General features: G+C 39.6%; 3 protein-coding genes across 6 annotated transcripts; all 3 read left to right on the plus strand.

The window, feature by feature from the left end:
* The first annotated feature begins 2351 nt into the window (after window positions 1–2351).
* Window positions 2352–21434, plus strand: IMPACT (impact RWD domain protein). 2 transcript variants are annotated; one of them, XM_013183563.3, is made up of 11 exons: window positions 2352–2508; window positions 2964–3092; window positions 3868–3920; window positions 4993–5055; window positions 7888–7973; window positions 9626–9754; window positions 10043–10140; window positions 14620–14693; window positions 16272–16362; window positions 19550–19684; window positions 21231–21434. In XM_013183563.3, the coding sequence occupies exons 1-11, from the start codon at window positions 2473–2475 to the stop codon at window positions 21297–21299; spliced, it is 963 nt and encodes a 320-aa protein (XP_013039017.3). In that variant the 5' UTR covers window positions 2352–2472; the 3' UTR covers window positions 21300–21434. The 2 variants fall into 2 exon arrangements, with proteins under 2 accessions (XP_013039017.3, XP_013039018.3); XM_013183564.3 differs by having other exon boundaries at window positions 2364–2508; window positions 10046–10140.
* A 151-nt stretch (window positions 21435–21585) lies between these two features.
* On the plus strand, window positions 21586–38572 carry LOC106037597 (histamine H3 receptor-like). Its single transcript, XM_048080044.2, has 3 exons — window positions 21586–29664; window positions 32368–32534; window positions 35085–38572. Exons 1-3 carry the CDS (start codon window positions 29415–29417, stop codon window positions 35865–35867), a joined length of 1200 nt encoding a protein of 399 aa, XP_047936001.1. The 5' UTR covers window positions 21586–29414; the 3' UTR covers window positions 35868–38572.
* A 1332-nt stretch (window positions 38573–39904) lies between these two features.
* On the plus strand, window positions 39905–66842 carry LOC106037596 (histamine H3 receptor-like). 3 transcript variants are annotated; one of them, XR_010829649.1, is made up of 4 exons: window positions 39905–40992; window positions 44198–44364; window positions 45899–48944; window positions 65918–66842. XR_010829649.1 is itself a non-coding variant. In XM_013183559.3 (3 exons), exons 1-3 carry the CDS (start codon window positions 40704–40706, stop codon window positions 46679–46681), a joined length of 1239 nt encoding a protein of 412 aa, XP_013039013.3. In that variant the 5' UTR covers window positions 39905–40703; the 3' UTR covers window positions 46682–50899. The 3 variants fall into 3 exon arrangements, 1 of the variants encoding a protein (XP_013039013.3); XR_010829648.1 differs by lacking the exon at window positions 65918–66842 and adding an exon at window positions 50924–54362; XM_013183559.3 differs by lacking the exon at window positions 65918–66842 and having other exon boundaries at window positions 45899–50899.
* Window positions 66843–71302: the final 4460 nt, after the last annotated feature.

Consider the following 71302-nt stretch of genomic DNA (forward strand, 5'->3'; position numbering starts at 1 on the left):
AGTGTGGCCAGCAGGACCAGGGAGGTGATCATCCCCCTGTACTCAGCTCTGGTGAGGCCGCACCTCAAGTGTTGTGTTCAGTTTTGGGCCCCTCACTACAAGAAGGACATCGAGGCCCTGGAGTGTGTCCAGAGAAGGGCTACGAAGCTGGTGAAGGGCCTGGGACACAAGTCCTATAGGGAGCGGCTGAGGGCACTGGGGTTGTTTAGTCTGGAGAAGAGGATGCTCAGGGGAGACCTTATTGCTCTCTGCAGCTACCTGAAAGGAAGGTGTGGGGAGCTGGGGATCGGCCTCTTCTCACAGGTAACCAGTGATAGGACTAGAGGGAATGGCCTCAAGCTGCACCAGGGGAGGTTTATGTTAGAAATTAGGAGAAATTTCTTCTCAGAAGAGCAGTCAGGTATTGGAACAGGTTGTCCAGGGAGGTGGTGGAGTCACTGTCCCTGGGGGTATCTAAGGAAAGGTTGGACGTGGTGCTTAGGGACACGGTTTAGTGGGTGACATTGGTATTAGGGTGATGGTTGGACGAGATGGTCTTGAAGGCCTCTTCTAACTTTAATGATTCTGATTCTATGATTTTTTTCCAGATTTGTGATTGATTTTATTGCTTTAATCCAGACTTTAGTTAGTGCACATTCTTCTTAAAGTGCAGTCCTAAAGTTGACACAGAATTCCAGATGGGGCTTTAGCAGCTCCACACAAAGCAGGATTACCTCACGTTTCACATTATCTCATGTGTGTTTGGACATGATTGCATGGTGGTTCGTGTGTAAGCAAAAGCATAGCACTATTGGTGAACGCTTAGTTTGGGATTCACTATAGCTCCCAAATAATTTCTGTGGAACTGCTGTCTAACCAGTAATTCTCCGCCCTGAATTTCTGCAGTTGATAACAGTGCTGAATTTGTCTCTGCTCACTGGCATCCTGTTGTGTTGTGTTGTTTTGGTTTTGCCTCTTTGTTTGTTTTAGAATGTGTCCTGTTTGTTACAAGTATTCTGGATTTGGATTCTGTTCTCCAGAGCAGGTACAGATTTTCTCAGCTTCCAAGAAAGGGGAAAACAAACCTTAGTTTCAAAATTTCAACACCAAATCAGTATAAAAATACATCAGAAGAAAGCATATAAACTTACAAACAGCAAAAAAAGGTGATGCCCATACTTTGCACTGAAGCAAAGGAAAGATCTTTATTGATCAGTCAATGCTATCTATAAAAGAGATATGTAAAACTTGTCAACATTGAACAAATGAACTGCATTTCTCTAAATGTAATGTAAACTGCTCGCCACACCTATTATTTTTTTGCAATCCTCTTTTAGAGGAAATTATGTAGTTATAGAATGCCATTTGCTCATTTCAAATGACAAAAATGCAAAGTAAAATGACTGTATATGTAAAGTTGTCACTGAAATTTAACTGCTTATACAGTTTATTTTTAAAATAGTATGTCAGGAGTAGGATGGAAATACCACCTGACGTGGAATCTTAATTCTGTGTCAATATGTGATGGAAGCAGATTTTATAACAGTTTATTAGTGCTGTATCTTGACCTAGGCATTTGGCACACTCACTGTATGAATACACCAAGTTTCCTTTCCACAGGACAGTACTTAAATATATCCTGGGAATAAATACAATGGCTCGTTGTATTTGAAGATCACTCATTCTTTCAGAAGGATGTAAAAATGGTGCAGGGAAATAGCACTGCAGCACTCTGGGGATGGAAAGGTTAGAAGGAGAAGCTACTTGAGCAGTTATGTGGGAGTCAGATATATTGATACTTGTGCCTGAAGGTGTTTTGGTCAGGGGATAGCTCTGCTTAGATAATAGAGTTTGTACATAAGAAGCAGAGGTCACAGGAAGGGAAGGTGCTGAGAAGAGCTGGGTAAGCACAACCAGACCTGACAGGACCAGTGCCAAGGGGAAGGACAGGTAGGGCTGCAGGAAACACCTCACAGAGGAATAAGCAACGAGAGGTGCCTCTGGCCCTGAGATTGAGACACTGGGGCCTTGGCTGCTGTGGCTTTTGGGTACAGCTGGCTGAGGCAGAAAAGGCAGCACGCAGGGAACCCACTGCACCCTGCGGGCAGTGACAGGACACACCAGTGCAGGGCTGGGCAGGAGGCACAGCCTCGTCCTGTCATCTCAACCAAAACCAGCTGAGGTCTGCAGCTGCTCGGTTTGTCTGTGCCTGCTCAGCACCCCAAGCTGACGGCTTTCCCTGGCAGCACGCAGGGAATGGCGGCCGTGAGGCAGCCCTCAGACCGGGTGCGGCTGGGCTGGGCGAGCAACGCCCGACTCTCCAGGAGCCCGTGAGTCTGTCACACCGCCGTTTCCCTCGGTCCCTCTTGCCAGCAGCCATCGGGCCTCCCCACACAAGCGATAGGGACGGGACGTAAGGGCACCTGCCACCGGGGAGCTTGCGCAGTGAAGCCGCCCGCCCTTTCCGCCCTGCCCGCCTCCCCTCCGGCCCCCATGGCGGCGGGCGGCCCCGAGGCGGCCCAGCAGCAAGTGAGCGGCGGCGGGGGCGAGGAGGGCGGCGGGGCTGCGAGTGAGGGGCCCGCCGGGGCACGGCCTTCCCCTACAGGGCGGGCAGCGGATGGCTCCGTCCTGCGAGGAGCTGCTGGCCGGCTCCCTTCAGGCACCGGCGGGTGGCTGTGGGTTTGTAGTGAAGAGCCACTGCCGGTGTCATCCTGCTAACGCTGCAGCTGCTCCCTGCTTCATCTCTGCTAATTGCAGCCTCATCCAGGGAAACAAGAGACCTGGGTGCCTGTGGAAGAACAGAGTGAAGTTTACTTGTTCTGTAAATCAGGACTGGACCCCCCAGTTTTTATGACCGCCTGTTACACTGAACCGTGTTTGTAAATAAGCAGAAGGGGAGCCAGGCTTAAAACCGTGGCTGGCACGCAAGGTTGTGTGATTTCTTCTTTACTTCTTTATTCATCTTTACGCAATGCTCTTTCCAGATTGATGAAATTGAAGCCCTGTCATCCATATATGGTGAAGACTGGTGTGTGGTTGATGAAGATGAAAAAATCTATTGCATTAAGATTAGTGACTGTCTGGACCAGCCAAAATGGACGCTCTGTCTGCAGGTACAGTGCTGTTGAGGAGTTTGACACAGAAATTGCAAGTGGACTCCTGCAGGGAAAAGCTTGTGCCTGCATGAAGGCCTTTGAAGTAGGATTTGATATCTCCTCAAACACATTAAGAAGTTTTTGGATTGAAATCTTTGATACACTTTTCATTGGTGGTTCCCATAACACATCAATGTGCTTGTGACGTTGGCAGTAGTTACGTATCCTAATTCCACACCTGATAAAACCACATCTCAGTATTTTTCTCTGTCTCATTTTAGACAAACTGGTTATGTACATTATCTTTGTATAGGACACCTGAGTGAGTCTGGTGCAGCTGCTTCTAGATTTACTTTCTGCAAAGTGTGGAAACACAAAATTCAGATCAACTTGACCAAGTAACTTGCCACTTTTATTATTTCCAGTTCTGTAAACATGCTTCATTTAGTGGAAGTAACACTGAAATGACAACTTGTGGAATTGCAGAGCCCCTTAAATTTAAGTACAGTCACCACGCAGGCAGCTCTTTTCACATTTCTTCTGCACTTCATTTTGCATAACACTTCATCTGCAAAAAGTATGCCACGAAATATGGTATTTGTATGCATTACCGTTATTGGAATCCTAAATACAGATATACCTGTTTTTCCGTCATTCTATAACAGCGTAGCCAACTGTTTTTTTCATTTGTAACACTGATTGTAGCCCAGGTGCTCAACATTGGAATCCATTAGTAAAACTCAGGTAGCTGAGCGCAGTAGTATAGTGAATATTTACCCTGAATTTCTTTCAGGTGATTTTGCCTCCAGGATACCCAACTGCAGAGCCACCTATTTATCAGCTAAAGTAAGTGAAGTTTCTTGCTGAGTTTTTTTCCTTCAGACACTTGTATTTCTTTCCTGAGTTACCAGTGCTAATTGTTTAAAGTGTAAGTTGAGGTTTAGTGGAATGTTTCAAGCAATCATATTTTATTCTTTCCCCCAAGTCAGCCTCATGAAGTTCACTATGATAGTCTGATCTCTTGTTTCAGAACTCTAATTCTTACACTATTATTTTGTGGCAAGGCAGCAATTAGACCATGGAGGTATGGTAGCTGCTACTTGACATATTGGACAATATCTCACCACTTTCTAGAGCGTACCACCCTTGTTTCTGCCCTTCTTTCAGCTTGTAAGGCACGCTTTTCACCTGAGCACTTGCTCTTGTTAGGATGGAACCAAAGAAAGTGCCACTTTTTTCCTTCTCTGCTCTCCCCATTTCCCTTGGTATGTAAACCAGATGGCAATGGAGACATGTCAGCCAGACCCCTGATTTGGGTGATAGAGGGATCAGGCCTGCAGGGCATGACATGCTGCATATATGCTAAATTTTGGTCAACAGCATTGGCAAGGGAATGCAACACAGTGCTGGTAAAATTGAGGTAAAATTTATAGTTTAACATGAGACTAAAAGGGTACAGGTACAGAACTGAAGGATCATGCTAAATATAGTAAGCAAGTTTCTTCACTATATTTATGTCCTTCACTATATTTAGATCCTTCATTATAATTCGTTTATTACATAATAAAATATAATCGTTACATTTTAATATAGTAAAAAGTAGTATGGTGCTGAAGGAGTCAGAAAGGTATGCTAATAATATGTAATGTGACTCTGGAGAGACAACGGCCTACCATGAAAAAGATGAGTCCAGCTTACTTACCTGAGATATGGAAAGGCTGCCAAAGTTGGGAATCTTAAGGGAGAACTAGGTAATCATGCTTTTAGCAAGATGTTTACATCTGAAATTTTGTAAGTGGGGATGATTGACAGTGTTTATTTTCTAGGTGTTTATCATGTTTATTTTGAAATGAGTGTTTGTTGAGATGATGGAGTCAACATACAGACACCATTTTCATCATATTTCTCTTCATTCTAGTGCCCCTTGGCTTCGAGGAGAGGAGTACACAGAACTAGCAAATAGCTTGGAAGAAATATATATGTAAGTTACAGATTGGGGAATATAGAAAAAGATGATATATTTCCAGTTTCATGTTGTACTCAATGTGTGCTTTCAAGTACCTGCTTGAACTAGTGAGTGTAATAAGTGCTGCAGTAGCCATAAAACAGTAAGTTTCTTTTACAAATCAGACAGTTAATGCTATGTATATACTATGTTTAACATTTTATGAGAATGAATTGTCTTAAATGCCAACAATTTTCCTTTATGTTATTTTGACCTGGATCTCTAAGGACGGAGGTCTTCATTTTGGCTCCTAATCTTGAGATACTTTCAGAATTCGGTGATATTTCAGTATGAGAGTATATTTCTGTATTTGGATGTTAAACTGCAGGATGTGAAAACATTTCTTCATGTCTTAGAGCATAAGCGACAAAACAGTTTTTCTTAAAAGACAGCTAAGGGATAAGTAGGTTTTGAAGCAAACACAGTTAGTAGAGTCTATTAACTAGAATCCGTAACATAACAGACCATTTATTATCACAGCGTGTAGCTAACAACTCACGATGCATGAGAATAAATATAACATTTAGAAATACTCAAATTATATGTTTTTGAATTGCTGTGAAATTGGGGTATTAAGTGTAGTAATTATATGTGGCTTATTTAATCCTTTCAGATTTCAAAGATAACAAACTAAATGAAATGAAAATATGTCATAAGCAAGCATGGTTGTGCCCAGAATTATGACATCTGAACTTCTTGCTTAAGAGATGTGTTTTAATGCCGTAAAATAAGGAAGACAGCACTTAGCTTGCATGAAGTTTGTTTTTGTCTAATTACGTAGTTATTTTGGGTAACTGGATTTCCTCTAATTTAAGCAAGCAAAATTAAATTAGAAGTGTCAAAAAAGCACAGTGATTTAAAGTTAAAAGTTTGATGGGATCAAATTAACCACAGTGGAGGAAAAAGAGCAGATTATCATCGACTCCGTCCAGATTCATTGGAGTCCCTACCAGAGTCAGAGCTGCTCAGTGTCCTTCACGAGCTCTGTTCTGAGCATCTGGAGCAAGTTGCCACATGAAGACTGCAAGGTGGAATAGCATGGTTGTGAAGCACTCTCCCTATTTTTAATAGAGTCTTGTAGGTTATTACAATTTGCTAGTTAGATAAATCCCTGGCAACTCTGTTTTGTCACTTGCTGTTGAGAGCCCTTGTTGCTCTCCTGTCATTTTTGTTTGTTCAGCAGGAAATGAATGCGTTTGTACTTTAGACCATATATGTCAATTCAGATTGCGTTTAAAACCCTTCTGGAGTTGCCACTGATGTGCACAGTGTTTGTGAAAGCCTTTTATCAATCCAATGTTGAAACGGTTGTCAGGTAAACATAGTTACTCTGCATTGTTTACGATGTGTGTTTTAGTGATCTAAATTGCTTAGTTTTGCAATCTAAAACAATATGAACCATACTGTTAGTCACTCACGATGTCCTCTTAAGGAGGTGGGAAAAGCAGATAACGATTGATCACAAATCTGTTTTGGGATGCACAAAGTGCTTAAAACTGAAAAATATAGGAAATGTTTGGATTTTTTATTATTTTTCCAGATATTCTTCTGGTATACTTACTTGTATACAACAGAGAAATCTTATTCATTGTCTAATCTCTCTCATTCCATCATTAACATAAATGTAGTTCTTCATGTTTTAAAGTAATGCTTCTGTATGATGAGCAGCAGCATGAAATCAGGCCTTTGACTCATTCTGGAGTCTGTTTGGATTTTGGGGACTAAGCTGCAAGTTTACACATTCTTTATTTTTGCTTGAATATTTTTCTTAAAATATGTAAATTTGTTTGAATTACTGATTGAATTTGACAATAGTACTGTGTACACTAAGCAATACAATTTTGTTACTGATGTGTACTTACATGCTGCCCCAGATGGTGGCAGTAAAAATAAAACTATTAATGAGAGACCGTGAGTTGACTAAGGCCCTATACCTTCAGTTCTGGTTTCGAGACAAAATATGTCTCGAAATATGTCACAGTTCATAAGCATGTTAAAATATAATTTGGAAGATTATTTTCAGGATACCATTTTCAATATATTTAGGGATGTTTGGGTCCTGCTGCACATAAAGGCAGTGTTTCATAACTCTGGATGTGCACATAAAACCACTTATCCCATTCTTCCCCAGTACCATAAACATGCCTGTGCCTGCTAATTAAGGACTCATAAGCTTAATGATTACCTCTCCTATAGGACCCAAACTCTGGTGTATTAGGACCCAGTGTGTCTGCTACCACTGACCTACTGTCACAGTCCACCAGGTTTATTTAGCCCCTACTGAGTGCATGAGGGGAAAGAGAAGGGAGGCTGTTCCATGGAAGAAACATCCAAAACATAAAGGAGAAACGTCCCCTGCAGCCACAGAGTGGCCAAAGGAGCTCACCACTGGCAGCAAAGAACTTTTTGAGGAGAAAACTGATCAAGAACAAGCTCAAAGGCTGGAAGTGCTGGCTTAGTGTTCTTTCGAAAATACCGGGAGCTGTCCATTTTTCTCTTCTTGTGGTTGCTTTCACCTTCTTTATATGCCAGAAAGTTTTCATCAGTTACCTGTTTTCCTTTATTATTGGTGTTTTTAATATATATATAAAAAAAAAAGCCATAAGGAGGCAGATTTTCACTTGTTTCACATGGTGAGCTGCTTAGATAGAGTATTCCACAGGCCTCTCTAAGCTCTTTATCTAGACTGTAAAATTGTTTTTCTGCATGTCTGAAGTCTGCATGTTATTTAACGTAGATACTTTCCAAGTAAAATCTGAAAAAAAAATATATATATATTCTTCATTCACTGTGACTTTTATCTTCCAGACAGAACCTTGGTGAAAGTATTCTTTATTTATGGGTGGAGAAGATACGGGAAGTTCTGGTAGAAAAGGCACAGTCAGCAGATCCAGGTATTTCAGAAAATACATGGGTTTTTCAGTTTACTTCTTCATCTGCAAAGTAAGATTTCATTGAAAGTTAAAGATCTATGCCCAGTTTCGTTTTGACCTAGATAAGACAAAACAGTCTCTAGTTTGATGGCTTATTGTTCTACAGCAATGGCTTCCGTCTTCAAAAAGCAATAGGGGAAAAAAAAAAAGGAAGGAGGTGGTTGCAATGAACTAGAACAAGGTTCTCAATTCTCTCAGATATTAAATTACTTGCGTGGAAGCAGAGTGCTGCATGCAGATGCATTACGCATCTTCCTCTGTTCTGCTGAGAAATCATTCATAGCAGTAATTAATTTCTGGAGCTGAGTGCACTCTTGGAGGATTGGGATTAGCCTGAAAAGGAGATAAACTTTAGTGGAATATGCAGACAAATAACCAAGTATGCCATCTCAATTGCATTGTGCTATACTGGGATGAGAAGTTACGTCATCACTAGAATTGCAGTGATTTTTCTGCTTTTATAGTGACAGTTTGTGTAAATTCACAGCTGCTCTTTCCAGAAGTGGTGGGACCTTTTTTTTTTTTTCCTTTCATTAAAGTGCTAAACTACCATGAAATGCATGAGTGATGTGCCTGCTTATGCTTGTGGCAGGAGGAAATAGGGATATTATTAATGGGGAAGATGTTAGCTCATTCCTGTCAAGAATGAAAGACTGAAGAAGAAAAAAAACCTCACATTTTCAGTGCTTCTTCATGACAAAGTCTAGTTTTAATCTCTCAGTAAACTGTACATTTGGCTGCTACATTGCACAAATTAAAAAGACATTTTTCACTGACAGGACTAAAGGAGTGGATACTGAGAAGTGAAAGTTTTGGTTTAAGTATTGGAAGTTTATTGGGTATTTTGACTGCAACCTTGGGGCTTTTATTTCTAATAATTTTTCTAGGCCTTTTGAACATGCATCACCTTCCTCTCTCTTATTAAAAATACTCGTGTTACAAAAATTGCATCATCACGACATCATAGGTCCTCCAAGGAGGAAATTAGATAGTGATACATTAACTTATCTCTGTTGTAGGTTCTCTCTAAATCCAGTTGCCAGAGTGCTAGAACTATGATATTTACTCTTTTGCAGTTGACTGTTATTTTTCATATGTCCTGTGCAGAAAAGAAAATAGGATTTTGGGAATCCCAGAATGCTTGAAACATTTCCAGAGAGACGTTTCAAATCTGATGTTTTCCTAACCTTGTTGAGTACCATTGAACAGCAGTTTTACATTTTTCCAAAACTGACCAATAACTTACTGGAGAATTTGTGAAATACCAGATTATTTTATTAATCTAAATTCAGATTAAATTACCCTCAGTACCATGAAATTAACAATTAGTGCTACTGTAAATGTTTAATGGAAATGGTAAGCATGAGTGTGAGTTAGTATTAAAACAGAAGATACTGTGGATGGATTTCATGATGTGAATATTGTATTCCTAATTCTAAGTATGATTTTATTAAATACTGGATGAAGTATTATTCTGCATTTCATTTATTCTTACTGGCAAGCTGATTTGAACTGAAAAGACAGACACGTTAGAGAGAAAGAATTAGAAAATTTGTATTACTTGTCTTGCAAAAAAAAAATTTGTAATAAATCTACTGCTTGTATGTTACTAGAACCAGATATTAAGAAAACCAGTGAAGAAGTTGACGAAGATAGTGGAGATGATTTTCTCATAGACTATCAGCCTGTTCAGGAAGATCCAGTTAAATTGTTAAATTATATCACCTCTGAAAATCAAGAAGGTAAAAAAGGTTTCCTCATTAATTGTGATGAAATCATTTATGAGAGAGAGGCCCTACGTTTCTGTTTTTCTACTAAACTTTTGAGTAAAATTAGTAACATTTAAAATTATAATAAAGATTAATAACAATCGCAAATAACCCTGCATGGTTTTGGTGGTTCTCTGTTATCTTGCATACTTAACTTTAACTAATCTCTTTTGAAAGTTAAGACATTCTTTCCTTTGGTAGCCATATATGTTGTTTCAGTATCCTTAAAAAACACCCAAACACTTCCTTGTTTGTGATCAGTAGATGAAGAGCTGCCATCCATACATCATGGAAACCCACTCACAGATAGGAGGAGTACTTTCCAGGCACATCTGGCTCCTGTGGTGACAACCAGACAAGTTAGTAGAGATCAAGCCTACTCTTTTTGTCTGTACTTTGAGATTGACAAGATATTACTGAAATAGTTGCAATTAGATGAATTTGTCTTTCTTTGCATTTTTGTGTTGATATTGTATTAAGTAGTCTTCAGTTTTTGGTTTTCAATGTCAGCAAAGTAACTTGTTTCGGCTCTGCAGTTCTTCCTGGTAGCTTTCCAGTTCTATTGTGGAAGTGGGTGGATGTTGCTATCCCTTACTTTTAAGTGTGTTAGATGTAGGGCAGAGAATAAGAGCATTACATTTTGACTTCTGGATGTTTGCGAAGTTTTCATATGATACATGGAAGTGACTGAGTCTGTTGTGTTACTTGTGAAAGTGAATTATAATTAGCTTATAAATATTTTTCCCTTCTTCAGAAGGCAATTCTATTGAGAAATACATTTGGATAATGCATAAGTAAATACTTAGACGTAAATGAGAGGGGTAAGCATGCTTGCAGAGTTGTGTATATCCACAACTAGAAAAAAATGTCTGCACTGGTTCCTGTCTCTTATGGGAATCGCTGTTAAATATGGATCTAGATAGTGTGCTAGAAAAGGACAGCTGTATTTTGTTTCCCATCGTGCTTCTCTTCTTTCAGCAGTTTAACACAAGGTAAAGATTGTGTCATTGTGGTTAATATTAATGTGTTTTTTTTGGGGGGGGGTGGGGTTATCCAGTTGCTTTTTGGACCAGAATGAACTTTCAGAATCTGTGGTATTGTATGAAAATACACCTTGTGTTTGCTGTCAATCAGTTGCTTGTAACTTCCTTTCTTGCACCTCTCTGCTTTTGTATGTAGTTGGATTTTGTAGACATCTATCATGTTTCACAGACCTTACTTTTCAGTTTCCCAGGCTGAAGACCGACTTCCCCAACTATTTTGGTACTTCTTGGATGAACTTCCATGTGTGCAATCATTTCTGTTTTCCAGCTGCTTCTGCTTTCTAACCTTTCTGAGATGCAAACCAGAACTGTACACAATGCTGAATGCAATCACACCAAGGATTTATGGAGTGATATAAAGAGGTTTTTTGTTTGTTTTCAGTGTTCTTTTCCTGGTAATACCTTTCAGTTTGCTTTTTTAATCTCTACTCGGCACTGAGCTGGTGCTTTCATAGAAATGTGTGTTACAACCCCAAGATCTCTTTTTGTGAATGCTTGTAACAAGTTTGAGTCACTTTGTACATCAGTTTGCATCTGTTAACATCTCTCTCCTTTGATGATCCCTGTTCAGCATGGAAACTACTGATCTTGTCTTGTCATTAGCTAGCAGTTACACCCTGGGAATATTTTCATCTTTCCTTGTATCCAATTCTAGTTTTTATTTAAAAAAAAAAAATTACAAATGGATTTTGTCAAATATTTTTTGAAATTCCAGGTGGGCTAGATCAACTGGAAGCACGTGCTCAGTGACTCTGAAAGAATCTTGACAGATTGACAGATTTTAGAGGCATAGTTCCCTGTACAAAAGCTGTAGTATCTTAAGTTTTTTTTTTTTTTTAAATACCATCAATTAATTTGCCTAGTACAGTTATAAGACTTGTTCTGCAGTTCTCTGAGTAGTTCCTGGAGTACTTCTGAAATGTTGGTATCACAGCAGTCACCTTCTGCTGCACCAGGCGGTTTTAACTGGCAGGTTAGATACCTCAGTTACAGTTCAACACCTTCATGCTCCAATTCCTTTTAAACTTTTAAATACACGTGATCTCATTTTGCTGATTTGTTTCTATTCATCTTATCAGCTTGCTTAACATTATTCTGTGGTAAGGCTCCACTGTAGTGTCCCTGCCTGACCTTTTTTCATAAATACTGTACATTCATTTATTATTATTTCTTGGTGCTACTGCTGTATATTTTTTGAGCGATTCTTCTGTATTATATTTATCTGCTGGCAGTACAGATTTCTGGTAGGCTTCAGCTTATTGTGTTTGAGAAAATATTATTATAAAATATAAATATTATAAAATATTACTATAGCTTCTGTTTTCACACCTGCAAAAATACGCCGTGCCTTTCACATCTATCTTGACATCTATCATGTTTTTCTCTGTCCGAATACATCATAATGTTTTGAACATGCCTTCAGCTTTCTTGAGATGTTCTCTTAGCGCTTCCAAAGCAAAAGCAATTTTATTTGTTACTCTTAATGTGGAATAACTCAATGTTTTAAAATACTTAATGTGTTACCATTTTCACTAAAGTAGCATTGCGCTTTAGGGTCTTTCTTAGCAGTGCTCAGTCCCTATGAACTGTGAGTTTTTATGAGCTGTTTTGCTTTAGAAAGAGAGGGAATTGGAATCATTGACTTTTTGATTTTTAAAATATTCTCACTCTGATTTGTGAGTAAGATCACTCCTATCTAAAGGAAGTTCATACATGCAGACACAGGTTTCAGAAAGGGCAGGTCTGTGTCAAGAAATAGTACTTAAAGCAGGTTAATAACTTCCCTTTTGCATGCGGAGATGTTCTTAATTTCTTCTTTTATGACTTCTTTTTAAAAGCAATGTATACTTAATAAACCTAGGAATTTCTGGTCAAGGCTTCTTGTTACTTGCATGGTATAAAGGTAGTGTCAAATCCATCTGCTTTGATAGAGTCATACTGTACAGTGTGAGGGGATCAGTCTGCGCTGCAGGGAAGCTTTACCATGACATGGGCTCATTTTTATGAAAGAAAGCAAAAAGAGGTAAGGAGTGAGGTAAAACATTGTACATTTAGAGAGCACTAACTTGTTTATTAACTGAAGTGATTAGTAAGTGCATTGTCGGTACGTTACAGTGATGGCTGTTGATGTTTAAGACAGTACACAGATTGCTGTGTAAATTCCTTTATTGAATATTTTAATGCAGCTTTCAGTAATGACAACCAGCATAATACTGTAGTTATTTACATAAAATAATAGGTTACTATAAATTTTATGAGGGAAAAAAAAGCGATAGGTATATTTCAGGTAGCAAGCTAGATTTGATACTAGATTTGGTACCATTGCTTTTCCTTGTCTCTGTCTGGTGTGTTTTGGCATTTAAAATGTATGTGGTTCTTGGACTTGACATTGATTTAGAAAGGTAGGACTAAGAAGTGATCTGTTGTTTAAAGATCGTTATGAACAGGTGCTTCACTGATGTGTAGGGAGTTTTCCCTTAATTCCCTAAATCAAGAAGAGTAGAAAGGGGAGCAGGGAAAAAAGGTTCATGATCTGCTATAGAAGAAAAGATAGGTTACTGCTTAGCTGCGAGATGTCTGTCTTAGAGGTTTATTGCTAATACAGACATACAGTGAATATTTGAGAGATATTTTCTGGAGCGTGGTAGCCAACATATAACTAATATCAAAGGTGACAGTAATTTCATATGCTTTGTACCCTAAATCCATGTATTAAAATGTTTATGAAAGCATACTAAGTAATGTGAGTTGTCTTTCTTCAACATTCCACTTCAGGGAAGGGGACAACAGGAGAAAACGGGTGTCTGAAGCAATGTTCTCAGTTCATAATAGCATTTTTTTCATTGAGGTATCTTATATTTGAGATAATCTTATATTTCTTCCAGAAGCATTGGAAATAGCACAGTGTAGCTATGACAGATATTAAATATGAACACTGATTACTTCTCAGAGACCTTTTTCTTTGGAATGAAAAGCAATTTACTTACCAAGCATGTTTTTCCAAGCTTTCTCAACTTCAGTCATACTTTGCTCAAAGTAATATTAGTTATGCATTGTCTACTAAAACAATGTCTTGATCAAAGCTCTTTTTACTAGACCAAGTTGAAGTGTTGAACAATTGCTAGCTTGTTTAATTAGAAACAGAAGCTGCACTAATATTGATAAGTGTTTTGGTACTTCTTAAGAAGAGAGATCAATATAGTGGGAACATCATTTTTTTGTGAAATACTGACTCAGATCCACAGAGGAAAGCTGGTTTTTTTTTTTCCAGTTCTTTCTGTGAAATGGAAACTCTGAAAAGCAAGTAAGTTTGAGTAAAAAGAAAATCTCAAAGTGAAATGTGGTAGAACTTTCCAAACATCATGTTACTGTGGTATCAGTAAAAGCAATGCATAATATGTGTAATGTAATAGGAAAACATGTTGTGCCATTATTCCAGCTTAATGTTACACTTGAAAAAAGCAAGTAGCTGTAATTGATCCTTAATACTGATTTAAAGTGTTTTCTAGATCTCACTCTCTCTCTTGTTTAGTAAATCAGTTTGATGCTTATACGTGTTCAGCAATAATATGAATGCACTGATTCAAGAAACAGATGTTTGCAGTATCCCGGAAAATAGCATGGGGGTACTGAGAAGCTGCTTGAGTTAGCAAATTGAATATTTAATTCATTTTATGTCAAAATGTAGAAGTGTTTCCCTATAGTACTGAAAAGGAGGTGTTTGTTTAGCAGTAATATTGAGATGATGTGTATGAAATCCCCTTACTGAGCTTATTTCTGTGTGTTTTTTTAAAGGTAAAGAGAGTTCTTGAAAAATTATATGAGAATAAGAAAATTGCAAGTGCCACCCACAACATATATGCATACAGGTGAGAGATTAATAGTGATTTTTTTCAGTGTTCTCTGTCAAGTGAGTGCAGGGCATGAGAAAAATAAAATGCATCAAAGAAATTCCTTGCTAATAAGAAACTACTCCCGTGAAGATTTATTTGCATGTTAAAGGTTTCAGGCTTTATTTTGGACTTGAGATCAAGAAAGTGCAACATACAGTAAGGAAAAATATTAAGATAGTGAAGCAGCACTAGGAATAAAAACCAAAAAGAAATAAAAGCGGATTTGAACATGTGTTGTTAGACTTTGTATAGGAGGTGTGAGCAAGGAAATGCTACTTCATCCTGAACTAAATGTGGTTTTATTTAGGCAAAGTGACATTTTTCAACCTGACCTTGCATTTATAAATGGCTCAAAGATTTCAGTTGAAATAAGGGCTGAAGCAGAAACCTGATGCAGACACCTGGCATATGAAATTTCCTGAAATACATAAAACTTCAGGGAAAATGGGGAACAGGTAGTAATGAGTTTGGCAGTGGTCTATCCCTGGCAACTTTTGTGAACATAGATTATTTGAAATGAAACAGTCTCAGTCCAGATAGCAATGTAGGTTTTCTGAGGAATGTGACAGTAAGAGGAGCCCCTTTCATTGCTGGAGGAACTGGTCATCTGAAAAAGTGCGTATAGAAGGTGATCCCTTCATGCACATCCTGGAGTGATCCTAATGAAGCATGAAGTGAGAGTAAGTGAAAGCTTACCAATATATCTACCCAAGTTAAAGGTTTGTATAAAGAGAGGATTTCTATTGTTGCTGCTGCTGATGTGACACCTTCCACTCATGCTATGTAAATACACTTCAAAAAAGCAACAGAAACATAGTTACTGCTTCATATTTTTCATCTAAAACTAGCTGCCTCTTTGTCATTGCGTCATGTGTATGTTAACTAAGGGTGGAAGTTATGAAATCAATTAGGTAACAAAACAGTAGAGTTCTGAGCATTACTTCTGTACATTTAGACCTGGGCAGCTGTCCTTCATTTGAAACAACATGCCCCAAAGTCTCCCGGAGTGCCCCCAGTGTAGTTCCTCAGGCTTGCTATATTCTGTCACAGGTCTGCTTTGAAGGAAGGCTCAGTAAATGGCACGGAGAATCTGGGGCAGAATTTCAGTAATAGTTTTACACTGCTGCTGCTGAAATACAGACCTAACTGATTACTAATAATCACTTCTCTCAGAGTTCTTCTATCTTGTAGGTATGTATCATATATAATTTGAACCTGCATCTGATGGAGTTGGTTGAAACTACATGTAATTACTAGGCTAAAAACCTAAGGATTTTTCTTACTGGGGACTTTACACTGGTAATGAATATGGAGTTAACCTGAAGTAGTTACGGTATATGTAACAGCTTCTCAACGCTTGTTCCACTGTAGAGATAAATATTTGTGGTTTACCCTAAGCCACATCCTGTTTTCATGTCAATGTCCTTAGTGGAGAAGCAGATTGATGCACTTGCTTATGAAAGATCTCTGAGACTTCGTTAATCACTTAAAAATGTTACTTGATTGAGTTTTTGTTAATTCTTTATTATTATTATTATTATTGTTTTGTTTTAGAATATACTGCGAAGATAAGCAGACGTTCTTACAAGACTGTGAAGATGATGGGGAAACAGCAGCAGGTGGACGTCTTCTTCATCTTATGCAGGTTATAGCAATTAGTCTTTGATTTCTGGAAGTCTTGAACAGATTTGAAAAAATCACTACAATGTGACTAATAAACTTATACAAGATTACTTGAATTCTTGCTTTGCTGTTGGCCCAATAGGTGATTGCTTACTCAGAAGTCAGAGAACAAAGTACAGACTGTTGTATACATGTAATGAATTGGATTTTCCAAGTCTTGGATCATAAAGATTCCTGTGCTTCCTATATGGTGTAAGATGGATAGAAAATGAAGACTGGAATAATCTGATTGACACAACCTTTACTTCAGTTTCCTTATGAATATTCGTAACATAAAAAGACACTTCTATTAGAACTTGCAGAGTAGAGCTTCAAATGCAAAAGCGAATGGGAGTGAAGCAGTTAAGTTGTTCTCACCATTGTATGTATATCTTTGTGCTATTTCCAGGTCTGATTCTTTAGCCCTTGTATTTGCATATATTTTAGTTTTCAGATGTGGAGCTAATATTCCCTCTACAAAGTTACTACTAAATGTACATTGATAAATTTTGATTAGCTGGCATGATACAGCCCCTTGTAAAGCCATAAGTAAAATACCATAACTACAGGGAACAGCTGGATACAGTTTATGCCTCAAGTCTCTTAACTATATCAGAACACTAATTAATGTTTTTCATTTTGATTTTCGATTCACATCACCTTCAGAACAAAGGTTTTCTTTTCCCATCCTTTGCTTGCTTGTATATTCTGTCATTTAATGTGCTGTACTCTTATTACTGGAGACTGTTTTAAAGTTGTTGTGTAGTGGGTTTTTTGCTTTTTTTTTTGTTTTGTTTTAAATTTCAGAGGTTTCTTTATTCAGGAAGAAACATTATAATTGTAAATATTTTAGCACTTTTCATTTAGAACTTTTTGAAACTTCCTAAGTAACTCAAACTTGACTTGGGAAGGAAAACTTAATTTATATAATATATGCAAGTATATGTGGTAAGTGTGAAAATACTAGTGTAGTAATAATAATGTAAAGAATATCTTTGCAGTTACTGTACCTCAACTTACTCTGAGCTTATCAACTCTTTTTCAGTATATTAATGTAAACTCTTGAAAGGTGCCAGATTTACTGTGTCTGCTTAATGGTCCATAAAAATCCAGTTTAGAAAATGACATGAAATTTCACCTTTCAAATGTGAACTGATAGTAGTTATTACTGGGAGTACTTTCGTTTTGGAATTGTGATTCTGCAGAGCTCAGAAAAGTGCAATTTTCACTCCTGGGAAAAATTGAAGTAGTTTAAGGACTAATTTCTAGGTGTTCATGTAGTTCTCTTAATTCTTCTCTTGCAAACTCTTAAGACACGTGATATGGGCATGAAAATCAGGTGGTTTAATACAGTTATTGTTGCTGTAGTTATAGTTCTTCTTTTGCAATAGAAATCTTATCTTGTTTCAGATAAACCTAGCACTTCAGTCAAGATATCACTTTCCGGTTACAAGAAACAGTATTTTAGATTAATACTTTTGAACTCAAAGTTAAAAATTTCCTAACTGTTTGACATCCTGTTTACTCTGAACAGTTGCTATAAATTGACTTTATGGATGATGTGTAAATGTAGAGTAGAAAATGCTGGTCAGAAAAACTGCCCTTCCTTTGTGTTGTTTGTTTGTTTGTTTTTTACATTATCCCTTAAACTTTCAAATTCTAGTAATGTTTCTGTTTTCACAAAGGTAGAGTCTTCTAAGAGGATTTTTCAAATTAGTCATATATATATATATATATATAAATTTTTTAAAAATTTTTTTTTTCCTTAATGGAGATGATGAATGGTTGTTAACCTGCTTTATAGATAGCTGGCTCTTAAGGTGTTTTCCTCACCTTCCACTTCACCAGATCGCCCTCTGTCTTGCAGACCACAGTGGTTTTGCTCAGCCTTATGCAAATAAAGCTGTTCTTGCTCTGTCTGGCCATCTGCACGCACTAGTGGAGTACTTCACAGGACTTGAGAGTAAGCTGTTTGTGAGTGAAAATCTTTCACAGATATTTTAGATGCTTTAGTTTGACGAACAAATTCAGGATCATGGTCACAAACCATGTCAAAAAAGCCAACTTGTGATTGTCACTACGTGTTTTCGTGCAGTAATGTATTTCTTATATTTTGGCAAAATGTGTGTGTGTGTGTGACATTTAGTCAGCTGGAATCACTCTGTTACTAGCATTTGCTGCTGCTGGAGATCTTCTTGAGGGTAGAATTGCTGTAAGGCAGAATAAATGCTGGTTTTCAAGTCTAGTCAAATCACATTTAGCTGTCAAAAATAAAGCTGTTGAAGGTCTGTGTTTCTTGCCTTTAATTGTAATAAAGGAAGTCATTGCTTCTGTTTAAATCTCTTCTTGACTTTGTTACTGATAGTCTTAAAAACACTATGTAAGAGTTATTTAGTTCCTTTCTGTTTCCTCCTTTGCTAATACAATTATTTCATGTTCTGTGAACTTTATATATGCCTTTTGGAATTCAAAAAGGAACTGCTCGGTTGTAAGGGATGCTAACTCAGACCAAGAAAATACAGATGTTTTTCTGTGTTATCCAAGAGTTGTTGCTAAGTCCTGCACTTGGTAACAGTAGTAGATTATTCCACAAAATCATAGAATATCCTGAGTTGGAAGGGACACAAAGATCATCAAGTCCAGCTCCTGGTGTTATGGCATTTTAGATATCCATATGAACCATGCCTTACGTACCTGTTCCCTGGCTGTTATTAGCTTTATCCATCATCATTTCCAAAAATGTGGATAGACAATCTACGTGGTGACAGAGGTGCTTTGGAAATAAAAAGTGTCTTATTAAAAATAATGAAAGTAACTCAATAAACGTCCCTTTAAATAATGCCTGAGGCCTTTGATACATGGATGAGCAACTGTAGAGCACATGAAATAACTTTTCACCATTTCTAATGGGATATATTGACTCATTTTACTTTCAATTTACCTCTGAGTAGAAGCTTGGACAGGGAAACTTACCACAACTACTGAATTGTTATTATTTGTTACCTTCTGACTTCTGTGCTATGTGGTACAGACATGAATGCAATTTCATCTTAAAAAGTAGGCTTTTTCTATTAAGAAAGATATCAACAGTAAAACTAGTTCAATAAAAAAACTTTTTTATAGTTGTTTGTTTTTGTTAATTTTATTGTTGTTGCTGTTGTTTTAAACAGATTTTGGATGTCCACAATGTGTTAGTCGTGGTATCCCGCTGGTATGGAGGTATTCTGTTAGGACCAGATCGTTTTAAACATATCAACAATTGTGCAAGAAACATCCTTGTGGAATACAACTATGTACATTCAGTGGTAAGTTTCTGTCACTTAAAATAAAGGTGTTTATATGTGAACTTGTGCAAACTGTCACTGTTAGATGAAGCCAGAAAAATACTACTCATGCCATCCTCCGATTGCTTTGATGCATTGGTAGGGAGTCTTTGCACTGATCTTATGACTTACTAATAACTTCCAAAGAAGTTAGTGACCTGTAAATGCGAGGTGTGCAACGGAGTGCGGCAGGAGTGGAGGGCTGTGGTCCAGAATACCAATTTGAGGCTTGAGGGAGGGCAGGAAGGGGATACACTGCTTTCTGTGCGTTCAGAAACCAGGCAGCTGCTGCCTCTCATGCTTACACGTGTGCCTGGTGCTAGCGTGTAAGCAGACAGAGCTTGGGAATCACTGTAACTAGTAGGAATTTTAAAATGCAAATGCTTTAATAGACACAAATCATTTTCAGAAACATAGCATATAACATACAGCATCATAACAACAGCAAATACTATTAAAAAATAGATGATAGGCATCATTAAAAAATCAAGCTAGACTAGAAGAACTCAAACCATCTAACAATAAGTGTTACAGAAAAGATGAAGGGAAAATGTTTCAAGGGGGGCTTAAATTACTCAAGTGACAAAGTTCCAAATGTCTTTATATGGCATTTTATGTCAGGGATGTAGGTAATTTAATTATCTATTCCTGTTTTTCAACATTCTTTTCTTCATCCTCAGAACAGTATATTAGATTTGTGTATGTTATATGCAAATACTAACATATACTACAATAGCAGAGTTCAAACATTTTGTTAAGGTCTGTTTCCCTTCCACATGGAAGGGAAGAGATTAAAATGTCCCATGTTCAGTCAGATTTACATCTGGCAAATTCCTTCACCATTTTGAGAAATGCTTGAGATGAATGCTTAATGAATTTAATTACATGGATCATAATCTACCAGTGTGTTGAAATCCAAAATAAATTGTAAACCTCTAACTAATACAGGAAAGTGTAGTGAGACAGTATAGCTAGAAAGTAAAAGTACAAAAACTCATACATTGATTGACTTTTCACATGTGAAGAAATATCTTGTTTTTCAGAGTTGGCAGTCAGAGTAGTACAACAGGGTGTTGGTCCATTAAGACTGGTAAAATTTTGTTTTTCCCCCCATTGTAGGTTTGTTTTGTCTAGGGAAGTGGTTTTATTGTGCTGGTGTATGGTATATCTCTTGATAGGGCCACATTCCACACTAGGAGCAGTTTTGCAGTATAGTGTAGAAGTATTCCTATACTGGTAACGTCCTTCTTGAACAGAAATGGCTTAGATTATTTTTACACTTGTTTTGTTGTTGTTGTTGGCATAGCTATGTGTATAATTTTAGCATTGCTGAAGGCAGAAGTTTCTAGATAGCAAGCAGACAAAATAACAAAACTGGTTAAATACTTTACAGTTCAAAACTGTATCAAGTCCCAGTGAACTATGAACACTTCATATTAAAAATAATTATTGTGAGTGACTTTGAGAGAATGTTAACAATATATAAGAATGTTGTTTTAAATTTTGATTTGCTTGTTTTTCATTTCAGGATGAATCATCTAAACAAGCAGGAAAGAGCAAAAAGACAAAGAAGGACAAGAAGAGAACAGAACACTAATTTATTTTTAAAAACTATAAAAAGATTACTTTGCACATATTTATACAAAGGAAACTTGTACATTATTGTCTTATCAAATACAACAGACATTTTGTATTCAACAGAGAATTCAGTAAAGCTATAGATATGTTTTCATCTTGTTTTGTGATTTCTTCTGCTGTTGAGAAATAGAGCTTAGGCACAAGTTTTCTCTGTTCTTATACATCTCAGCATCTTTCTGTGAGGGTGTTGTAACATCTAGAACCATTTCCCCCCCTCAGTGATGGCTGACTAATTAAAAATGTGGATTTTACTCATTGCTGTGTTAGAACTCAAACATCTGTCCTGTGTTAGAACTTGAACTCAGTAGTTTGTTGTGTTGAGGATGAGACTGAAGCCATTCAAAGGCCGAGGTCACTTATGAAGTTTTAAATTTTTAGTACTTACAGGTAAAGCTGGTGGTCCAATGCTATATGACGTCGGAGACCCTGGTCCTGCTTATGCAGTTCTTACTCATGGTATGTAGGGCCTGCCTGATGACATAAGAAGAATGGAACATGGCTGAAGAATTATGAAATTTCTTCCAAAATTCTTTGAGGATCTTTCTGTGTCTTTCAGACTCTGGGAGCCTGTCAGAAACTTGAGAGTTAAGTATTGTGTAACTGAATAACCGGTGATTTCATCAAAGAATATGGGGCTTTTGAAATCAGACTGTTACAGCTAGTCACGAACATTAGTAAATGTTCTGAAATTAGTTCTGTTGATGCAAAGTAGGAAAAAAAGGTGTTAAAAATATTATTATAAACACTTGGGTTTTCTACTCATTTACTAATAGCTTCCAGACTTTTCTCTAAAGCATTACAAAAAACTAACTGGTAAATCGCTGCTATTTTTCACTTACAAAGGATGGACTTTAATTATCTCTTGTTTCTTGTCTATTTTGTTATGTGTTTTTTTTTTCTTCCTCAAGTTAATTTCTAAACTTTGTGATCTTTGAATTATTAGCACGAGTCACAAATGTGTTCTTAGGTACAACGGATATATTTTACTCACATAGTAATGTCAGGGCTGTAAGTATTTTTAATGTCATTTCTCTGGTGGCAACTGCATAATTTAAAGGTGTGTCTGTAAGACTAGCTTATTTGACCACCAGTTTTGTGTATGCCTTTTGGCTGATATGTTTTTACACTTAACTGTTCATCGCAGTAGTTCAGTATGGGTTCCTCAGAAAACCTTCTGCAAGGCAAACTTCATCTAATTAAAGTAACTGCTCAAATCTTGGTTCAGCAACAGAAATATTCCCTAAAAATTTAGGTAACTTGAACAGTACCACTGAAATACGTATTTAAAAAAGAAATTAAGGATATTATAGACTCTCTGGCAGATAGATCCTGCACTAATCTGTTGAAACAGTTGTATGCAGTTCTACTACCTTCTCTGCATTTTAACGGTCTTTTGGGTTCAGACTTAGCAGCTACACTTGCTATTATTAAAATAGCAGTCCTTCTGGGGAAGGAGTTCCATATATTACAGTACAAAGAAGTCTGGGCACTTTTTGTGTCATGCTTGTTGTTCATAGTTTGTCTATCTTATCTATAGACTCTTTTGTAGTCAAAATTTTGTCGTACACTTACAGTTCTTTATTGACCTAAGTATTCCAAAGTTTCTAGTGATTCTATGACGGTCAGAAATCGTCGAGATGACTTACTAAGGAAAGCAGGTGAATTGTGAGATGTTCTGCTGTAGCTGCCATAGATTCAATTCCGCTCGTGGTACTGCATGGGCTTTTCAACAGCTCATTTGGAAGGTCTGAGCTTTTGTGTCTTCAGTCTGAGGTTTGTGGAAACTTAGGTGTAAGACTTTTTTTTTCTTCCAGAAATTACAGATCTTTGTCAAGATTTCACATTTCAGTGTTGATCGCAAGAACTAAAAACCCCAAAATGGAAGAAACATGTTGTTGATGACTGCTGTGTGAATGTAGTAGACCACATAGGTCGCCCAATCAGTGAGCAAAGTGAATGCCCTATAACAAAATGACTGGCAACAGAGCATTAAAAGTAGGTTGTCATAATGGAAATGTGTTCTTATTTTCATATTATTTCATTCAGTGGGAACATGAAGTGCTGGCTAGCTGTGGACACTTTTTGATTAGAGAAGTTGTAGTCTCTTCCTTTTTTTTTGGTTTGTTTTGGGTGTGTGTGTATAAGCATAAGTTTGAACTTCCTTTATTCTAAGAATAAGTTTTCATCTGGCTTTCCAGAAGAGTTTTGCAACACAGGAGTCTGTCCTTTCCTTTGAAAGCAATGCCTCAGTTTGCCTGATGGCCTCAAGAACTTGCGATACTCCTACTTGGATTATTAGCAGTGCTGCAGGGAGGCTGCAACCCGGTGCTCAGTTGAATTGAAAATTGTTTCTCCTTTGTAATACAGAGGATGTTAGATTAGCAGTGGTGTTACACGGCAGGAGCAAAAATTTGGCACTGATACTGCAGTTGAAGTCTTTGAGATGTGTCAAGGGTGTATTCACACCAGGACTGGTGCCAAGGGACGCACACAACCTATTGTGTGTAGGGTGAAGCAGCAGCAGACATGTGGAGAACATCTTGATCCTTACACCTTGATTGTTGTGTATAACGTGGTTAACTTGTTAACACAGAAACCAAGAACCTTGCTTCTTTAGAAACTGGGCTATAAAATGTTTGGTTTCTCTTACTTACTGGAGAACGCGTTTGCTTCTGATGCTAATTGTGTTCTGAGGCTATAAACTAAAAGAAAAGGGGATGGGGGGGGGAAAGCAAACCAGATCTCTTAAAAGTAGGTGAAATTATTCTTTGTAACAGTTGTGGAAGCTGCAGATTCCTATAGTCTAACCTTAAATAGACAGTCACAGAATAACAGAATGGTTTGGGTTGGAAGGGACCTTAAAGATACCTAATTCCAGCCCCACTGTTGTGTGCAGGCACACCTCCCACTAGATCAGGTCTCAAATGGACTGAAATTACTGGCATCTCTTGTCTCTGGACTATAGTAATTTTAGATTGGTATTAATTTGTTAATTAAAAAATGCTGTGAGAACAAAACAGGTAATTAAGAAAGGTTTGCTTTTTCTGAAAGGTACGTGTCACTATTTTTGCAGGGTTCTGTGGTGGAACTAAGTTAAGCAGAATCAGCAAAACTACCACACTTAGTGGGAAATAGAATTACTTTTTTTTTTTTTTACTTCACTGAAGTTTGCTGACACAAGATTAGCATTAGATATGGCAGTTTCCTCCTTTACCAGGTGTAGCAACTTAACTTGCTTTTGAGTAAGTTGAAGATCTAACTATGAGAGTTTTATAGGGGCACAATCTCCATGTTCCTGTTAAGTGCTTTACCATAAATTCTGGCACTGTAAACTCTTTCTTCCACACAATGTGATAGTCTTATTTATCAATGTAAGCTATGATGATTTAATACTTTCCTGCTAGTTAAAGGTTTTAAATAAGGATCTAGAGGAAAGTTTTGAAAAATTAGGTAAATCAGAATGCGGCACAATGTTCATTCCAGAACTTGATGGTGTGACCTGATGAGAAGTCAGGTTCTGTTGAATAAATTCTGTGTGTTTGAACTAGCAAGTGAGATCCAGCAAGGGAAAGATATTTCCAATTATTTCCTAGTAAAATGTATGATGTTAAACTGAAACAGCAGTTTTAGCAGTGAGTTTTTGTTGTCAAATATTGTAAATTTGTTGAGAAAAATATAGGCTTTATATATATCCCCTACTTGTGGAATGGTTATAAATTTCATTAGAAAAAAAGAAAAGTATTATAGTGATCTGTTTTCACTTCACTGGAAATTAATCAGGACTACAGCTGAAACCTAAAAAACCATTACAGGATCCCAGTCTCCTACGAGGTAGTATCAGAATGATTTGTTTCTTTCTTGCTCAAACGTGAGTGACGGGACCAAGAGCTGGAGTTCATATGTGGTTTCTCTGATCAGGTTAGTTGGTTAGCAATGTACCTTTTAAAGAAATGCCAGGTGATTTCTCTGTAAAACAGAGACTTCGAATAGAAAAGCATTAGTAAATTCCAGCCATTTTAGAAATGAACTGTCATCCTTGCTGGAAGTTGTGATGACAGAATATTTCATCCAAATTTCTCACCACGTATCTAGATTTATTCCACGCCAAAGTATAGAAATGTCACTTGTTTTCAAAACCTACCACCTGTAACATTTTTAAATGGAGACAAATTTCTCTAACTGCAGCATAGCGATTTTGAACTGTTCATAATTTCTTTGTCTTCAGAACACTTCAGTAAATGGGTAATTCAGGGTGATTCTTTTACTGTTTACTGTGTGTTTTCGTTAAATGCCTGGGGAAGCAGAAGCCATAACATTTGCTTGTGGATTGGTCTGTGCTTATGCATTTATTGTCTAGCACGCCTATTTCAATTAAATTCTGTATCTCTTTATAGGATTATCACCAAATAGTTCATATCATCCCTGACCCCAGTAGAAAAACAGAAGTTTATTCAGTACCTATTAGACAAGTTTTCCAGACTGGTTTAATCACGGTTACAGCCACGCACACAGATCTGCTAAAAGCAGATTTTAGTAGCGGGTCTTCTATTAAACTTTACTTATGCTGCTGATATTTTTAAAAACAAACACACACAACCTTGCTGACTGATGTAGATTATCCTTTGGATGCGAACAGGTTAGTTACCTGTCATTGTGACTTGTGCAGAATGGGTTTGTGATCTTGGGTGCATCCCCAAAGCACGTGAAAACAGCATCCATGGTCACAGCAGCCCTTTCCACACAGACTTTCCAAGCATGGTGTGAAAGAGTTGGGTGCCCAAGACTGTGGGAAACCAATTTAGATCTAAGTTAGCTCCAAGGAGAAATGCTGAGGGAGAGGAATGGAAAGGAATTACGTAGCCATATGTTCCCACAAAGCACATTCAGATTTAAGCCATTTAGCCATTTGTTAGCTCAGTTGTTTCTCATGAAAGACAGTGAGGCTGCTGATTCTCCTTTGCTATTGAATAGTCTGTGGGTAAAGTGCTCAGCTAGGGTGAGTCTCATCTTCAACTTCATTTGGGAGGCTGTGAAATCTGACTTTTCTTGCTTCCCAAATGAGTTAACTAATAGACTAAAGGGATTTTGGAGAGTGTACCATACTTTTCATTCTCTTCCACTGACATACTTTATTAATTAATGCACAATTCCACTCAGATTTTGAGAAGCTCAGTAAGCATTGCTTTTGTCTTAGGGTTGAGGAAAGTGAATCAAAGAAACCACGTAACACGCTGAAAAGTTATGAGGGGAGTCTGCTTGGACCAGAAGCGGAGCCCAGAATTTCCAGGTTCGCAGGGGGGCTTTAGGGACTGCCAAATGTTATTGTGCTGGAGCTGATGTTCTAATTCTTGCAGCAAGACTAGGGAATACAAACATCAAAGGAAATCAAGGAATTCAAAGCGATGCCGTATTTATTAGCTTGATTGTTTAGCTTTTTCCTCTACATCTTACCTTTAACAAGGTCTAGCACAGCTGTTAGATACGTGTGCACTAAAACTGTGGCAATCTGTTGCATGCTACAAAATTGAGGATGTGGTCATTATATGTTGGAAGCAATTATATGAGTAACCTCATTAAATGCTCATAATACTCTCCCAATTCAGTTCACTCAGCACTGACAATTTTGGGTTAAGATACAGTGACAACTTCTCTGTTTATACTTCGTAAAGCAGCTTGAGAGAGAAAAAAAGAGTCCAAAACGTTACATTAATTTTTTGCAAAGAGCTGTAATTGCAGCTTCCCAGCTCTGAGGCTGAGTAGTTGCAAATAGTATCAATAACATAACTGTCAATGTAGCTTTAATTATTTTATCAAAGATTCTCTCTGAATCAAAAATGCATAAACTTGTATGGGGTTTGCTAATAGGAGAATCCAGTTTTAGCTGTATTTGTTACAGTAATTTTCTGCTTTATGGCTTGCCTATTTGAATGTTTTTTGCATGACAGTATACTTTTGGAACACAGTTTAGATCTATGATTTTTTTTCTGCTCTTGTAAGATTTTTGGAGTATTTTGATCATCGTGGGGCTTTGGAGAAATTGTAACTAATGCTAATAGGTCTCTAATAAAAGAAAACTTTCATGTATTTTCCTTTAGATGTGGATCCTCTAGGCTGTGCAGTTTCTGTGCAGCCAGTTATGAAGGTTTGAAGCAGGTGTATTGCATGCAAGTGGATTGCTGCTCTAGGTTTGGTGCTTCTTTCCACAGGACTACCACTTTGAATGCACAGGGGCGAGCTGTTTCTCCTGTGATAAAAAGGTAGTGAAAAAGAACTGGCTCAAAAAAGAACTGGCTGCCTAAGGTATGAGGAAGGAGACACTAAGTATAATTAGGACATGGTAACTTCTTATAAAGAATCAGTGATTTGGCAGCAACCATGGCAATTTTCCTGCTGTTCTCTGGCTTTGAATGTACAGAAGGACTGTTGCCCTCCTTAGAGGCTCGTAGAAGCCCTGTGATATTATTTATCGTCAATAACATGCAGACGCAAAAACTCCTGGAGTAAGAAATTGACTGTTTATCAGAAAAAGTGAACATAAAATAGTCAAATGTCACTTCTGGTTACCATATCAGTATCTTGAGCCACAAACCATTGGAGGAAAGGGGAGCACACCAGTGGTATATTTTCTATTTTCTTACACTCTTCATTAGGCTACAGGCTGCTGAGACAGACAGGATATAGACTTAGCTGAACCCTTAATCTGCCCTCAGTTTTATTCACCACTTTATTTTCTTCTCAACCATGTAATATCTGAGACCTCTAAAACTTCACGTAGATCAGCCTCCATATTGCTAGCAGAAGAAAGGCTAGTGGCATTACTTAGTAGCTGTTGCCAATCTGTGTTTTCTATGTTTCCAGCCTTACCTGGAAAGGAAATATAACTTAAAGCAGAAATGGACATGCATGCTGTGCAGTTATTTGTATGGATAATAAACTTTTGTGCTTTTGTACTGCTGCCATTTAAACATTCAGTAAAAACACTTTGAGAATGCTAATGAATTTGTTCCCACAACGGAAGCACAGACATGACGGCCAACATTTTTCAAATTTAAGTGTCTAAAATTAGACACCAAAGTGTTTTTAGAACCTATAATAAAAATGATTGAATTTTTACAACGGTGGAATACTCAGCTTGAAGCATGTGAATGAATGAAAGAATGAAGCAAGTGGCTTCATTACTCATACAAAAATACATACACTTGTGGAAGACTCACAATTCCTCCCACCAGCGTGGAAAGAAAAGCCTAGTCCTATTAAAGTTAATTGCAAAGCTCTCATTCACACTCAGGGAGTCAGTATTTCGTTCCTTGGTTCTGGGATGGTAGCAGCCTGTGTCACTCAGGCTGCTATGAGTTTTAAAAACCTGATTTCTGAGGATTAGGCCATTACTGGTTGATTGCTCTGCTAAGCAAGTAGGCATATGCTTACTCAGAGTACCAATTTTTAGCCCTATGCTCCACAGAAAGAGGAACAGCAACAGCAACAAAGTCCTCTACTCCTTTGGTCAGCAAAAACATACAATGCAGTGCAGAAGGACTGTAAGCTTACCGAAATATGATTACAAGAGATAAGCAAGTATGAAATTGGTAGTGTAACATAGATTAAATTCCCATGAAGATATGTAACCAAAACCAAGAAACATTTTCCAGAAAAAGTTGAGATCCATAATCCTAACAAGCAAAACATTTCTGAGAAGAAGGGTGGGAGGAAGAGGGAGAGGAAAGAGAGAAAATCGTGAATCAGCCCTCATGACCACCCCAGATAATTATCAGGTTGCATAAAGAAGAACTTACATTTTAAAATACGAGCTTGAAAATACTGCAGGTTTTTTCCTGGTAACTCTTCTACAGATACACGTGGTTGCAGATGTGTTGGTGTTTATTAAAATTTAAATATCTTACAAAAATAGATTTATCTGGTATCAGAACCTTTTAATTTTTTCCTTTTGACTCTTTTTTTTGTTGTTTGTTTGGATGTTTGTCTTTTTGGTCTCAGCTGTTAATACTCCTTATGAATCTCAGCTTTTTGGATTACAAAAGTTTTTTTCTGGACTGAACTGACCTGGATATACAACATGCACAACAGCACTGCTGAAGCTGATGGGAACATAACGGGACCATGTAACGGGACTTCATCCCCACAGCCGGAGACCTCAGAGTTTTCCATGGGTGTCTTGGTGCTCCTGGCTCTGCTTATGGTGCTGCTAGCTCTGGTCACAGTCCTTGGAAACGTCCTGGTAATCCTTGCTTTCATCATGGACAGAAATCTTAGGCATCGGAGCAACTATTTCTTTCTCAATCTTGCTATTTCTGACTTTGCAGTGGGTAAGTTGCGATGCTAGAGACCTGTAGTATTTACTTTCTAGTAATGTTAAGAGGTGCAAGGGGGCCTTATTTTGGTGGGCAGTTTCTTGTAGAAATATTTCCCAGTCGTGTGCCATGGGGAAAGGTAAGGAATGTTGGAAACTGTATTAAGTGTTTTAGCAGCCTATTATGTCTCAAAATATGAGATACATAATGCATCATTTCTCATATAAATACTTGTAATGTCGCTTATCTTTCAGAAACACATTATCATAGGAAATAGGTCCTTTGTCATGCAAGTAGATGTTTAATGTTTTTGCTTCAAGAAAAAAATACTTCTGTGTGTGAATCAACATTCACTAAGAAAGAGTGGGAGTTTTTTTGTAGTAAGTTGACTGAAGTCTAGAAAGCCAAATTACATACAGTTTACAATATCTGGTGCATCTTGCTTATGTTGTTGATATCTTCCATTTCAATCTACTGTAGCACAATACAGATAATAACCTCAGGTTTGCAACTAAACAGTGATGCATAATGTTTTTCTACATTTTGTAGAACATTGTGCTATCTACAGTCTTACCTTAGGAATATGTGTCAGGTAAATAAAAATAGCAAATCAAACAATTTCTAAGAAGTTTAATAATATACATGTCCATTTATACATAGGAATACAAGTCTGAAACTTGTTTGGAGAAAAAACGCAATTAAAACAGTGTGATGTGCAATTGGAGATTGATGTATTGAAATGCTCTGAACTGTTGAATGGCTCTGGCAAAAATCTTGCTTAAATTACTGTGTATGCAGATGAATGCTTATGAAGAAGGGTGGCTCTTTCCTGAAGTCCATATTCTGAATTGCCACATCACAACAACAACAACAACTTCTGAAACTGTTTTTATTCTGTATGATGTTTTGATCCCTTTCCCCATAAGGATGATGACTTCTTCCAGTTTGTAACTGCCTTGTTGTGCTGCAGAGCTCTTGCTGCCTGCGGTCTGGATGCATGCCTAATCTTTTTGAGGCACCCCTCTGGTTACCCACTGGTCTCACTCAAATAGCACGAGCCTCTGCACAGAAGCTGCAGCAGTCTGAACACCCAGATAGGTGCTTCTGAGAGAAAACACCTTGTTGCAGCTGTACCAAAATTCAGATCATCCCCAGGGCTAAGAGTCCTGCAGATGTCACCTTGAGCCCATCGTGTCCCCCAGTCTGGGATTTTTGATTCTTGCCTGTAGCTCTCAAACCCTATTCTGCCAGCCAGTGCCCTGCAACCGGGACCTTTGTCAATGACAACAGTTCCCTCCCTACAGTACAGGGTGCCTTGTGGTACACAGGAGAAGAAAAACAAACAAGAAAACAAAACAAACAAACGAAAAACCCCAGCAGTGGAAAAAAAAAGAAAAAAAAAAAAACAATTGATGGCATACTGTCATCCTGCTCATAGTCTAGCACCATGTTAAACAAGTACTGTCTTCTAGTTGAGAAGTTTGAAGTAGGAAAAAAGTACAGCTTATTTGGCATTGCCTAACTTCCATAATTTCGTGTTTGATGACATTTGTCGAGTTTTTCATTCAAAACTTGGTTAAAAGTTTTGCATACTTTAGCATCACACTGACTTGTAGTTCTGTAGCTACACAATTTAGAGTCAGGATATGCATAGATTATCTTTAGTTTCTACTGGATCCTAACCGCTAAAAGTGTGTTTTTAAGCTTGCAGAGTCCTTTGCTTTTTACTTCTAATATATGCATTCTGATTTTTGACCTTCGACAATTTCTGCTTCATCTCTATACTTCTGGATCTATAGCATACAGAGGTCTCTTGAATCATGGTAGAGAGGGAGAGCAACAGGTATTCTTCTCAAGATTTTTAGGGAAATGAAAACTCTCAAGATACTCTTCAGTACCAGTTACAGCATCATAGACTATTATAAAGTAATTCTAAAATTGATTTATTTTTTTTTCCTGTGAATGTTAAAGTACATGATGTAACCTTTTGTTCCAAGGAGCAGGTATTAGTTGCTCTGTAGAGGCATTTAATTGCAGCCTTGATGCTGTTCATTCTTATGGTTTGCTGCATTTATCTGACATAGCAAAGTACGCTGTTAGCTCTTCAGCCTTGCAAGTGTGCCTTGTGACTCTGTGTGTAGTAAAATCACCTAGAATATTGTTACAATGAAATTATACTGGCAGTTTCATGACATTTGGATTTAACAGCCCGATTTTGGGTAATCATGGTCACTTATGTATGTTCCCACTGCTTGATGTGTTCCCACAGATAATACCCTGTCAGTTCACCACTGAAAAGTGGTTATGATGATATTATGACAAAAGGAAATGTTAAACAGGATGTACATAATAAAACCTTGCAGTTTTGTTAACCTTCTGGTTATACGTTTTGAAAGATTAATTTGAAATTCATATTGTGTTTCTATAAAACTTACTTCTGGAGCATTTTTGGATATCATATAGTGCTTCTAGGAGGATAGAAGCATGGCAGTTAGACCATATTTTTGGAAAAAAGTGAATTATAGTAGGGGGGAAAAGGTTTCTTTTGTCTTTATTTTAATGTCAGTAGCTTAATATAGAATGTTCATTGATTGCATGAGAATACGAAGCCTTCCACCTAGCAGTTCCAGTCAGCATCACTTTTTTGTTAGATACCACAGGAATGTTTCTATGTTTGCATAGTGCTGACTGATGCATGTGTTTCCTTTATTTCTACAGGTGCGTTCTGCATACCACTGTACATCCCTTATGCCCTGACAGGGACCTGGTACTTTGGAAGAGGCCTTTGCAAGCTCTGGCTAGCTATGGACTATCTCATGTGCACAGCTTCAGTGTTTAACATTGTCCTTATCAGCTACGACCGTTTCCTGTCAGTTACAAAGGCTGTAAGAACATTTCTAATTACTTCTTTATATATTTTGAGTTTTCTATAAAACTCAGAGTACTCACAAAAAACACTAGAAGTTAAGTAGTCCTTCATTTTCCTACCATTTCATTCTGGAGAAACTCTGATGCTTGAGTACGTTGTAATAGATACTTAAACTCTGGCAGAAAGGTTGCTTAGATATGCTTTTTCTTAGCCTCTGAGAATTTACCTAAGTACGCAAAGTTTGCAAAGATTTCATAGAGATTTGGCAGATGTGGGCAGCTAAGTTCTTTGGAGACTTTTTCTGTGCAAGGTATTTCTCAAGAAAGTATACTGGAAGTAAGATGTTTCCTTCCATTTTCCTAGCTGTATGTGCCGTGGCCTTGGGATTTAGAGACAGGGGATTTCCTTGCTCACAATTTCAGTGTTTCCCTCCTTCTGCCTGGATTAGAAACTATCTAATTGCACTACAAAGGGAGGTGGGGAGGTCAAGGTGGGAAAAAGGCAGTGGGAGTATGGGTGACCTGGTCTTTGGTCATTAAAAGAGTGGTAATGAGAACTAGGTTGAGTCAAGGAGGCACTTAGGGTTGTGACAAATTTTTAAAAGGAGAAGAGGGTATGGAGAGAGACATGGGATTGACTGCAGAATAGGTGAGGATTTGTTTCCCCAGGGGAGTGACTAACACGTGCTGCCAACAGGCAGCTGAATGGAGACGTCGCTTGAAGTAAAAAGAAGGGATCAAAACGTGCAGAGAGGGGAGAGGTGTTTCATGAGTGTTATCATTCATCTGCTTCTAAAGATATCTACTAAATATTAATACCCACAATTTCTAAGCTTTACCTGGTGGTTGGTCCACATGGAAGACAATCAATATCCTTTGCTTTTGATGAGCCTACTAGCTCAAGGGATGTGAGCTGTGTGTTAGATTGGGAGGTTCTTGTTTGGGACGTGCTGATACAATGCCTTATCTCTTTCTCTTCTTCCTTGGTGTTGTGGTTTTAGGGCTGGTTGTTGTTGTGTTTCTCTTGTTGTTTGTTTTTTAAAGCTGAATAATAAAGTATGAAAAACCCTGTATTTATGGAATTGCAGTATTGAAAAATATTAATGAAGTCGTAGAGCTCAGGATGTGAGAAAAGTAAATTAAAAAGGCTTCTGCAACCCAGCTGGGCCCCATGTTCTTACATGATCACCTTCTGTTTTTTTTTTTCTCTCTAGATAATTAGAATGGAGTAAGTCCAGAAATGTGTAATTTTTTATCCAAAATTAAAAATATCATGTGTCCTCATAGACTTGGGATCCACCTCTGCTGCAGCACTAGCTTGTGGTCAGATGCGAGTCATTTCAGACTTGAGTTTTTGTGAAGATGCACTGAGCTTCCTGTTTTCTGACTACTAAATTGAGATGCTTGTGGTCTTGCAGAAGGCTGCAAATTCATTACTGCAGATGAAGGGAACTGGAGTGGTACCCTAAGCTGATGTTTTAAGATGTAAAGGAGTCTGAAATATCAGGCCCAGATGTTTGAGATTCTAAAATAATGCTTGTAAAACTGTTCATTACTCTGTTACTCATGATAAAATAGGAACAACAATGCCCCTCAGGTCATATGTGAAAATTAATGAAGATACCATTTATTAATAATTGTGTAACATGCAGTTACTACACCAAAAAACAGCATAGGAAGTTGGTGAGGAAGATAGTACTTCTGGGTCTCAGTAAAGTCTGGGATGAGAAACGTTGAACAGTATGGCATAAATAAAATTGACCAACTTCTCATTAAGTGATCATCTTGAGTGTTGAAAGATGCGGGGGTCCAAGAGCTAGAATTATGTATTTTACATACTGTCCAGGCTGTTAAAATGGTGGTTTTAACTCATATTTCCTAACTTTGGATGATATGACTTTAGCTCCTAATATCTTTTCAAAGATTTTTACAGCTAGAGAGTAAAATAAATTAGTGCAGTCTGGGTAGACATAAAAACATCGTTTGCAGTAATACAACGAGCTGTTTATGAGATAAAGTGAGTGTTAAAACAGAATGTTTCAATAAAATAAGGGATGTTAAAGCATATGTCTGGGATAGATTGTTCTATTATGGCAAGAGGAAATAATATTTAAAAATATACTGTCTAGTGTTTGCAGTCTCTCATAGCATCCTGTCTAATGCAGAAGTCTTCTACTTTTGCCTGTGCAGGAAAGAAGTCCAACAGCTGCTTTGACTCTCCTCGAAGTCTGAGCATGCATTTCATGAATCATAAACTGATTCACTGATTCCTTATTACTGTCTGACTGTGGTGGTGATGAAAACAAGCCACGTCTCTGTACCCCTAGAATGGTAGTTTAGCCATCGTAATTTCTGGTCCTTTCCAATCCTAAGTATTAAAATTAATTACAGAATTGCAGTATTTGATGAGCAAGATTAGTAGTGTTTTTAGGACCTTACAGAAGTGAAGATGCTCTATGTGTCTGGGAAACTGCAGAACAAATGTTACATCTGATTTGATTGCTTATTTTTTTGAGATAGTTGTTCCAAAATGTTACCTGAGTAAGTGACAGGTCCTTTTCTCACAGGTATCTTACAGAGTCCAGCGGGGAATAATGTCCAACCCTGTTGTCAAGATGGTGGCCATCTGGGTCTTTGCCTTCCTCCTCTACTGCCCAGCAATTTTCTTGTGGGAACACGTGTCTGGCTACAGCACGGTGAAGGAAGGGCAGTGCCACGCTGAGTTCTTTGACAACTGGTACTTCCTCCTTTGTGCATCCACCCTGGAGTTCTTTGTGCCGCTGCTCTCAGTCACCTACTTCAACGTGCACATCTTCCACAACATCCAGAGGCGCCAGAGACGCGGCAGCATTCAGGACTCTGAGCCTCCAAGGAGCAGCAGCTCGTCCTGGAGGTCTTGCTTCTTGCCAAGGCCTGATGTGTCATCTTCGTTGGAAGTGGAGGACAGTGTTTCATCATTAACGAGGTCGTTGAGACCATCACTGGTTTCTACCTGCGCATCTCCACCACCAATGAGTCCCACGCCTCTCAGAAAGGACTTCTCTGCTTCTTTCCGCACAAATGCTGGGTCAAAACTGCAAAGAGACAAAAAAATTGCAAAGTCGCTTGCCATAATTGTTTGTGTCTTTGCCATTTGCTGGGCACCATATACTTTACTAATGATTATTCGTGGGGCCTGCCAAGGACGGTGCATTCCTAGAACCCTGTATGAAATTACCTTTTGGCTTTTGTGGCTCAATTCCTCTCTGAACCCATTTCTTTACCCACTCTGTCACATGAGGTTTCGAATGGCCTTTATGAAAATATTATGTCCCCAAAAGTTTGCAAAGTTGAGATCACCTTCTATTTAGAGAGTTGAAGTAAATAGTTTACAAATAAGGTTTGTCTCTTACTTAGTGATTTTTTTATAGGTATCTTCAACAGAAACAGAGAAAATATTTTGTTGGCTAGGGGCATTGGTTGAGTGCAGTAGAGGCATGTACTTGCTCTGATTTGCTAGTTTTCAGATTTTTTTTGTTTGTTTATATGGTTCATGCAAGGGTAAACAACATCTAATGCAACGAATTACCTGGTTTTTGCTGGATGTTCTTCCTGGTTTGTGGGTATGATGTGCTCTTTTTTTTTTTTTTCGTTGCTTTTTTAAAGTGCTATTAAGAAAAAACTCTTCTATGGATATCTCCACAGAAGTTCACTGGAGGGAGATACCTCTTTTTGTATGTGCTGAGTAAAACTTTTATATCCAATTTGTGAATCTGAAGCTATCAGTGAAAAAACATTTCTGCTATATTTTTGAAAGGTCATGTAAAATCCTCACAGGAGCAGTATCACTTCCTTAAAAAAGCGTTATGAAGACAACATAGGGCTCTGTAGTGATTATGTTTACCAGGCAGGGCAATATGCAAGTGAACAGACTGCCTAATCTGGCATATCTGTCCTTTTCTAATTATAATATTGTCCATATTTGATGTTGCAGGACATCATACATGTAAGTTAGTAACTCTGGATCTTTTAGAAAATGAACGTTTCCATGGTAATGATTTTTGGGATTGTTTATCAAAATTGTAAGACATAAACAGTTGTTGTTCTTTTCTCCTGATAGTGGCTTCCTCTTTGGTCATGCTTCAATGATCTTTAGTGCCAGATTTCTGCACTATTAGATTACCTAAAAGATAGGCCACTCCTGGGCACCCGATCACATTGCTGTTGAATTAGCAGAGCAAGCAATACAAAGCTTGTGCTGGATTTGTGATTTTGACTGGCTGCATGAGAACAGACAATACTCTCTCGGGTGGAAAGGTTTGCAAGTACAAAGATATTCCATCAAAATGACTGGGACAAATTTGAACTGACAGAGTGATTTTTATTCTAGATCAGTTCTTTTGTGCCATGTTGCTGTGATGATATGTGGATTTTCTCTGCCACTGAACCAGCATCAAGCTGGATTTTCTCTATAGCTGAGCAAGCGCCATATTCACTGCTTGAGAATAGGGTTCACAGAGATCTGTCTGAAAGCTGACACAGAAGTGTCTTAAGCAGCTATTAACAAACTGTGGGTGAATAGGCAGTGCTGGAAAGAGCAGGTAATGTGTTGGGGAGGGTAATGGAGTTTGACTGTAACCCATTCCACATGCCAAATTTTGCTACCTTATGTTTGGTGTTGGAAGTCGCAGAAGGCTTTCACAGATAGGTAAGTGAGAGTTACTGGTTATTTTTTTCTCTTCATGTGTGTATACACACAAATGTATAAATTAAGGAAATAGGAATTGAATGCACAGAATAATGAAGATTTAAGTAGTCTTCTTTTGAAATAAATATCTAATTTGAAATGGGCTGTAGAGGTGTTGCAAAACCAGAGGACTCATTTGTAAGCACAATTCAAATGCATGTAAACAGCTCAAACATAGCACAGAAGCTAATTTTATTTTTATTGTTAAATCATATTCTGTTTAGAGATCTAGAGCTGAAGACTTCTCTTGACAGTTTTCATGCTGGCAGAGGATTGTATTTCACAACTTATTATGCTTCCTTCCCTTACATAAGTAGTAGTATGCATTGTGAGCCTGATTGCAAAGAGAGAAACAGCTTCAGGAGGTCATTGATTCAGCACAGCAGTTTTCACTGTTATGAGCTAAGGTGCTGGCATAGATTTCTGTAGGATGTGCTTTTTCTGTAAGGCTTTAAAAAAAAACAATCACAAAACACCCACACATACACATTTGAAACATTTATAGAACAGCTAGTGTACTAAATAAACATCTGTTCAACAGAGAAGCTGTAGGCGGGCCCAAGCTGGGAAAGACTTGAATTGTCTGCTTTTGTATCTTTATGCTTTCAGTATAAAAGAATGTTGTGCAAGAAAACGGTTTGCATTTTATGACTAAATGTATTGATTACTTTGAAAGAATAGCCTTACACAATTATTGACTAGGTAAAATGGATCCACACTGTAGTACTGGAAAAGAAGAGTTTTTTGGGGAGAGAGCACAGTGTGCAGCAAACTTGAAACCTCAGAGTACTGAAGTTACTAGTGGTCAATGTTTTTGATGTTCTGTATTACACCCACAGTGTTCAAACCATTTTGTCACACCACCTCTGTTTGGAGAGTTCTTTTTATTTTTCTAATTGCTCTACTGCTCCCAGGTCAACACAAATGCTCAGCTGGTGTTCTCACAACATTAAAGATGTCTGGCTCAAAATGGCATCCCAGGTCTTCCCCTCTCTAGTAGACCTGTTTCAGGCTTCTGCTAATATGCTTATTCAGTATTTTTTCTTGTGCATGCTTTTCGTGCACTGACACAAATGTACCTTCCTTGCCAAGTTTGTTTTTCTAAGCAAAATCTCCCTATCCATCCATCACTCATCCATTTCCTCATTTCATGCCCTTGCACTTTTTCCTGTCTTTGCAGATGTCCAATAGCTACTGTAAATACACTGTGATCATAGGCTTATGACTGTGAGGTTCAACTCAAACTGCAACAGCATTTTTCTAAAGTTACCCTCTCATGTCTTAAAATAAATAAATAAATAAAAAATAAAACATGCATGTTGGAAGAAATGGTGTTATCTTTGTTTATTTCTTAGACAAGTCCTTAATCCTAATGATTCTCTGAATTTCTGTCCTTTATGTCAGGTTGTGGTTTTCCTCCACAGGGAAGAAGGAAGGAGAGACCACATAAATTTTTCCCTCAGTCCCATGAAGGACTATGATAAAACTTCCATAATTTTCCTATGGATCTTGTGGCATCTTTTGAAGATTGGTGCAACGTTTGACTTTTTTTCAGTGATTGGGAACCTCCCTTCATCTCCATGACTTTTCAAAAAAGATAAAAGACTTTCAAGGATGCTGGTTCTCTCAGCACTGTTGAGTGCAGCCCATAGGGTTCCATGGACTCTTACAGGTCAAGTGCTCCCAAGTAAATCCTGACTCAGTCCTCACCTGCAGGTGAGGCAGATTCCTTCCTTGAGTTTGCTCTCTGAACACAGAGGTGGGAAAGACCTGGTTAGTGAAGACGGAAGCAAAGAAAGCAGTGGTAACCTCAGCCTTATCTACATCTTCTATCGCTAGGTCACCAGGCCTGTTCAGCAACAGGCCCATTTTTTTCGTATTCATGTTTTTACTGTTAATGTGGAGGTGGAAGTTCTTGGTCTTTGTGTCATCCTCAACGTCCTTTACAAGCATAAACTCCAGCTAAGCTTTAGTTTTCCTAACACCATGCTTACATGACCAGGCAGCAGTTTTCTTTGTAGCCTGTCTTTGCTTCGTATATCCTCATGCTGCCGTTTTACATTGTAGATCTGCTATGAGTTCCCCGGTTAGCCAGTCTCCTGATATACTTATTTGTTTTCCGGAGAATGGAGATGGACGTATACCTACTTGTTTTCCTGAGAATGGGCATGGACTTCTGTCGTGCATGGAGAAAGCTGTCCTTAAAGGTCTGCAGGTTTTCTGAGCTCCTTTGTGCTTTAGAGCTGCCTCGTGTGGGATCCTACTACCGCTTTCCTGAATAAACTTCAGTCTGCTCACCTGAAGTCCAGGAGGTGTGCTCTGCTCCTTTTTTTCCTCGCTAGGATCCTCCTCCGCTACTTCATGGTCACTACGGCTGGAGCTGGCGTTGATTACACGTCCCTAACCAGCTCTTCTTTAACAATGAACAGCTGATCTGTGCGCTAGCATCTTTGACCCATTGAGAACTTGTATCACCTTAAGCGGGCATCTGTTTGCCATGTTTTATCATTCCCAAGGTGTCTTCTGTTCCTATTGCCCTACAACTTTTGCTTTAATTCTCTTTACAATATATTTCCCTTAGTTTCCCAGACATGATCCGAGCACTGCACATCTCCTCCCCACAGTGTCCCCACCCTCCCTTTCCTTGTTTTGTGCCCTGTCTCTCGTCGAGCACCCAGCATTACAGCCCCGGTCTGAAAACCAGTTGCAGGGTGTGCTGCGGAGCTGGTGACCCTCAGGCATGAGTCACAGCCCTGGCCTGCTCACGTCTGTGCCACCCTTACCAAAACAGATGAAATTATGATGAGGAGGGGTGGGTATTTAGCTTACTGTTCTCAGGGATAGACTTGCTTCCTGCTTCGGATAACTTCAAAAGGTGACACTTCTGCAAGTAGAACTGAATTTTAGACACTCTGTAGCCAGCAGCAGTGAGAAATACACTTCTCTGTTTCTAACTGTGTAGTTTAGTAACAGCAAGCACAATGGTGCGTATGTTTACAGTAAGAGAAATAGAATTGTAGTAATTTACATCCTGTTGACCACTAGGGAAGTGAAAATGAGTTTTTTTTTTTCTTTTCTTTTTTTTTTTTTTTTTCTTTTTAGCTTCAGCTGAATTCAGTGAGTAAAACAGCTTACACAATGCTAATATGCAAACTGCCTGACTTCGAAAAGAGCTGTTTTCAGACTAACTTTTCTGACCTCAGTAGATAAAGATCAGCCATCAGGAGAGAAAAGAGATCATCATTTGCTTTAAAGTGTGCGTTTACTGTTGCTTATGAGGTATCTTTTTTACAGACTTTTTTTTTCAGGCCAATAGGTGCATTCAGATCAAATAGCATGAGACTCCAGGCTTTGAAATCTTGTGATCTAGTATGCTGATATTGAGAAGTAGTCTGGATGTTTCAGTATTCAGCCCATCCTCTTAAAAGGTTTGTCTCAATCTATTGGATAAATCTGCCAGATGCAAGTTTCTTCCCAGACTCAACTGACCTGGCTACACAACATGCACAACAGCACTGCTGAAACTCCGCACACGATACGACCGTGTAATGGGATTTTGTCCCCACAGCCAGAGACCTCAGAGTTTTCCATGGGCGTCTTGGTGCTCCTGGCTCTGCTTATGGTGCTGCTAGCTTTGGTTACAATCCTTGGAAATGTTCTGGTGATCTTTGCTTTCATCATGGACAGAAATCTCAGGCATCGGAGCAACTATTTCTTTCTCAATCTTGCTATTTCTGACTTTGCAGTGGGTAAGTTGCAATGCTGAAGATATGTAATACTTGTTTTCTAGTAATGTTAAGAGGTGCAAGGGGGCCTTATTTTGGTGGGCATTTTCTTGGAGAAATTTCCTGTGTGCCATGGGGAAGAGTAAGGAATGTTAGAAACTGTATTAAGTGTTTTAGCAGCCTATTATGTCTCAAAATACATCATAATGAGATAAGTAATGCATTCTTGGTCTTGTAAATGCTTTTAATGTTGCTTCAGAAAAAAAAAGGAGCAACTACTGTATGTAAAAAATACTGATTGATGGAAAGAGGTTCTTTGCCACAGTTTGTGATTTACTTTTGCTCCTCATGTAAAACTGCTCATTACACGTCATCATAAGATCTTTACGTTTGACAGAGTAACTGTTTTCTTATGCAGCTCTCTGAGGTACATCAAGGTAAATGGATTACTTCTCTATGCAGTGCTAATGGCCTATGAGTGTATTACATTAGAACAAATGCACTTTACCACTGTAACTTTTCACTGGATGTAACTCAGTGCAGGCTATGGATCAGAAGGATTGTCCTGATGCCAGCAGACTATTGCTTGCATCTTCCATCTGTTTTCCTTATTAGCCTCCTTGTTGCATAGTGTCAGTGCAGTAGTCCTGGAGATGCAGAGGATCCAGTCCTAGTGGGTGATGCCAGGCGAAGAGGCAGGGGCTGTCAATGCCTTGTGCCACGCTCTTGCAGGGTTCAGACCATTAAAACAGCAACAAAAGTTGGTCCAGTGGGAGATGTTCCAGCAAATAGGAAAAACGTCTGTTTTTTAAGTACTTCAAATTACTGAATATGATTTTTTTAGAAGGCTTTTGGTGTTTCAGTGAAGGCTTCCTGGCTCTTTAAATGTAGCAGCTTCAGCACAGAGCTGTAAGTTTTTAAACGTGGGTCCTAGGAGCAGAGGGAGTGATTGTATCTAGAGAAGCATGATAAAATCTTCCTGCATCATCTTGACTTGAGGCTAGAAAGGAAGCATTTCTGCACACGAGTGCTTTCTCTTTAGGACAGTTGCAGAGATCAGTACTCGCTGGTCCTTGAAGAGGGAATAACACTTACCAACATACTCCACTTCTGGCAATACCACCCCTCCTAAATGCTGTTGCTTTGCCAGTGCTGAATAGTGAAATATATTAGGCTAGCCTTGAAGATTTTGCTTCACTTATGCCAATTATTAAAAGTGGTCCCTAATTCTAGTGCCTACCCAATGGGCAGAAACCAAAGGAGCTGGAGCCTTTGCTTTCCTGCTCCTGGCAGACAAATTACTGGAGCTGTCATTTCATTGCTCCAACCTTCTGCAAAGATGTGTTTCTTCTGATATCTTACAATTTAGTCAAGAGATTTAAATACCTGCCTTCTACATCAGCTCTTGTTGTGACTGGCACCCTATATGGTCTTAAGTCAGCCATCAGGAAATGATTGCTCTCAGTATTTTGCTGACCCATAAACCACCTAAATCTAGGACTTCATCTCTGGGATCAGTCTGAAGAGGTTTTATTTTTTGGAGCTGCTGTAGCATTTTTTAAAGTTCTTAGATGTCTGGAAACTTTCCAGACAATGTGACTCATTTTTTTTTGCATCATCTAATTAGTAATAATAAGAATGGTTTCGTATATGAACTCTTAAAGCTTGGTTCTTGCATCTGTATTTATACCTACAGATAAAATCCTTCAATAATCATTTTTTGACACAGTGCCAAACATTGTTTTATCCCACTGAAGTTGATGAGAGCAGTAGTTGTCATCAACAACTCTGAAAAATGAGGGTTATTTTTTGTACAGAATTGATGCTGCTTACGTTTAAGGTGTATGTTAAGACAAACCATCACCACACCATCCTGAATGTTCTGTACATTCTGAGATCTTGCCAGACATTAAAAAAGAATAATCTGAAGAGTTTAAAATGTATCTTGAAACTGTGTACAGTTCTGTATTTGCCTTTGGTGGATCAGCATTTTCAGAATCAGATATTGCAGTATACTTTTGAAAGAATATTAGTGGTAAAATAAAGAAGTTGCTGGCTTAAAAATAAAACACAAGCATGACTTAGAACCATAGAACCATAAAGTTATCTAGGTTGGAAAAAATCTTCAAAATCATCGAGTCTGACCATGAACCTGACCTCCCATCAGCAAACTTCAGTGCCATGTCCACACATCTCTTAAATATCTCCAGGGAGTGATGTTCCAATGCTTGACCACACTCTCCATGAAGAAATTCTTCCTAATGTCCCATCAAACCTTCCCTGGCATAGTGTGAGACTGTTTTCTTGCATCCTATCACCTGTCACCTGAGAATAGAGTCTGACACCCTGCTCATTGTAACTTCCTTTCAGGAAGGTGTAGAGAGAGATGAGCTCTCTTTTTACTGGATGCAACTTAGTGCAGCCTATGGATCAGAGGCATTGTCTCACCAGCAGACTGCTGCTGGCATCTCCCATCTGTCTTCCTTATTAGCCCACTCTTCCCATAGCGTCATTCTCCCCATATCTCTTGTAGAAGTACTTCAGTAGAAGGTCTTCTGGACAAAAGGCAAATGTAATAAAACAAAAAATAGTTCTGGGGTTAACCTTAGTTGGAGAAGCAGCATGATTTAAAACACCACTTAAAAATGGAATGGCTTTCATATCTCAGTTGTTTCTGCTCTATCTGTGGTAGAAGAGGTTTCCACACACCACGCAGCCTCTCCAACATATTGTCTGTAGCATACAAACACTAACCAATCTTACATTAATAAGCTATGCTAGCAGTATCTGTAGATGTGTTTGGGGGGAAAACTCTAACAGAGATAAAAGATAAGAAGATATACAACAATAAGTTTACATTTTGTAGCATAACAACGATGCATAGAATGCTGCATACTTGCTGCAGTACTGGCTTTATATTTTTAGAGACTATATAGTTGGTTAGACTGCAGTTTTCTTCTGTGGATCTTTCTTTGCTGATTTGCCCCAAGTTTATTCCCAACAATCAACATACACTAAGATCTAATACATAGAAAGTCTTCATCAGATTTCACAAGAATGTAAAAATTTCTTTATATAACTTACATATACACCTTAACAGTATACCTTTTTCTTTTTTTTTTTTTTTTTTTTTCCACCTAAATATCAAAATATTGTCTCTCTTTGCTTCCAGGAGTACTGTTTGCAATCTGTAACAACGGCATGGTGTCTCTGTGATTGCTTTCCATAGGTGCATTCTGCATACCTCTCTACATCCCTTATGCCCTGACAGGGACCTGGCACTTGGGAAGAGGCATGTGCAAGCTCTGGCTAGTTATGGACTATCTCCTGTGCACAGCTTCAGTGTTTAACATTGTTCTAATTAGCTATGACCGTTTCCTGTCAGTTACTAAAGCTGTAAGTACCCTATTTATAGTCTCTCTCAGTTTTGTGGCAAGACTGTGGGATTTGGCAAGGCCATATCTTGATATTGGTGATAAGCCCTTTGCCTTATTGGTGAGTACAGGGCCCAGATTAATCGAGATAGTAGCCCTGAGAAAATATGCTTGCGTGTGGAGATAGTTGTGTCTAGATGCAGTGCTGAGCATGCTCCAGCCCGGATCTGGTCAAACAGATCTTTTCTCACAATCTCTGCTGCAGGTTGCTGTTGTGTTGCTGCTTTAAGGAAAGCAGGCTGAGGAGTGAAAAGGCTGAGACAAAAGGCTGGCAAAAAGGGACCAAAGAAGGAGAAAATCTGAAGTAAACTGGATTTGGGTTTGGACCTAAATCAGACATGGGATGAAAAGGCTAGGGTGGTGAAGTGAAGGACAACAGGGAGGATGGCTAGGCCTGAGACGTGGCTCCAAATGACCCTGGAGAAGACTGGGAAGAAGTGCAAATGGGGCAGAAAGTGGGCCAAAGGACAGACTGCAGAGAGCATCTGTGGGTATGAGGCAATTTCCTCTCCATGTCCGAAGCAGAACCCCAAACTTCAAATGCACTCTATGTCTCTGCTTTCTGCAGAGCATCCAATGCACCTCGTGTGTGCTTTATGTCTTGGTTCATACTAAGGCTGGAGGCCAACATTTCACGCTCATTGCACTGTTGGCTGAAGTGGCAGAGAAATGTGGGGCTGAGCTAGGAGTTCCAGCTCTTGCGTGACCTATGAGAATGTCAATATTATGCCATATGAAAAAAAAGATCGGTTGTATTTTTGTTAATTATAATTACTTGAACTTATTACAAATGCCTTTTTATTATTATGTATTTCTGTTATTTAATTTTGTTTTAATGAAAGAAACTGGGAAATCAAACACGAAAACATTTTGTTTTTAAGTGAAATTACACTGGAAAACCAAAGACTCAACATTTACAAAGTACAAACCAGGACAAAGATAAGGGTGATTTTCTGGTTTCATCAGCTAATGTCTGCATTTCAGGGTTGGATTCTGCTCCTATGTGTTCATGGAATGTGCAATAAATGATTTTTCAAGGGTGCACATTAAGTTTGTGACATAATTTCTGTTGACCACTGTGCCACATTTAGTCCTGTATCTTGTGAAGTGCTGTAAAAAACAGTGCAGTTGTCAGTGAATGGGAGTCATTCTCTGAGCAACTATAAAACGTTAATTACTCTGCCAATTCATGCTGCAGATGTTTCAAACAAGGCGTACCAAATTACTAGGTACTTCTAACTCTGATGGATGATCATGTTTCATTGCCTGGACCAGGACCCTAGCACTATGACTGATACCTAGACAACCCCATGTTATGTCAACATCAATAAATTAAACATACCTGAGTGGGCTTGAGCTGATGAGCAAAGATGCAACTCTATTAGCAAATGCTATGCTAAGCTCGTCTTTGGCTAATTCTCTTGGTTCAAATATTTGCCTCTTCAGCTGCAATATTTTCTTTTTATTTTATTTATTTATTTATTTTTCCCTCACAGGTATCTTACAGAGTCCAGCGGGGAATAATGTCCAACCCTGTTGTCAAGATGGTGGCCATCTGGGTCTTTGCCTTCCTCCTCTACTGCCCAGCAATTCTCTTATGGGAACACGTGGCCGGCTGCAGCACGGTGCAGGAGGGGCAGTGCCATGCTGAGTTCTTTGACAACTGGTACTTCCTCCTTTGTGCATCCACCCTGGAGTTCTTTGTGCCGCTGCTCTCAGTCACCTACTTCAACGTGCACATCTTCATCAACATCCAGAGGCGCCAGAGACGTGGCAGCATTCAGGACTCTGAGCCTCCAAGGAGCAGCAGCTCGTCCTGGAGGTCTTGCTTCGTGCTGAGACAAGGAACATCTTCCTTATCGGAAGCAGAGGACAGTGTCTCGTCCTCCATAAGGCCAAAGAAAGAGTCTTTGGTAGCTGAAAGCTTATCTCCATCCAGAGCCAATTCTGTAACCCCAGAAAATGACCTCTCCATTTCTTTTTGTGCAAGGACCAGGTCAAAACTACATCAGGACAAGAAAATTGCAAAGTCGCTTGCCATAATTGTTTGTGCCTTTGCCATTTGCTGGGCACCATATACTTTACTAATGATTATTCGTGGGGCCTGCCAAGGAACCTGTGTTCATAACTCCCTGTACGATGTTACCTTTTGGCTTTTGTGGCTCAATTCCTCTCTGAATCCATTTCTCTACCCTCTCTGTCATGATAAATTTCGAATGGCCTTTATGAAAATATTATGTCCCAAAAAGTTTGCAACATTAAGATCAGGCTCCTTTTAGAAGTAGAAGAAGGAAAAAAAGAAAGACTGAATCATAGAATTATAGAATATCCCGAGTTGGAAGGGACCCACAAGGATCATTGAGTCCAATTCCTGGTTCCACACAGGTCTACCCAAAAATTAAGACCATATAGTCCAAATGCTTCTTAAACTCTGACAGGCTTGGTGCTGTGACTACATCCCTGGGGAGCCTGTTCCAGTGTGTGACCACTCACTTGGTGAAAAACCTTTTCCTGATATCCAACCTGACTCTATTCCCTCGGGTCCTGTCGCTGTCCCCAGAGAGCAGAGCTCAGCGCCTGCCCCTCCGCTCCCCTCGTGAGGGAGCTGCAGGCCGCCATGAGGCCTCCCCTCAGCCTGCTCTGCTCCGGGCTGAGCAAACCAAGGGACTTCAGCTGCTCCTCGTATGTCTTCCCCTCTAGGGCCTTCACCATCTTTGTAGCCCTCCTCTGGACACTCTCCAACAGTTTAATGTCCTTTTTGTACTGTGGTGCCCAGAACTGCACACAGTACTTGAGGTGAAGCCGCACAGCACAGAGCAGAGCGGGACAATCCCTTCCCTCAACTGACCAGCAATGCCATGTTTGATGCACCCCAAGGTGTGGTTGGCCCTCCTGGCTGCCAGAGCACACTGCTGGCTCATATTCAACTTGCTATTAACCACAACGCCCAGATCCCTCTCTGCGGGGCTGCTCTCCAGCGTCTCGTCACCCAGTCTGTGTGTATAGCCAGGGTTGCCCCGTCCCAGATGCAGGACCCGGCACTTGTTCTTGTTAAACTTCATGCGGTTGGTGATCGCCCAGCTCTCCAATCTGTCCAGATCTCTCTGCAAGGTCTTTCCAACCTCGACAGAGTCAACAACTCCTCCAAGCATAGTATCATCAGCAATTTTACTCAAAACACCTTCTAGTCCTACATCCAGATTGTTTATGAAAACACCGAAAAGAACTGGCCTTAAAATGGAGCCCTGGGGGACCCCACTGGTGACTGGCTGCCAGTCTGATGTAACCCTACTTACCACAACCCTTTGAGCCCTACCTGTCAGCCAATTGTTCACCCACCATATTATGTTTTTATCTAGCTGTATGCTGGACATTTTGTCCAGTAGGATCCTATGAGAAACCATATCAAAAGCTTTATTGAAATCCAAAAACATTACATCAACTGGCTTCCCTTGATCGACTAGATGGGTGATCTTATCATAAAAGGAAATTCAATTTGTTAGCAGGACAGCTGTAGTACAGCTTAAGTACAGCTGTATCTGTAGTGGTTGATGGATGTAAGTAGCCAAGGTTTGTAACTACTCTTTTCAGAAGAGTAAACTAGTTACAAAAACTAGGTAAGCCTTTGGTGAAATATATTATCCTTCAGATTAATACACGTGCCCCAAGTTTGTGGACTTTTTCTGGGTATTCCAATTGGCAAGGAAAAGGGTATTGCCTCTGCCTGACTTTTCTTAGTATAATATTCACATTATCTTCATTCTTATTGTGGAAGATACTTTCTTCTATTGCAGTACAGCTTGTATTTGTGTTCATGGGTGATATTATTTAGCTATACGATAAAGGTTGGTTATTTGCCATAAGGTCAGTAGTGTTCAAAAGTTAATATCTTCTCTATTTCATTTCTTTTGAACAGTTTGTAGTGCATTCAGAAGTATTTTTCCCCTTATTATAACATATCCAGGTAATTTATGACTTTGTTGTCAGGCATATAGCAGGATTACTTTCTCTCATTAATGATGTTTGGATATCAGGAGAATACAGGGATTACTTTTTAAAAACAGAGTGCAGATGTTCTCTGCAGAAAGGCATTAGTCTACATATCTGCTCAGATGAAGCAGTAGAGAATTTAGAAGTATTTAGATGCATTAGAAGTATTAGATGCACTTACACGCATCTCTAGCTGTTCTTCAAGAACCAAGACTTTTAAGCTATAGTTTTGAGAGATCATAGAATAATATTATTTCCTATTCAAAAGCATTATAGATATGAAGGCAAGACCTATAATAGCCTGACTGTGATGAGAGAGAGTAAGGAGAATGCATCTGTGAGTGAATAATCCAACAGAGCACCTTTCAAACTTTTGGAACTCCTTGGATCTCATTTGATTGTGTGTCCCCACAAGAGCAGCAGCACAGCCTTGCAAGGGCAGAAGACACATGGCCTGAGTACTCCGATGCAGGAAGACATCTCCTCTCTCCTTGAAAGCACTGAGCAGCTGATCATGAATGGAGTCATCTGCTGTTCTCTCATTTGTAGTTAGTAAGTACGGCCTGCCCTTACTCCACAACAGTGAGAAAATTTGTGGCTACCAGCCCAGGGGGAGATGTGTGCAGTGGTCAAAGCAACTCCATCTTTTTATACTCCCCTCTGGATCATTTCATGACTCCCAGTAGAATTGTAACCTGTGCTGTGAAAAGTGCAGGTCTAACAAGCCTTGCTGACTTCCAAATATGACATAATGCACAGGCACCAACTCAGCTCCACAGCTGAGCAAATCCCTACTCAGTTCAGGGTGCCAGTGGGTAAGCATTACAAATAATTGAGAAACAAAAGTGATTTTTTTTTTTAATCTCATTTGTCCCCTTCCATGCATCTTCTATTTCTATTGTCAGAGGTTATGATAAATGGATAATTTTCTTACATGCTGAGGTTTTTTGATTTGCTGCATGAGCTAAGAAAATGACTGACACCAATGACTACCTATAGTTTGTGTGGTGATGTAGCTGAGAAAATATAAGAGGTAATAATAGAGGAATAATATGAGGTAATCTTCTTCCAATATGCAGTTTCCAAGCTGTTAAGGGTTATTTAGTTACAGAATTTTGGAATTTTAATGTACTAGGTTCCTTAATAAATAAACAGGTGTAACTTTTAAAAATGCAAATAGTTTCTCTTCATCGTGCTGTCAGTAAGTATAAGACTAGCAGATAAATGAACAATAAACACTAAAGAAATATGAGAAGTAGCAGATGTCCCTTTTAACTTCTGGCTTTATTTAGTGCATACTCATATAGTATATTAGTACATTTTACTTATCTCTCTTCTGAATATTCTCCTCCTGGGCTGAACTACCATTTAATCACAGTTACTTGTTGTGCTATATTATGTAATAATCTAAACTCATCTGCTTACACCAAATATGTATATGTATGTGCTGTGGTTTAACCTGGCAGGGAGCTAAGTACCACAGAGCTGCTCACTCAATCTCCTCAGGTGGGATGGGGGAGGGAATCAGAAAGGTAAAAGTGCAAGAACTCATGAGTTGAAACCAAGAGAGTTAACTAGGTAAAGCAAAAGCCGTGCACACAAGCAAAGCAAAACCAGGAATTCATTTGCTACTTCCCATCGGCAGGAAGGTGTTCAGCCACTTCTAGGAAAGCAGGGCTTATCACAAGTAATAGTTTCTTGGGAAGACAAACACCATCACTACAAATGCCCCCTCCTTCCTCTTTCTTTACCCAAGCTTTTATTGCCAGGCATGATGCCTTATGTTATGGGATGTCCCTTTGGTCAGTTTGGGTCAGCTGTTCTGGCTGTGTCCCCTCCCAGCTCCTGGTGCACCCCCAGCCTCCTCGTTGGCAGGGCACCACGAGGAGTAGAAAGTCCTTGGCTCTCTGTGAACACTGCTCTGTAAAAACTAAAACATTGGTCTGTCATCACCACTGTTTTCATCGAAAATCCAAAACACAGCACCATACATATCTCTCTGAAGAAAATTAACGCTATCCCAGACAAAACCATGACACTGCTATCAATCAACAGATATATCCAAGGCAGGTCAGAATACAATAAACATGTGCCCACTACACCAGTCTATTTTCTTTAAATGCAGAGTGTACAAGCTTTTTGTCCTGCAGAGCTTCTACCATTCTTTCAAAATGCAACTTATAAATTCAGTAATGTTGAATATATGCAAACAAATCCTTTTGTGTCAGCCTTAAGTGCAAATGGTTCCTTAATGCTAAAGAAGACATGCTTTTAACAGTGTTAGCAGTAGGGAGTTGAATATCTCATTCTGGTTAGCTTATCAGAGGATATCTGAAACGAAGCCATTGTCATGTGTAGATAAGGACACGCACAGTTATATCTATGAAGTTATATATGTATATACGTATTTGTTCTTCCTCCTCCTTGCTCTTTTCTTTGGCTTGCATCTCATAGCAAAATGATCTCTGGTACAGGCCAGAGCTAGGGCTGAATGCTGTTATCAACAGGGACTTAACTTTTTTTTTTTTCAGCCTGAGGCGTCTTGACATCTCCAGCAGAGCCCTGTGCAAGGCCTGGGAAGAGCAAGGAATTCAAAAAACCCAATAAACGGTGTCAAATTTAGGTAATAGAAGATACTGAGCACAAGGTCCTCGGAAGGATGGTGAAGCACCTAACTCTGCCTCCATTTTGGCTTACTTGGCATGTTGGAAGTTTCCAACATAATTACTCTACCTGGGCAGTGCTTCTTGGTGAAAACTTTGTTTCAGAGGCATGGGCAGATAGTTCAATAATACCCCTGGCTTATTTTTGGCAGCTTTTTTAACTGTACTGGAAAGTAAGTTGGCAATCTGGTTGGTTTTTTCTTCCCCACACTTTGTGAGCTATGGTTAGTGGGATACAGAAGTAAGAAAGAAGCTGATGGCTGGGAAAAATTGAATGGCTTAAATGAGGGGTTAGATTAGCCTCTTTCTTCTTCTGGTGTAGAAGTTACTTTCAATGGAGAAAGACACAGGACCTCTGTAAATTGTATTCCTTATCCTTCAGCCTGGCAACAGAAATATTGGGAACTGTCAGAGGGAGGGTTTAATCTAAGGAGGTATGATCATGGGGGTACCCCATTGACACTGCTGATCACTATTTCTTGTGAACCGTGAGTCCCTGTGGAGGTTGCACAAGTAAGCCACATTACAGATCTAAGTGTTGATGGTATGAAATTCTCCCTACCCCTGCTCTGAACTCGTGGGCAATGCAGTCCTGTAACTAGACAAATAAATAAATAAATAAATACATCTGCATTGCAATGAGAAACAAAGCTGTCAGGAAGCTGGTGTAGCTCACAGTTTGTGTGAGTCGAACTAATGCTTTGTGGCACTGATGCTTAAAATATAACAGAAACAAGGAGTCAGTGCTTCAGGTGAGGCACATGAGGTCTGCAGGTACTGGAAAGGTCACTTACAAAAAAGTCCCAGCATTGCAAGAAGCTGTGTGCCAAATGAATTATTAGGGTACTTGTTGCAAATTAGTCTCAAAGCCAGCTTATCACCCCACACACCCAATACTGTGATGTGATCTGTTAGAGCAGAAAAACAATAATAAAGCTAGTGGATGGTTAGGCCTCAGCAGTTAATGTTTCATTGGCGATTCCTCTGGTGCTGTGCAGTTTTCTTGCTTGGTATGTTATCTGATAAAAGGGTAACAGAATAGCTTTTCTGTAACTGCATCAAGCTAATGACTGGAGAAGTCAGGAACTCCTGGGTGATGGGAAAATGGACCTTGGAGGCAAAGCTGTTGGCAGAGTGAGGAAGTGCTCATGTCCTTGAAAGAAAGAACCTAAAACAGTAATGAACTTGGAAGAGGGAAGTCAACTTGGAAAATTCCAAATGGAAATTTCCCCTTGGAGGAAATTAGAAGAATAGTGGTCGAAGAAATATTTTTTTGAACAACAGGAGGAAAATAGGCCAACAAACACAGCTGAGCTCAGGTAAAAAAGAGATACATCTTAATTTCTCAAGAAGATATTTTTACCACTGAAGACCATTTAGTCAATATAAAGCATACTTTTAACGTAAAGAACCAAGCAGTAAATTGTATAATCTTATTTCAGAGTCCCTGTGTCTGGGGGGCTCAATCAGCCAGCATCTCCAGACAAATGTTCTGGTGAGGGCTTGGATCTTGCAAGCCAAGAGGTCTGTGCTAACAAAAGGCTTAAGTAAGTATGTTGGTTAGAGGGAAAGGTGATACTACGTTTAATGCAAATTTCATTTCTTCCTTTGATTGACAGAACAATATAGGATTTTTCACATACACCTTATTTGGTAAGTGAGAGTGACCAGGCAACTTCCTTTGTTTTGTACAATTTTATATATTTTTTAATCCCGTTTCTAAATACCAGAGTACAACTCTACTTTAAAGTACATAATTTTGTTGAAATTGCTATGACAATGTATGAGGAAAAGGCTTCTATAAACAAAACTCAGATGTGTATCTAGGTGCAAAAGCTGGAAATGAATATAAGGCAGTGTCACATTTTTTTTAGGATGAATATATCTGAATTCTGGAAAGATGGCTTTTTAAGTTTTATTATTGACTTTATTATTTATTATTGATTTATTATTAGTATAGTCCTTCATAAAAAGTCTTCTTTGGGCTCTAACCAAAATAAGTGAGGGCAGGAAAGAATGTCTCATTGAGAAAATCTTAATGAAGATTGATTATTGAAGATTTATTGAGTCTTATGGTTATTTGTGTGACAGTCCTGTGGCCACGAAATAGGCCTTCGCTGCAATGGCTGAACTCACCTGGACTCTCACACCCAGCATTAACCTTGGACCTTGGAGCACTGTTTGGATGGAGGAGGGTGTCCTGCTGTGAGCTACATCGGAGCTTGCAGCTCAGGTTTTGGGTGGATTTCTGAAACTGACCTTGGACCCAGCTTATCACCTCATGTTTATCTCATGATCTTCTACAGCTGCACCTGAGGAACTGAAGTCTTCCACAATGGCATAATCTGTGGTAACATTTGTCTCTCAAGGAAAAATCACACAAGTGGAGCAAATCCAGTCTGATCCCAAGGAAGTTCCTAGCTCTGCCTTACAAGGGTTGTTTACTCTTCCTCCCCAAGGAACTAGAGATCTAGAACCCACAGTTTCTTTTTATTTATTTTACCAAGTTGGCATGGCATGATGTGTAATGCTATCCGACTACTTTATTATTATATTGATCTTCCTTTACCAGCGGTAAGGGGAACATCCTTCTACATATAACATTATTCAGCACTGGTTTTTTTGGTCTTGCAAGCTCAACACTTTTCTTGTATCCTGTAGAACCTGGTTTCCCATTTTGCGTCAAGTAGTTCATGTTCCTCCATACTGTTGTACTGACTGTAGATCTGCTATGGCACGTGTTTCTGGGTGCCTTGCTGAACTGTTCCCAAAGCACACTGGTACAGTTTTTCAAGTATCTCAGAAACAATTGCTGTTCTCACTTGCATTACCATTTTCTTTTTAATTTCCTATATTCTAAAGATATCATTCTCTTTAGAAGATCTACACAGAAATCAAATATCCCCTGAGTAAAACCTGTTGTTAGTAAGTTAGCAGTTTACCATAACCACAAATACCTTCCCTTGCCTTGTAAGAATTTCACCATTTGTTGTCTTCCTGTTGTTGGGCTGCTGTTATTTTTAGGTGGAAAACAAGTGTTCTTGCAAAACTTTTATTTAAAATAAAATGTGAAAAAAAAAACAAAGCAAGCAAACAAAAAAACTGTAATCAGAAATGAAAGAAGTTTAAGCAAAGAAACACAACAAATTTATCCAGAGCAGAAAAAATCAACTCCTCTGTTCTGTTTTTCTACATGTGTTCCTTTGGTTTAAAAACAGTGTTTTAACAGCAGTGATAATGAAGTTAGAAATAGGTTTTAAATAGCATAAAGTAGCATGGCTGAGTTTGTGTGTGGCAAAACTGGAATAGCATCATACAATGAAGGAAGGCAAAGCTCTATTATTATTATTTATTTATTTATTTATTTTACTATGTAGGAGAGACTGTTTTTCTTTAACAGAGTAGAAAATCAAAGAAGCAGACTGTCTCCTTCCTTACATCACCACATTTAGGTATTACACTACCAAGATTTTTCCCCTGTAGCTCTTTATTTTTCAGGATCCGGCTACTATACTTCAGGCTGGATCAAACTTTCTTGCCTGTAAATGTTTGCACAGTGCTCTGATCTTCACTTGGGTGCATACTCTCTCACTCGTTTGCTCTCCTTGCCAAACAACTCTGCCCAAAGTTTTTATCTTGAGTGTATATATATATATATATATATATTTGTGGGAACTCCCCCTTATCGCTCTATCTTTAAAGAAGAAAATTCGTTATACCTATCAGTTGCAACAAAACTCAGTGTAACCAATAGTGACTCTTCACTGATGTTTTCTCTCTTGAGCTGTGGAAAATTTTTAAATTAGCTGCTCCCTTTCCTCCATCTTCTGCAGGACAAGGCATGATGATTTGTGGTTGCCTCCTTCATGCTGGTATCTCTTGGCTCACCCTCTTCTAAAGGAAGATCATTCCTTTACTTTTCACTCCTGCTAAAGAGGGTAGTCACATTTCTATGTAAGTGACTTGTAGAATAGGAGGCCAGCTTTCCCTAACCACCTATATTGGCAATGAAATGAGAAACTCCTCCAGAAAGCAGCTTAGAGAAGGGGTCTGATTAACCCCCCGAGGCAGCAGTTCAGAGGCCTGTTTGTCCCCAGTGCACTTGTGAAGGCAGGCGCTGCGAATGCATCTGCTTGTTTTCCTCTCACCAAAGCCTGATTTTTGACATTTTCCTGTTCCAACCGACCTGTTCCTGCAGATGTCACTAGTGCTACACAGTATTTTTAAACCTTGCAAATCCGTGGATTTTTCAAAAGGTGCCATTGGTATGTACAATACTACGTGATATCACACCAGCGCCTTTCTGCCAAAAATGCCACTAGATCCATTATATTACATCTAATATTTACTTTGCGGTAGAAAACATTAGTGGAAGGGCTTATTGCCTTGACAAAGAAAAGAAGAGTTTAGTCATACAGATAATCATCAGTCAGTGCAGGACTTCTTCCTAAGTTGCTCTGCATAGAAACTGCCTTGTGCTCTGCATTTAAAACAAGCTTTCTATTGCCTGTGAAAAAAAGATACTGAGTTGAGAGCAGGTTCCTCAGTATTGCCTCATGGTAGAAAAAGGTGCCCTCTCCTCTGATGTAAAAGGCTTTGCTCTCGTGATTGCTTTAAGCTATTTAATTGTGGACTGCTGTTAAAAAAGCCATCCAGCTCTCCTACCCTTCCCGCTGTTGCTCCTGCTCCTGGCTATGTGGTCCTGCCCCGCTGTCACCCTGGGCAACGGCTTGTGCAGCTGCACAGGAAACCAAGTCTAAGAGCTGATCCAGGTGGAAAGCAGCCATTTCTATTTTTGATTACTTAGTTTAGGTCGAGTTAGATAGAATACCTTTTTTAGCTTACCACAGAAGCATACAAGTGTTAGATGCTTGTCTGACAGCTGACCCTTTGTCAGCAGTTTGGTTTTCAGTCAGATTAAAGCAACGAAGAAGCTGCAGCTTCGGATATGAGTATTTGGATATATTTCTCAATAATTTTCTACAGGGCAGATCTTTAGCTTGGCTGACTTGGTAGACCTCCAGTGACTTTAGCAAAGTTGTGCCAAAATAGACCAGAGTAGGGTCTTGCCCAGTCTGCACGGTGGACATCTTCATGGGGATCTGCTCAGATGGGCTTTTGGGGATGGAGCATTTCCACGAGAGGGGGACAGATCTCAATTCCGCCACTTTTTCTGTCATGCTAAGGGTCTTAGCATCATTAGCTCTGGCTGAAGCCCTTTGTCTGAGAGAAATTGTAACTTAAAATTAGTGAAGTTCCCTGCTGAGACATTTACATTCAACCAATTCTGCTGCTTTTGACAACTGACTAGACTCTGTCCTCAGGTACATACAAAGACAATATGTCAATGCAAGTGCCTGCATTACAGGACATAGGCCGAATTAATTTCTGGAATAATGCCATGGAAATTAAGTGATCGGTATAGTCTCTGAAGTTTAACTGTTTACATTATTTGTATTATATTTCAGCAATAGTTTCTGGTGTATGCTTATCAATTGGTTTTCAGCCTGTTCTCCTATTGCTGTTTTAGGTTAACTCATTGCCTGGCTTTTCTGGTGGCAGGCACAGTGTTTCTGTTCTGTTCTCCATCACTGGTTTCTTCACACTGTTTAATTTCATAAGGTACTTGTTATTTTTTTCATTATTATACATCAGATTTTCTTCGCTGTGTTCTGCCCGAGCAGTTGCCCCTTTGTTGATGTCTGCACCAGGCCTGTAGGCTCTGTGTATCCTGATATGAGCAAACAGCACTGGCCTCCGACTCACCTCCTTTTACAACCTTATACCTAGTGTTGTTCTCTTCCTCCCTATCATGTTGGAGGAATTAGAAGCAGGGTCCTTTGAGAACCTTTGTGTAAACACTTGTTACTTTTACTTAATGAAGTATTATCTTTATATATTTATATTCCTCCCATCCAGCATGCAGGTTTATGTCTTCTTTGCTACAAGAATTTATGTGTACAAGAGAATGAAGAAAGGAGAATTTAAAACAAAACTGCATCAAAAAGGTACTTTAATTTCATTCTGAGATTTGTGCTGTGTCCAGAGTCTCTGCCTCCCTACAACTTATTTCTTGTGCAGCCACTACGTTTGTTCTCCCTCGGTACTGTGGGAGGACACATCTGTGCAGGGAGGACAAACAGAAGGTTAAGATTAAACCTGTTTGAGCTTTTAAGCCTTGAAAGGCAGACCTAACTCCATTCAGAAACCAGTGTAGAGAGCAAATCCCCAAGATATTAAGCCTGCAAAAACATGTGATGCTGAACTGAAGAGCTGCTTTGTTTTTTAAAATATGTCATAAAACCATGACCAGCTTGGAGAGGGCAATGAGCTTTCCGATGGAGCTAAGGAGATTTCTTCTGGTCCTGTGCTGAGCAGGGCCAAGCTTAATAGGGAAAACTCAAGTCTAATTTGATTGGGCTCACAGGCTGAAAATAGGGGTTTTACTGATATTCCTGCTGATGGGACTTCAGGCTCCCAGTACCACTGGGGGACAGGCGGGGAACAACACTAACACTGTAGCTCCTTCTGAGGAGTGCATTTTTTCATGTTGCACTTGGTGTGAAGCCAGTACTGTTGGTCACCTCTAGTGGAGTTTTGCTACACCTCATTTGGCCAAAATATTGTTTACTTTTTTAAAAACTGCCTGACCTGAGGGGGAAAAGTGTGCGTTGGACTTTCACATTGCTAATAATATCGCAGCTCGATGGTCAGGTCAGGAAGCGGGGACTGCCTCACCCACAGTGGAGCAGCTTAAAATCTGCCTGTAGTGATTAATATTCCTGGCCTCAGACTGTTTATTTCTTGCACTCGAAACCACAGTGTTCACACAGGCCATTGCCTCCCCTCTTTCCTCCCCCCGACCCTCCCAAAGCAAAACTCACCAGTGTAAGAGCTCCCGTGGGTGCTTTTCGGCTGACCTTGCTGCTAGGATCTTTTCATCCCGGATTGTCTGTCTTTCTTGCTTCAGGCCATTAGCCTTTGCCTTGTCCCCTTTGACTGCCCTGAATAATTCTTGCCTTTCCACGGCTCTTCCCAGTGTAGATTTATTAATTGAAAGGAAAGCTGCCACCATGGCCCAGCCACCTGAAGGGCTGCTGGTGAGCCTGCGGTGGGGCAGCAGGCTGCAGAGAGGAACACTCCGCTTCAGACTGCCCTGGTGGCTCCTGCCATCAGCTGTGCTTTGCTGACAGTCAGGGCACTTAGCATCCAATTTAGCTTTTCTAATAAGGGAAAACTGCTCCACAGCTAGGAGGTGAGTTTGAAAGCTGTACCCTGCCCCAGAGAAAGGAGGGCAGAGATCTGAGTTAGCAATGCGACACCATGCCCAGGAGGCAACTTTCAAGAGCTGGGTACCCACTGGGAACCTGGATGTCCAGTCCTGCAAGGGCTCAAATTCTAAATTTTCTTTGTATCTAAAAAAGAGAATCGAGGCCAGGTTTGCCTAACTTATGATTCTGCTCAGACCCATGAGTTCAAAGTTTGGTGATGTCCTCTGATTCTTTTGGTTTTGCATTAAATTTGAGGCTTTAAAATTTTTATTTGTTTATTTATTTTGTCCTGCAAACTTTCATTAAATTCCTGCTTCAATTTATGGCCAAAAGATAATGACTCTTTTAATACCTCAAATGAATGCTATGAATGCTGTGTCAGGAAGTTTTTGACCTATAATCCATCTGTTTGCTGGTCAAGAGTGAATGCATTTGTGGTGTTTGCGTGGAGGGGGAACAAAGAGATGGGGGCTACCCTGAAACAGCTTCATCTGAGCAGATGAGGTGGTCATTAGGCTGCCCCATCACCACTCTGATGGGGTCTGGGGTGCTCCAGTAACGGAAGCTGCTGGTCCTTCAAAGGCACCTTCTTTGCCTTCTCTGTTCCTTAACTGCCCTAAACATATCTTATTTCTGTGTAACATCTCTTATTTCTGTATATGCAAAATTCTCTCTCCATCTGTGTGGTTTTGTTAGAGGAACAGAAAGAAGAAGCAAAACTATCTTTTTCTTAAAGCAGAAGATGTGGTAGGAGGAAGTTCAAGAGGGACATGGCTGCTTAAAACTGAGTAGGGACAGCAAAGTTTCCTTGGAAAGTGAGGGAAGACTTGAAAAAGAAATCAGATGAATAGCTGCCGGTCAGTCTGTGTTTCAGAGTATTGGTGAACATTGTGCAATGCGTGACTAAAATTCCACCAAAGGAGAACCAAATGATACCATGAGGTTATTCATGCAGAAAGCTTCAAATACTGAGGGATGCATTCATTAGTCATAAAATAATGCCATGACATCATTTTATTATTCCTTTCTATAATTGCCCACAACCTCATAAATGACAAAGAGGGGTCCCCAAACTTAAGGAATGTCTACAATACGGAGAGTAAACCACCTCTGAAGTTTGAACCTTCACATGAATACTGACTTCCTGTGTGAAGTCAGCCGAGAGACACATTCGGTCATGACATTTTAAAAACTTCACTGCTTTTTAATAATACAAAGTTTATACTTTTATCTACATACTTAAGTTCAATAAATGTTGATCAGATTAATGTTTGATACAGTGACATGTGATGCTTAAGCTCTTCTATTTTAAAATCTTAGGTGAGCATCAGAGTTTAAGGTGATTTAAGGATTTAGATCAGTAGAAAATAATAAATTGTCCTTAAACCTTCATGCAGCTTAGCTACAGCTTTGCATGCCATCCCTCAGATATTTTAAAGATTTTTTTAAGGCTTCCTCAGCAGCAGAGCTTGCTTCAAATCCATCACATTTCAAAGCTGACTCAGAGTTTCAAGTAGTGTCCCTCTTGAAGTGCTCTATTTTGTGGAAATAACCATTTCCCATTTTTTTTTTTTTTAATTTAATTTTATTTTTTAGTTTAGGCATGCTGTAAGCAGTTGTCTTACGGCTTGGTCTGGCAGTATCACCCTTGTAGGCAGACGGCACATGGCACTGAACAGAACTCCCATGTGCCCCGTCATTGCCAGCTTCAGTGAGAGTGGTCAGCTTGAAGATGAGGATGAAGGGGCCATTAGTACCACTTCGTATAACTGCAGAATAATTTTGGTTGGGGGGGACCTGTGAAGGTCACTTAGTTCAAGAGAAGACATTTGAAATGAACAAGCAAGTTGTACCTTTTTTGTTTTATTTTGTTTCGGTTTGGGTTTTTTTTTTTCTCTGCATTCGTTCCTCTGATTCCCTAAGGCTGTGAATAGTAAGTGAAAGCACACAGAGTACGATGTCACAATTTATGTTGTTTTATTTAAAAGACTTCTAAAGAAGAACTAATATAGACAAACTGTAAATGCTGGGGAATGTTTTATGGTAGTGATATAGGAGTCGCTACGCATGGGATCCACCACAGCACGGTAAATGCATCCCCATAGCACCCTGCCCCATCAAAGCAGGCAATGGGCTTTTGTAGGGCCAGGCTGTGGGGAGACACAACGCCTCCTTCCTGCCTCGCTAACAGACCCAGTTTTGACAACTAGTTACATGATAACCTAGTCAGTGTTTAGCAAAAACTGAGGTGGCAAGTGTTAGAAGTGGCAGCAGATGTAATACAACTTTTTTCTCTATTGTACTTTTTTTTTTTCCCATTGTTTTACCTCCTTTTGTTTTTTTAATGTCTCCTATATTTTGTGGACCTACACATCACTCTGAGTCACTACAATTTCCTTCACAGCCTGGTCACAGCCTTTATAAAGTTTTAATTGAAAATGCCATCCCCTGTTACAGTGCTAGAGGTAGGGAAAACAAAGCAGACTGGCGGAGTGCTTGATTCTCAGCCAGCTGATTTAATAGCAAACAGGATCAGACTCTTTGTATCTTCTTCTGCTCATGTGGAAAATCTGTATTAATGATCAGTAACATCCAGCCTATACCAATAGCTCTGTATTGGTGCTGGGCTTTATTGCCTTCCCTAATTTTATTAACTTATAATCAAATACTAAATAATTTTCAAGGTAATATTCATTGACATTAGAATACAGGAAACTTTTAATACAAATTATGTGACATATTGAAATTACACAGATATTATTGGTTTTTGAGTAATACTGCATTTTATTGACATTTTGCAAATTTACAATAATGCTACTTCAATGCTCTGTTCCCTAACAATTAATCTGAATAATTTGATCTGTAATATTATTCAGAGCATTTTTTTTATTTTATTTTATTTTATTTTATTTTATTTTATTTTATTTTATTTTATTTTATTATTTTATTTTATTTTATTTTATTTTATTTTATTTTATTTTATTTTAATATAGCAATGATTGAAAACCGCTGAATGGTAACAGAAGAAATAAAGAGTTCCTGGGTGTCTTACAGTCCTCTGCTCTCTCATGCCACTTCGCTGGGCCACCCCTTCTCAAACACCTGAGGCTCATCTTGAGGTGTAATCAACTTTCTGTCCCACAGCTCTTGGAAACTTTGCCTGAGCTGCACTGTTTTTGCAGTTAGCTTTCCCTCCAGCCTAAATTTACTCTTGAACACTCTGTACACACAGGTCCTGTGCCAGCGTTGTCTTTTGCTTTAGATAGGACTTTTTTTCTCCGGGGTGCTTGTGACTCATAGCCAGATCTCTGGCCAGCATCCCCCTAGTTAGCCTGAGCAGCCAGACTTCTCACATTGACTTTCCTAACCTTCCTGCTGACCTCTCCACATCTCTTCCAGCTGGAAGGTATCTCCCTGAAATGCGGGCGACCAGGATTGTATGCAGTTTTCCATATGGTATCACCTGGGCCTCATACAAAGCCATGAATGCTTCCCTACATTTCCTGGAAATACCTCCTCTGCTATGTTCAGAGTTACCTTTTCAAGAAAAGAAATTGAGTGAGTCTGGCAAGGTCTACCTTCAGTAAACTCATGCTGCATTTTATCCCATATTGCTTTTACCTCTGCGTACCTCTGCGTTAGATTCCCCACAGACTGCTATTTTAAAGCCTGGTAAGCTATTGGAGTGCCTCTAATAGACCTGTAAATACGGGTCATATTTTTCACCTTCTTAATTGCAGGTCATACACTTGGGGTTCCCCAGTCCTATGGCACTGTCCACAACTTGCTAAGTTTATCAAAGAGATTTGCTAACAGACTCCAAATATCATGTGTTAGAGCTTTCCTAACAAGGCAGGATGTTTTCTCATCCTTCCTATTTCAGCATACTCATCGCCTTTGTCTTAGTAGGAAGTTGCACTTTCAAGATTCAGTTCATCTGACTTACCTACTCTTTTGGTCTTTGAAATCTATAATCTTAGTTACAAAGAAATCTTGCTGTGTTTTGCATCCCATTTAAGCTGAATCTGTTTGCAATAACTTCATAAAAAATATTTTCTATGCACACCTATCTTTTACAGTGCTTTAATATGAACCAAACCAAGTCTAGACTGTGATCATCTCATGTTTGCTGAAGGAAGGTTAATGAGGATGAAGACACTTGCTGGCCATCCAGCTAGTGGTATTGTCAGGCCATACTATCATGAGAAGCATTTGGTTGCTAACCTATATCTAGGCTGTGATAGTCTGACAGCACTTTCCTCTTGAACAACTTCGGTGAGGTTTCTGGGCAGAGCCAAATCTGGTGGTGGAATTTAGTGGCTGTTTATTGGAAAATTCCCCCCAGAGTGATTTTTTGTTTTTTTCTCTCAGGACCTTATTGTATATTGGTGCCATACTTCTTTCTCATCGTGGATTCCTTCTAATATAACTGTGTTATAAAGTTCAGGTTCTTTTTCAAGTTTCATGGTGAAATTCACTCGTCTCAAGAACAAAAAAGAAAATAAAACCAACTATATTCTTCTCAGGAATAATACTGCATGCTTTAAAATATCCCCCTGCTGTAGGTTTTGGAAAGATCAGTGAGACCAAGCACATTGTATAAGCTATTTTCAAAGTGGTTTTAGTTGTCAAAATGAGCTTCTTTTATTTATGGCTTTGATTAACTGTTATTCAGTTTAGGGACTGAAAATTTGGGAAGAATGGAAGGCTATAATGAATGGCCAAGAGAACACATTTTTCTAAAATAGAAAAAACACCAACCAGACTATTCTATAAGCAAATGTGCCCAATGGAGATAGTCCAGACAACTGCACCTGGACACCACCTGGATATAATTAAAGTCCCACAGTGGAAGATGGGTTAAACTAGATGCCAGAAAATTTAACACTGTCTCTCCTTTATTCACCTGCAGTGAAGGGATGGCAGTTGCTCTGAGCTGGATAGCACAGTAGCATAGGCTTTCCTGATTCTGGATACTTCAAAGGGATTTTTTGTTTGTTTGTTTGCTTTGTCTTTTTTTTTTTTTAATTTATTTATTTATTTATTTATTTGGCTCTAGCAGTGTCAATATGCATTGGACTTTCTCTGCTTCTTTACCCTTAAAGGAGCAATTTTGGTACATAAAAGTATAAGACAGCTTACATTGGCTGTGCAATAAATTTTTTTGGTCTTTTCCTTGTTCATATCCATGGGCCAGGCACAGTCCCTGTATGTCTCCTCCTTGAAAGTGTTGATTCTCCTTAAAACAGCATGCACTGGGCCTTTTCTTTCTCTTACCCATTACTGTGTGTGTTATTTATTTCTGAATGCACCATTTAACACTACACTTCAGATACACTCATTTCATGTGCTGTTTTATTATCCTGAGATGGAGAAAACATAAGGAAGTTTGCATGTATTTATATTTGGCCTATTCAGAGACTGGTTTGAAATGAAATGTAATGCTTAAGCTGAAAAAAAATTGAAGGGGAAAAATTAAGTTCAGCGATACAGAATATAACAATCAGTTGGTTAAAAGCTAACATAGTACCTTCATTAAATGTTAAAAATCTCTGTTGAAACATTATTAGCACAGCAGGGTTTTGAAGAGCCAGAGGTAAATAATGACTCAGAGCAAATAGCAAGAAAAAGGTCTGTTTGACCTTATTGTGATCAGAAACTGTCCTCATATATGTTCACAATTACGTCTAATCTCACTATCATTATCATTATATGTGATCTTACTGAGTTTCTGTAGTAAGAATAAATGGATGAAAAGCACTCTGAGTCAAGCCTTTCTATGTATTATTCTGTTTTGAGTTTTGTAGAGGAGCTTGGGACAGAGGTCTGTTGCAATAGACAATGCAAAGGGTGAACTGGTCCCTGAGTGACTTTCTCAGACCTGATGCTCTAAAGAAAGACAAAGTGAGAGGCATGAAATCAGATATTAACATGATTTCCATAACTGGAGGCTGACAGATAAGCTGGATGTGGATTTGGCTGTGCTAGGTGCTTTGTAATCACAGGATGGTCTAGTCCTTGCCTGAAAACCTGTTAACATCTTTGATACACAAACAATAAAATAAAATTAGTACATGAAGAGCATCTTAGCCATATGGAACTCCTTTTCAACCTTCAGGTATCCTGGAAGAGGAGAGCCTGAAGAAGGATCGAGGATGGTGGCTCAGACCTATCTTGTCTATCTTTCTATTGTTGAATTCAGTATTGTTCCTCATTAAGAGAATATATAGTAATATAAATGTAAAACATGCTGATACATATGTAAGAAAAATAGCAATGCTAAAGTCCCTGCCAGTGCTCAGAGTCTTCTGGTACTTCCTCTCCTCTGGTGCTTAAATCTCCCCAGAGTGCGGTGTTGGTGATTCATCTTTACTGGAGCAGCTTGGGGACATGAGGAGCAGTCAGCGCCGTGGTGGGGAGAGCATGCTCCTTGAGAGGGGAAGGTGTGAAGAAGGAGAGGGGAGGGAGCAGTCGGTTGATTTTGCTGCTTGTAGCTGGAATGAGAAGAAAAGCAGAGAGAGGAGTGGGACCCTCGGGAAGAGGAGGGTGGCAAAGGGGGTCTGCACTTTGGGAAGACTGGAAGTCAGGATGTGAACTCGAAATTTGGGATCAGCATGAAGAAGAGGCCAGGCAGTTACAAAGGTGTCACAAAACCTGCTTCAAGTAGGCACACGTGGTAATGTGTATCCGGGATTTTACCTCAGAGAAAAGCTGCTGTGATCAATGTAAATGATGATGAAGAATTCCATCATAGATGGATAGAGGTGTTTCCATTTTAAAATAAATTTGAAGTGACTGTATCTTTGGATACAGGCAAGATCTATAGGGCAGAAAAGATGGTGGTGGTGTTAGGATTTTCCCCATCATAGGGAATAAATGCTGAGCTTCCTCACACGTAAGATGTCTGTGTAGAAAAGAAAACCAGTCTTCTACCTTTGTATGGAAGCGTGGCCCTATTCCCAGCCAATCCTTCAAGTAACAACTGAAGTTAGAACAAAAGAGAATCAAAATGATTAAAGAAAAAGAACTTAGGCAAAAATAAGTCTTGAAATATATATATTTGGGCAGAGTATGAATGTTTAAAAGATATTAATGTACCCTCTGAGAGATAAGGAAAGGTTCTGCCATCTCTTATTATCTGGCTTAGTAGGCTGAATAAGTGAATAATTCAGAGAGCAAAGTTTCTCCAATGAATGAGTCACCTAGACTCCAAACTATTAGCATGCAGCCAAGGCACATTGGAAAAGGAGAGTTCATCCATGCTGGTTTTAGTAACTGCTCCACTCAGTGGGGGAATAAATCTGTTTTTCCTGAGTTAACACAAGATCTGAATAACCATCAATTCCCTCCACAGTATCTGCAGCACAAATGGTATCACAGATGCTTGATTGTGGGTATAAATTAGCATATTATGCCCATAGGGGGAGGCTAGATGGTGATGGTTTAGTAGCTGAAGCCTGCTGGCCTCTGGGTAAGTGCAAGTGTAATGTCAGATGACTCAGCTCACCGGGTGAACAGGAGGGGCTGTGCCTCTGTGAAAGGAAAGGGTGAAAAATGCAGACATATCACAGAGCCGTGCCTCTGCTCCTAGGTGCAGTGGGTGCCTGACAACAATGCTTGCTGATACTGAAAAGGGAGGAAAAAGCATCATGGAAAATTAAACCATTGAGAAGGAAAGGATGGAGAAATATCCAGGTAAAATGTCACTGCATGCTAAGTCTTTCCTCTCACCAACTGATCCATCCTTCTGGAAGCGGTATGACAGCTGCTTGGAGGTTTTGCAAGTTAAACAAGCTATTTTACAAGTTTATAAGCTATCTGCAGAAATTCAGGCCTCCATCTAGAAAGCAGTGTCTGTGACTGAAGAGCCTGATATGATTTAAAAAGGAAAGACAAAACAGGATAGCAGATCTGCAGTTTTCTGCTGGCTGCAGAGAGTTAGGGAGAGGACAGAATGGCTATAGCTTCATCTTGTCACCAGCCCAAGTTAAATACGGACATATACAAAAATCACAGGTTATCGCATGCACAAGCGAAATTTCTCAAGTTTCCCACTCAAACCCCGGTGGGATCATGATTTTGTGAAGCATTGTTGGGCTAAGTACACTAGGATTCAGTAGAATTGTGCCTGCAAAGGCCGAGGAGAAATGGATTTTATCGGGGTTTAACTAAAATCCCATCACAACCCTACTTCTGGTTCCCAGGGATATTAAGCAGCTTCAGTGCTGGACCAAATCAGGAGTGGGGACCAAAACCATCACAGAACAACGATTCACCATGCCAGCCTTTCTGAGACACTGTGTCCTCTCCTGCAGCTTTATTTTGCTTATTGTACTTCCTCACAGCAGGCTTTCCCCCCTTCTTTTTTTCTGTTCCCATCCTTTATCAGCAGGATGTATCAAGAAAAAGGGGAGTTTTTCATGTTCTGGCTGAGCACACAGAGATGTGCCTCTAGGAGTGACACCTTGCAGGCTGTCCTGTGCCATCAGTCACCTGCTGGTGCCGTCTCATCCAAGACAGATCCAGCTCTGCTCAGCAGTCTCATGGCATCCTCAAAATATTCACTGCTAGGTAGGAATCCAGCTGCAGGATTGCTAGAAATGAAATGATTCCTAGGAGGCATGAGCAGGGCTGGAGCAAGTGAAGGGCAAAGGGAAACATCTCAGGCACTGTTGTGAGCTCACAAATGGAGAAACAGACAATGATTTGGGGTAAAACTGCAAGCTCCTGCTCTAGCAGAGGCCCCAAGGGACCCTGTACTTCCCTCAGATCTGCTGCGTGGCAGGAGGAGGTAGCCACATTAACACCCTGCCAACGTCTTTACCCAGCCCCAGGGATGGAGGTCTTACAAGAGCAGAGCTTCCCTTCCATGGTTTGAGGTTGCAGCGGATGACCTGGAACAGCAATGTTTACTTCTCTATTAGTTATTGACTTTCTTCCAATTCGCTGACAGTCCTGGAGGTCCCTGGGACTACTAGGAAAGCTAAAAACAAAGCTACTAGTTACCTTAATTAATTATCTGCTTTTCTTTCCTCCCAGGAACCAAGAAGCCACTTCTCAAAATTCACAGGTCATGCATTCCTCTCTCAGCATCCATGTAACTTATTTAAATGTTAGAGCTACGATATCTACTGTGCAGCCAAGGATGATGACATTGGGAAGTGGCTTCTCATGTAGCCACTCCAGTTTTTGATCTTTAATGCAGAAGCAATCACTAAGCTACACAGAGCCCTTTTGCCTGCATTTGATGGCATTTTCCACCTGATGAGTATTTTTACTGTTAAAGGGGAAAGGTTGGTGTAGCATTGCAGTAAATTGCCTTGAAACGCTCGTAAGCAGTACTTTTTACTGCAGTTGCTTATTGCTAGTCAATTGATATCCTTGGAAATACTGGGTGTTGCTGTACAAGGGGCTCACAGGCCAGGGTGTTGGAGGGCTGGTTTGCAGCAGGACAGCTGAGCTGGCACAGCTGCAGAGCCCCCCAGCAGAGGCACAGCTCGCAGGCAATGGGCTCAGTGCATCCTCATCCTCAGTTCAAGAGGAGGAAGGTGAGGAGGAGGAGAGGACACTGAAGCTGAGCCAGGGCTGCCCCAGGTACAGCTACAGAGCGGAGAATGCTGCCTGTTAACTTGCCTCCCATCACTCCTTCACATGAGCTTTTGCTAGTACAGCTAATCCCGCTCTAGGGATTTACCAGGAGTAAAAAACAGGAATAAAAATGTCACTGCTTAAACCAATGTGGTTCCACAGATAGGGATTTCCAGTGCAGACTTAGCCTCAGGTCAGTTTTGTAAGGGTAGCTCTTGTCATCGTTTACAGTAAAGCGGGACTGTTGGGAAAAAAAAGTTGGAAGGGTTGCAGCATCACTGACTCTCTGATTTTGCCAGTTTCCTGGTGCTCACTACTCTGGAGCCAAGGGCCCAGCAACGAGCAGGTGTCAGGACAATCACAGAATTTATTTTTTTTAAAGTCCCTTGACTGTAGATGGAAGATTTGCAGCTGCAGTTTTAAGGTTGGAAATGAGGAGGGGAAGCAAAAATAATCCCAAACCAATTTCGGTGACGTGGGGCTACACCCCGTCAAATTTTTGGCTTGGGGTTAGTGACCAGGGGGAGGCATGGAGCTGACCTTCCCCTCCCAGAAATACCCTCACCAAAATATTCCCAGTCTGTGTTATTTGTGCAGTTTCTGGTCCCAAGCCTCCCCACATCCCTGGGCTGACCTTCCACTGTTCATCCTCAGTCGCTCTGAGTAACGCAGAGTTTTGCTGCTGAAAAGAGACCTGCGTTTCCAGTAATATTCCTGTCTCACCAGCCTTCAGTACTTTGCAGGTCATTTTTTACATCACAAAGGCAAGGCATCCTGAGCGATGCCCGTGGCAGGAATTAGGCGGCTCAGCTGGGTCTCCGTGGCCGCTGGATGTCACTGTTGTTCCGCAGAAATCGGCCGGCATGGCTAAACGTGGAGGAGAGCGTTATCCTTTCCCACCCTCCGCAGGAGCCGATGCACAAAGTAGCTCTGAGCAGCCCAGTTACATGCAAAAGGTCCGTATGGATGCTATAGGTGTCATAAGTTGCGGGTGTGCCCTGCCCGTGATGAGTGTTTGCCATAGTTTTTGTTCCTCATTGACGATGGAAGGAAATGGTGATGAAATTAGCTAAGTTGTGGGACTGGAAGGAAATCAGGGTGCTCCCCACAGAGACGGGTTTGACCTGAAGACTGGTTCATAGGACTCGCAGTTTTCTGGTGTTTGTCCTGTACTGGGAATCGGTTTCCAGGTCTGAGAGTCCAACACGGAGCTGTCATGCTTTAGGGAAGGTTTTTTGCTCCCAATAACCAATCTGTCTTTAGATTAACCCTACTGAGATATTAAGATTTGTCCTCTCATGCAAAATTTTGTACTATTCTCAAGGCATAAAGGGTCATCTGTTGTTTTCTATCTAAAACCTCAATGTTCAGGGCATGCAAAGGTTCCTAAGTTTCTAGCAAAAGGAAATAGTGAAGTGGTAAGAAAATACCTCCTCACAAATGACTTACTGAAATAAGACTCCAGGAAGGCATTTTTTCCAGTCCCCAAAGAAAAAACACTCTGGTGAGCATGGTAAAATATCTTCAAGTATGTCCTTAGGAGATACTTATTCTTTTTTTCAACATGTTTCTTTTCCCTGGCATCTTGACCCAATAGGATACCTTAAGATATGACTAACTTTATGTCATTTGGATCTGATTCCCTTGGGTTTCTGTCAAAAACAGATGTTCCTGTGAATGATACCCAAATGTGACCTCAATGGTACTTTAATAGTAGCACTATTGAAAGAAATGAGGAAAATGCCATGGAGGAATGAAGAAACAAAAACAGGATTGAAAAAGTTAAGCTGGCTAAAAGAAAATGGATTGCTAAAAATCCATTACTAGCAATGGATACTGAAGAAAGTCTGGAAAACATCCAGCACATAGGAGATCACCTAGCTTATTTGGGGAAATGGCAATCTGTGCACAATGCAGGCATCCATCAGTCAGTGTTAATCCCCCAGAGAAACTCACATGGCATAATCCCAGCTCAGGTCCAGAAACAACAGAGCCACTCCTCAGCATGTCCCACTTCTGGAGGAACCGTGTCCTTCCCAGGCCCCATGTTTTTGTGCTCAGCCAAAATGGGATCCTGGCTGTGGCAGGCAGAAACTCTCCAAGCCTGTCCCATGCTGCCCACAAGCCTTGCAGCAAAGCTTGGAAATAATGAGTGCTAAGGTTGCTACCTGGCCTCTGGGTAAGGTGTGACTCTTTTCCAGCTGGTGGGAGCAGGGTAATGAGAGCACACAGGGTCTTCTTTTGCGTGCATGAATGTGCCCTACAGATGTTCTCCCTCACTTGGGTGCCTCTTCCCCTGGAGAAGCGTATTGCACCCCTAGATTCTTGTAACCCAGGAGACTGCTTTAGTCATGACGGGCCACTTTAAATACAAGGAAATACCCAGACAAGTGACTTCTTAAGCTTTTTTTCTCCTTTGATCTTTTCTTCCTGGAGGCATTTATTTGATCTTGGAAGGATCTTAAGGCTATATTCTGCCCTAGCAAAGATATGACAGAGAGTGGAGGAAAGAGATTTTGGGTCTTTTCTTCTGACTATTCCCCTATATAACACGGGCAAAATATTGGCATATTTTTCCCAGGAGCATAGGAGCAGGACATAGCAAATCTGAACTGAGAGAAACTAAGTGAAATTTTGAGGATAAAAGCAATAGGAAAAGATTAAGTCTATGAAGAGTAGGATGCTTTTCTAGAAAGTATGACATGTCTCTCAGAAGACGTGGATTCAGGAGACCCAGAGCATGTGTAACTATATAGAGGACACCTGACTGTTTTGTTTCTCTAACTCCCTACCTGTAAAATGTCCCCTGTCCTTTATCTGTTTAGCCCTAGAGGAACTGTGACTTTTCATGTTAATGCAGTGATGGACCAAGGGGTCTCGCTTTCTGCTGGAGCCACTAGATGGGACCAGAGTAAAATAGTGAAAAGAATTACATCATTTAGGCCAATAAAGACATGCTATCTTTGTCCTTTAGATACCAGTCTTGGGATTCAAACCAAAAGTCAGTTAAGCTTCCAGATTTACCTGCCAAAAATTATGTATCTTCTTTGATTCTCCTTTCTTCCTTCTTTGAAATAAACTCCATCTGCATATCTGCCATTTGCATTGCTGTGTTAGAGGAATCAAACGGTGTAGACACAAAATCTGCAGACAAAATACATGAAGGTGCCATTTGGGTTTCTGCAGCACCTCCCTCCCTTCATTACACATTATTTTCTGATAACACCAAGAGGTTTGTTGAAGACTGTGGAGATCCAATTCAGACTCAAATGGAGAAAAGCTGGGCAAAGCAAAATGAAACACCATATTTATGTTTCCCTCCCCACACACTGTGGCTGGGGAAAGAAAATCAGAAGGACCTCAGACTCAAACCAACCAAGTCGAGGCA

This window comes from Anser cygnoides, chromosome 2, assembly GCF_040182565.1.
Source record: "Anser cygnoides isolate HZ-2024a breed goose chromosome 2, Taihu_goose_T2T_genome, whole genome shotgun sequence".
NCBI classification, from domain to species: Eukaryota; Metazoa; Chordata; class Aves; order Anseriformes; family Anatidae; genus Anser; species Anser cygnoides.

Coding starts and splice junctions, on each gene's coding strand:
- IMPACT (XM_013183563.3), top strand. CDS start 2,473: ATGGCGGCGGGCGGCCCCGAGGCGGCCCAGCAGCAA. Junction 3,093..3,867: donor AATGGACGCTCTGTCTGCAG/GTACAGTGCTGT, acceptor AATTTCTTTCAG/GTGATTTTGCCTCCAGGATA. Junction 7,974..9,625: donor GGCACAGTCAGCAGATCCAG/GTATTTCAGAAA, acceptor GTATGTTACTAG/AACCAGATATTAAGAAAACC.
- LOC106037597 (XM_048080044.2), top strand. CDS start 29,415: ATGCACAACAGCACTGCTGAAGCTGATGGGAACATAACGGGACCATGT. Junction 29,665..32,367: donor TATTTCTGACTTTGCAGTGG/GTAAGTTGCGAT, acceptor TTATTTCTACAG/GTGCGTTCTGCATACCACTG. Junction 32,535..35,084: donor TCCTGTCAGTTACAAAGGCT/GTAAGAACATTT, acceptor CTTTTCTCACAG/GTATCTTACAGAGTCCAGCG.
- LOC106037596 (XM_013183559.3), top strand. CDS start 40,704: ATGCAAGTTTCTTCCCAGACTCAACTGACCTGGCTACACAACATGCAC. Junction 40,993..44,197: donor TATTTCTGACTTTGCAGTGG/GTAAGTTGCAAT, acceptor TGCTTTCCATAG/GTGCATTCTGCATACCTCTC. Junction 44,365..45,898: donor TCCTGTCAGTTACTAAAGCT/GTAAGTACCCTA, acceptor TTTCCCTCACAG/GTATCTTACAGAGTCCAGCG.